This window comes from Saccostrea cucullata, unplaced genomic scaffold (assembly GCF_032062105.1).
Source record: "Saccostrea cucullata isolate Sc308-1 unplaced genomic scaffold, CSIRO_AGI_Scuc_v1 ctg1003, whole genome shotgun sequence".
Lineage (NCBI taxonomy): Eukaryota > Metazoa > Mollusca > Bivalvia > Ostreida > Ostreidae > Saccostrea > Saccostrea cuccullata.
Genome location: NW_026926129.1, coordinates 146,016 through 206,963, shown reverse-complemented (window position 1 = coordinate 206,963; position 60,948 = coordinate 146,016). Strand labels below are relative to the sequence as shown.

At 32.9% G+C, this 60,948-nt stretch overlaps 4 protein-coding genes across 5 annotated transcripts; 2 read left to right on the top strand and 2 right to left on the bottom strand.

Annotated features, from left to right (window-relative positions):
• The first annotated feature begins 1,009 nt into the window (after positions 1 to 1,009).
• LOC134270878 (glyoxylate/hydroxypyruvate reductase A-like) lies at positions 1,010 to 29,506 on the top strand. Of its 2 annotated transcripts, none has more exons than XM_062753128.1 (10): positions 1,010 to 1,201; positions 5,877 to 6,026; positions 6,248 to 6,279; positions 6,526 to 6,662; positions 7,728 to 7,804; positions 8,090 to 8,180; positions 8,392 to 8,512; positions 20,926 to 20,993; positions 27,885 to 28,014; positions 29,162 to 29,506. In XM_062753128.1, exons 1-10 carry the CDS (start codon positions 1,072 to 1,074, stop codon positions 29,246 to 29,248), a joined length of 1,023 nt encoding a protein of 340 aa, XP_062609112.1. In that variant the 5' UTR covers positions 1,010 to 1,071; the 3' UTR covers positions 29,249 to 29,506. The 2 variants fall into 2 exon arrangements, with proteins under 2 accessions (XP_062609112.1, XP_062609111.1); XM_062753127.1 differs by having other exon boundaries at positions 1,011 to 1,201; positions 6,523 to 6,662; positions 29,162 to 29,505.
• LOC134270883 (transcription intermediary factor 1-beta-like) lies at positions 29,350 to 31,870 on the top strand. Its single transcript, XM_062753132.1, has 3 exons — positions 29,350 to 29,378; positions 30,710 to 31,316; positions 31,347 to 31,870. Exons 1-3 carry the CDS (start codon positions 29,350 to 29,352, stop codon positions 31,830 to 31,832), a joined length of 1,122 nt encoding a protein of 373 aa, XP_062609116.1. The 3' UTR covers positions 31,833 to 31,870.
• Positions 31,871 to 36,109: 4,239 nt separating this feature from the next.
• Positions 36,110 to 45,516, bottom strand: LOC134270877 (glyoxylate/hydroxypyruvate reductase A-like). The gene is made up of 10 exons (XM_062753126.1): positions 45,352 to 45,516; positions 45,045 to 45,158; positions 44,843 to 44,874; positions 44,405 to 44,547; positions 44,225 to 44,298; positions 43,329 to 43,416; positions 37,677 to 37,797; positions 37,169 to 37,236; positions 36,844 to 36,973; positions 36,110 to 36,391 (listed from the first exon to the last, which is right to left on the bottom strand). Exons 1-10 carry the CDS (start codon positions 45,461 to 45,463, stop codon positions 36,305 to 36,307), a joined length of 969 nt encoding a protein of 322 aa, XP_062609110.1. The 5' UTR covers positions 45,464 to 45,516; the 3' UTR covers positions 36,110 to 36,304.
• Positions 45,517 to 55,032: 9,516 nt separating this feature from the next.
• On the bottom strand, positions 55,033 to 58,196 carry LOC134270876 (uncharacterized). Its single transcript, XM_062753125.1, has 4 exons — positions 57,953 to 58,196; positions 56,435 to 56,558; positions 55,967 to 56,127; positions 55,033 to 55,586 (listed from the first exon to the last, which is right to left on the bottom strand). Exons 1-4 carry the CDS (start codon positions 58,014 to 58,016, stop codon positions 55,324 to 55,326), a joined length of 612 nt encoding a protein of 203 aa, XP_062609109.1. The 5' UTR covers positions 58,017 to 58,196; the 3' UTR covers positions 55,033 to 55,323.
• Positions 58,197 to 60,948: the final 2,752 nt, after the last annotated feature.

Here is a 60,948-nt window from a genome sequence, read left to right as displayed (position 1 = left end):
GCCGTCACGGCGGAACCAGGCGATTTCTTTTGTTTTATTTTTACTTGCTTTTAATACCGTAGAGAAAATAATGTGACCTAAATTTCATAGTTTCGAATGTTAGAATTTATTTCACCCTTTCCTACGATCAAAGAAATTGATTCCGAGAATTAATTCTGTCTTGTTACACAGAAAATCCGATGATCTGAAAGTTTATATATCCAAAACCATTGATTATTTCATTTCCGAAAATAGAGGTTATTAAGTTTTGATAAACACTCTCTGCTTGGCCATGATATATGTAACATTTTATTATTAAATAGTTTAATTAATTACGTTATTTATTTATTCTTTTCCTTATACGCTTTGATATTTCTTTTAAGGATTAAAAACCAAGGGAAAAACTTTCTTTTTTTCTTCTTGGTTGAAGAAATTGTATTTTAGTTTAAAAAACGAAAAAGAAACTAAGAATACCTGAGTAGTTTCTTCCTGTAGTAAAGATAAAAAGCGAGGGTTTCCGAATATACACGATAAACGCAAAACACGATACACAATAGAACCTGATAAACGATCTAGACGATAAATGCAACACACGATAAACGGAAAACACGTTAACTAGAAAACGCAAAACTTGATGTTTACTCATCTAAGGCACCAGATCCCATCTCTTAATCAAATCCCAAGGTAACCAAGCTCATTCATTCGTTCGTTGGCTTTCATCATTTTAGTTTATCTTCAGTTGTTAATTCAGTTAATATCGAGGTCATTCATGTTGATAAGATAAAATATAATGTGCAGCGCTAGCATTCAGCAAAACTCGAATTATCATGATTTGATTTTATCTTCTCTGTGTCCTAATATCAGAAATATTTTTACCCTTTAAGTAAAGTTACTCGTCTAAGTTATTGTATGAATTTTGATTTGAATTCTCGTCGTGACTCTGAATACACAAGAAATGAATGTTTACGCATTCATTTACATACATAGATCTTCATTTCAATATCACAAGATAACAGACTGGCTTAGTCAACATAACCGGTTGTTGAAATCATTTTTCTTTGTCTGTGAGTGTGACAAATTGCATATAAAAATATGGACAAGGATCTCCTCCCAAACACCACGAAACATACTCTATGTATTGTGACGCCATTCACGAGGTTGCCCAGAGTTATACAGGAACAACTTCCGTCCCTTAAGATTGTAAACTTTCCGCTGTCTGGAGGTTTGTCTGTATCATTTATTACTATTTTCCCCCTTTTTCCTGTTTGTGATTACCACATAAATGTTATAAAAGAAAACTGAGTATTGTTTTCTTCTAAATATTTTAGGTTTGTTAAGCATGTTTTTTTTAAAAGTACGGACTATAGTGGCTGCAACTTTACAGTTGGCAAATTACACGAGCAATAACGTTTCAGGAACGAGTCCGCACGCTTATCGTACGATTGAACGTGTTACACGAACGATCCTTCACCAACTATGTTCACGCACACGATTCTACACGTTGATCTTACGCGATTGCTAACGCAAAAGCACGATCATTGTTATTAAATAATTTGGCAAATTACCAGTATTACAAATCATTTATTTGCAGAACTTATAAAAAGTATCAGGTATAAGCGCCAGAAAAAAAGTAACCCAGACAATCATGTCGTGTACTCATACATTCGCCTACCAAATATTTAATAGGGGATAAATTGATTGATTGTAACGATATACATCTCTAATATACAGACAAAGAAAATATCTTGATCACAATTATCAATAAACTTAAATAACATTAGAGAAAAGATTCTTTACCATTATATATACATTTGTGGTATCTTTCCATTTTATAAACATACAGAGATAAAATATTTTCAATTTTGTATGAAGTTTGTCAGAGGTCAGATGTCAATACATTGCCGTATCACACGGCGCAGTAATATCTAACGGTACATAAATACACATGTATATGTAAAACAAGTTGCTGTCCTTTAAAAAAAGGACTACAATACGTGGACCATATGCATGTGTTTCTAACCGAAATTCAATTTATTAAAGAAAATTTCTAAGTTTATTGGATATTCATGTAAGTCGTTCACATTTTCTACAACGTCATCCCACAGGTGCTTGAGGACAGGACCCCCCCCCCCCAATATAGACCCCCGGGCCTGTTCGACTTTTTTCACATAAATTATATATGGATGACACATTTGTGATAGAATCTATCCTATCAATTCAGAAAATTTGCTTAAACTTAAATTTTATAAAAATATCTACCCTCTCTATATATAAGAGAATGTAGGGTAGATTTAATAGAACGTTTGTTTTAGGTAATTTTTCGATTTGCTGGTACAGATCTTATCACAAATATGGTAATGACAGATTTTTTATGAGAAAAAAATCGAAAAAGCCCAGGGGTCTATATCGAAGGTGGTGGGGGGTGGGGGGAGGGGTCCTGTCCTCAAGCACCTGTGCGTCATCCGCCTACTTTGACTATTTTGGACTATTTTGATATATATAACCCATAATGGTTAGGACTTTACATATACTAGAATTCTAGATTTATTCAGAAGAGATCTATCATTGGAAAATTAGATCTGATGCTACACGTGTAGCAAAACTCTATAGTACGCAGATTTTGTTTTGGTAGCCCCACCCAACCCCTTCCCTCACATGGAAAACTGTTGCTACAGATCTGTATCAAGCTGTTTTTGGATTCCTGTGTATCAAATTATTATGCGAGCCTTGATGCTCAAAACTAATGCCTGTGAAGACTTGTTCTATTTTTTAAAAGCTAGAACTAGTCGTTGAATGAATTTTTTAATTCAAGTTGTTGAGTTATCTTATATATGGTATATACTGCAAGTTCTTCCAACGTATGAGAATGCTTGTGCCATAGAATGAATTTTTAGTTATGTGTATACATTAGAAATTTGGATCCACCAATGAACTCTCAATCGCATCATCTCGGGTCTTTCCGTTCAGAGGTCGTAAAGCTATTCGGAAAAGCCGATTGGTGTAGCAGAGTCAGCCGAGGATGGCCGATTGGAACTCTCTAGCATTCTCGCGCATGCGTAGCCTGGCGTATGCCCAGGGCATCCGGTTTAACCTCGCTTATATATTTACTGCATGGACCTCAGGGCTGACATACACTTCGGCGTTCATAGTTCAATGTAAGCTGTCGCCAGTGTCTCCGTGTTTACCAGTGTTTACAAGATAAATATGCCTTTAGTTACTGAAATCGTAGATTGAATGTTTTTGATCAAATTTAATACTTGATTTCAAATTAACTGGCTCGGACAAGTGCCTCAATCCATCGGATCCATCCATCCCTTTCAGGCGACCGAAATTCCTCCAACTTTTTATCATCAAATTTCGGAAGTGTTTCTTGTGTCTTTTCAGCATCGATTATCAATTTCCACGAATAAAAATATTCCCAGACAACAATCTGTTCACTATTACTGATCACAAGTAGCCTTTCCAAAATATTTCCTTAGCCTAGTGAATTCGAAGCGTAACCGCTTTTCAAGTCGATTTGCACCTTGGGTACTTTTGTCGGAAATCTACGGCGACCGGCTAGTGCAATATTTTTATCCGAATATATTTAATTGTCCATCTCAAATGTATATATAAGTAATAAATAACAAGTCTATAAACTTCAGTGGGAATTATAGTAGGTCGGTACGTGATCAAATCTTCTGAGAAGGCCTTCGGCCTTCACAGGATTTGATCACGTGTCCGACCCACTTCAAATCCCATTGAAGTTTATAAACATGTTATTTATTTCTTAATTGAATATGGTTTATCAATAAAATTTATGGTATTATAAGAGAATGCAATTTTGTACGACTTCCTATATTGCTTACATGTACTTTCTAGCAATAATGAGTTCGTTCAATTAATATGTAAATTGCGCGTCATTTATTTTATTTCGATAAAGAAAAGGCAAGGAAAAATTATTGTTTTTAACATGTTACATTTCAATAAAATCTTACAAAGGATGACTTCACGTAAGAATATGTGAAATTCGCGTCAAAATAATTTTTCAAAACAGTATGTAATTTGGAAGTACGAATCTGTTTTCTAAGGCGAGTTATCACAATTTTCTCAATTTTCGTACGTACGTAAAAAGTTAATATATTTTTAAGATCAAATATTTCATTTATAGCGCACACTCCGTTATCAAAGGATTGTTGGTTTCGGAAAAGTATAATTGATTGATTGGTTGTATATTGTTTAACGTCCCATTCGAGAATTTTTCACTCATACAGAGACGTCACCGTATGTCGGTGAAGGGCTTCAAATTTAGACCTATATTCGGCACTTAGGGCCATTGAGCAGTGAGGGTTTTTTATCGTGCCAACGCCTACCGTGACACGGTACCTACGTTTTTAAGGTCATATCCGAAAGACCCGTGACTTTCACTTCTAGTGCCGAGCGCTTGGCGAAGGAACAGTCACTGCCTATGTCACCTCTACTAATGTGTTCGGAACCTTTTATTTTTCGGTGTTCTGCAAATCATAAAACCCGATGAGTTCAGAGTAGCTATGGCAGTGGCTGTGGCGAGAGTTAGCGAGACTACAGCGAGATAGGGTAAATTATTCACGGAAATGTGGCTAGGAAGTGACTAGTACGTGGAGGCATAGTAAACAGAAAAGTTATGTTGCGTTTTGGTTTTCACCACCCTATAATATCATTCTGTAGAAATGTACTTCAATCGATCTCTCTTGAATTCATTCAAATTTAAACTATAAGTTTTCTATATGATACAATTTTCTGCTGTCATGAATTAAAATTTCTTTTTGGACAAAAATTTTGCTTTGGAACCGGGACTATATTTTTTGGCGTCAGATTAGCAAATGAGGCACCAATGTAACTTTAACTGACAAATCAGCTGAATGAGAATTGCATTATCGGTTACTACGAATACTACAGGAATTTTACGTTTGATAAATTCCTTTATTGTACTGTTGGTGAATACACTTGTCAGGTGGATTCCATGGCCAACACACTTGATCACGAGTATAGTTATGTAAAAAAATGTTTTGTCCATTTAAATGCATACTCTTTTCCTTACCCTTGAAGTGCTGGTGTTCTGAACTTGACACTAACCACGTAAATATTTTATTAAGCATATTTTTTTCTAGTTAACAACAAATTACAAACGTCCGTGATATCTTTCATAGTTTCGAATGTTTGCATTTTGTTCATAAGAACATTTTTTTTTTATTTTGCACTCCACTGACATGATCATAATATGACCTGAACCACGTTTTTGAAGTAACATGTAAACATGTATTTGGCGTAAAGGTATTCAATCAACAATTAGTCAGTTGCTCGTGGTAAGATCCTCTGTGCGCCTTAATAGCAATAGCATATAAGGCAAACAAAGGTTTGTCAGTGTAGATGATATTACACATTTTTTTTCAGCATGTCGCACGCTAGTAAGCTATTTAATACCCACCCCCCCCCCCCGTTTTAGCCACCCATTTCTGTTGAAAATCATGAAAGTCATCAAGAAAGGTCTGGAAACACATTTTTCACAGGACATGTTTCCAAAGCAATCTCCTGTCTACTGCCAATTTTATTTATAAAACCGGATCTACCCTATAACCTTAGAATAGGTAAACCTAAACCACGTGTCTTGAATTTAAATCACAATAACGTTAGTAGGGGTTTATGTTTACGTCTTAGGTTTGACGCGGCGCCGCGAACGAGAATCGAACCCGGGCCGCCCGATCACGAAGCGAACGATCGATCACTAGGCTACCACGACCGGTTTTCGGAAGAGAACATTATTTAAATATACTGTACTTTATTTCCAATTCTGTATATGTGTCTTTAAAAGAGGAATCATTTTTGATATTTTTTATTATATTTTATACTTAATGTACATACATTTATAAATTTTTCAGTTGTTCACATGCCACCCAACATGGATAAATTGATAGATGTTGTGAAAGAAAGCGAGGCTGATATAATTTTAACTTGGCCACATATTGTTGTTAAACTTCTACAAAGTGGAAAATGTACAAACATAAAATGGTTTCAAGGCTGTAGCGCAGGCAAGTGCTGTTTTTATATTGTTTTTTCTTCCAAGTAGATTGTAAAATGGAAATTTCACACTATGAAATATAACTTGATTAATGACTGACAAATCTACAAAATTTAGGTATGAAACAATTTTGATCCATTGATTACTTAAAAGTGAAATTCTCTGTTCATTTGTTCTGCATTATTATACATGTACATGTATAATCTTTATTTTACTGGATGTTTTATTTAGGTGCAGAAGTTTTGTTTAAAGCCTTTTCTGAGGTAAACCTCCAATTTCTAGAACTTTTATAAATATACAACGGACACAAACACATTTAATATATATTTTTTAATCTCACAAATGAACAGCTAGTTTATTTGATGAATCAATCCTTTCTTCCTACAGAAAATAAGAAAACAGTTAAAAAGTATGATGTATTCAGCATTATTTTTTTATATAATGTAGTTTTATCAGACTTTTTCTTTTAAGACAAAACACTGATTTTTTACTTTTATTTTACATAGCAGCCGCAAAACGTCATTTTCACAAGAACTGGTGAAGGGTTTGGTGAATATATGTCTGAATATGTTTTAGGACAAATAATTTCTAGGGAACATTTTTTCCCGAAAATGTTAGAATCTCAAAGAGCAAAGAGATGGGAGAGGTAACTTTATACTTTTATTTGCATTGTGTCTTTCTTTTCTTCGAGGGAAACATAATATAAGGACGTTGGAAAGAGTATAAAATTCGTGAGTTTAAAAAAGCAAATAATTTTGAAGAAAAAAATTATCGAAAAACAAAAGAATAAGCTGAAAAAATCAGCTAAGGTGCACATCCAAACATTTTGATTTGGCTCTACCAAACAAATATTTCTGGAGAAGTTGAAAAAAGTCATCAGATTTACGAATTCTTTTTTCTATAATACATTGTATGCATAATATTTTGCGAGGGAAATGGAGCGGCATGTCCACTCTAGTGCCCCCACCGATGTTGAGAATAGATGTTTTCTTTAACGTTTTGCACAGGATAGTTCAAATTAAAAGTTTTTTAAACATAGTAAACAGAGATAAGTCCTTTTTTACATTCTTTTACTGTTTGTTTTGCGAACGCGTCTTTTTAAACAATCGCTGTCTAGTTTGTTCTGTATGCTAGGCCATCAAAAGTTGGATACGTGGGATAACTTACATAGTCAACTGCCGTTGATGATGTCCCTGGCATATCCAACAAACTACACAGTGATTCCTTAAATTTACATTTATATGTGCAATAGAATTGAAAAAATAATATAAATTTTTTAAATGCTGTCTATCAAATTTACAATATACGAAGATTCTCGTGTCAATATTTCAATATTCCCCACCCACTGACGTCAGACACAAAGACAGGTGCACTGGATTGACATGCATATTAGGCACTTGACCTTTCATTTGGTGAAAGTTACATTCTGGTTTAATTATAAAGAAATCAAGTCACCCAATATTCTAAGAGTTGTCAAACAGAAAACTATCAGAAATGTAAATATTTAGTTGTTAATTCGTCTGTTTTTTTTAATATTTAAATTCTTTCTTCGCCTTTTTCTCACTAAATGATCAAATAAAATTTAAGTTAAAAATACAATCAATGAAATAATAATTAGAGATTCGAATGGAAAATTCTTACATTGAAAATGCAACTATATATTTAACAGAGGTTCTTATAATTATTATGATATGATTTACGTTTATTGTAGAACATGGTATGTCCAGAAGCGCTCGTTATCGATGTTGACTATTGGATTGTTGGGTACTGGTGTGATTGGATCAAAAAGTAATATAGAGATATATTTATGTTACTAAACTATCAAATATTAAAACTTTATACTAAACTAAAAATCACTCTCTACGTTTGCAAAGCAAAATAAATGGCCTGCAATGGTTGATAATTATGAATTAAAGAAGGTCGCAAAACTCGCAGAAATAAAATTTGTTTTGCAGTAGAGAGAGAGAGAGAGAGAGAGAGAGAGAGAATTTCAGCAAAACCCGATATGCTAGATAAGGTACCTTTAAAATAACCAAGTATTCAGAGTGTTGGCAAATTAATTATTTTTTTCAGTCGCAGAAGTTTGCAAAGCATTTGGCATGATGGTTTGGGGATTGTCAAGAACTAAAAAGGAGGCATCAATTCCACATTTTGACGTTCTTATGTAATTGTGTTCACAGTATTTCCTTCTGTTTTAATTTTAAAACAATCGGTCATAGTACATGTATGTTTATATTGGAGTATATAAAATATACTCATAATAAGTAAAGATTAACGAAGTCGGCAATTATTTAAGATAGTTTAACAATTTAATTCTAATATTGAATTTATTAACCAACTATTCATTAAAGATTTTATTTGTTTTGAAAACTTAGGGAGAAGAGCGAAATCTCGAAGTTCCTTGCAGGCTGTGACTATGTTTGCAGTGTTCTACCAAGCACAACAGATACCATAGGGATGTTGTCTGGGAATATTCTACAAGCCTGCCAAGAGAAGGTTACCTTTTTAATCCTTAAATAAAGTGTTTAACAATGAATAACAAAATTAAACAATTTCTAAAAAGATATATAAAAAGATGTATACAGTGGAGCCTCATTTATCCGAACGCTTTGGTTCCCAGTCAATTTGTCTGGATATGTGAAACGTCCGGATACCTGAATCACCAGTTAAACAGGACATAATAAAGTTTAAAAATTCCATTCCGATGAAAAATCGTCCGGATACTGAAGCATCCGGATATCTGGCGTCCGGATATCTGAAGGTCCACTGTACACACACACACACACACCCTCACACACACACACACACACACACTTACGTGTGAAGGGTGTCAAACGGGGACAGGGGTTAAAGACTGTCAAAGTGGGGACTTCTTCATTTTTAATATTTCATAAACTTTTGACTTAAAATATTTATCACCATGTAACCCTGATGACAAATATAATGAGAACATATCAATATCTTTAATTTTAAGCTAAGCACATTTCACAGCACAAACGGGGACCTATTTCACACTCATTAATATTCACACACCAGTTCTAGTTTTCTTGTATCTAAACGGGGACATTTTCTAAAACGAATAAAATCCCTTCTTTGGTGCCTTTTATTCACTTATTACCACCGTTCTCATCACTGATTAAGACCCTTGTCTTCATAGGCACTTGAATGCTTAATATCTTAAATCAAATATGGAAATTACGAACATTTATTGCATGATGAAAATATTTTTTTAATTTTTATTTTCAAATAATTTTGAAATTTAGGAATCTGTTTTAAATTTTTCAATTTGGCATCACTGACCTCTTTGTCGCAGTGCCATGATTAATGGAATTTAAATATGGTGATTGCAACATAGTTTGCAAAATTTAAAGCTACTTGTTTTACATGTAATTTATGATTTTCCAAATTTTTTGTCTCAGAATTAGAGTATTGAACCAGACAAAATGATTGTCATTTGACATACTTACAACTATAAAAAATATAACACAAGGTCTGAAGGGGGCGCTGATAATACCACTCCAAAATATGACAAATTTCAAAATGAAAAGATAATCTTTTTTCATAATGGTCAGCTATTGAATATAATCGATAGACACTTTAAAATCAAATCCAATGCATTTACGTATACGCTTCATTACAGAATCGGAGTACGACGACTTCTTTAAAATATTTACATTACATTGCATCTTTGATCAGGTACTTTTATTTAAAAAAAAAACATTAACTAAAAAATCTTTCAAAGCAAAGACAATTATTCATTTTTTGTTTTACGCAGAAAACCCGGTCCGATGATCCGGAAGCATCATACATGTGCAGTATTTTTAATGGCACAAAATGTTTATGAATACATTTCACTAAAGTCAAATAATTTTGTAACGTGTTTGCCTAACACATATACTATATGATTTTTCTCAGGGTCTAGGGCCCCCTCAGATACCTTGCTGAGGAATTTGATTGTTGACTAAAACTTATTTACATATGCAAAATATACAGATATCGGGTGCTTCCCTAGCACGCAAATAAACGAAATAATAAATTAAACCGCCTCTTAATCAATTGGGCTTCTATCTCTGAAGCGACTTCCAGAAGCGCCCCAAAGAAACAACCAAAGCGCCAGCACGTCGCTTCTCCCAGAAGCAACAGGTTACTCTTAGATTAATACAGAAAGTCCGTTTATGCAACGCTCACGTAGACTGTTACATACTACTGGGTAAAATCTGTTCTGCACATCGCATAGCAATTATGACTTATGAACAGACTTACCGCTGTTGTCTATTTCTTTGATAATACCGCACTTCTCCGCTGGCACTCTATCAGCAACTGACTCTATCGAGTCTCGAGGCCTTATATATACTATGAGTATATCACGTGACATACCCACTCGGAATGTCTGGGCTCTCGGCGTTTTACGAGCTCAGGGTCCCTTCGGAACGCCCTGTCTCCTTCCCTTAATTATCTATTTCCGTTACAATTTTATTTTTTATAAGAAATATACAAATGAACTAAATTAACAGAAATATAAAAAAAACAGGAGTTAAATACATGTATGTTTTCCACAACCGTTACTTAAATTATAAAAGAAAATTTACAGGACATTTCAGTTGCGACTGCTGCAAATAGGGTACTTTAAACCAATTAACTTTTTGCAAAATCACCTGATTGCTTGAGATATGTATACTGTACCGTAAGGGTGAGTTCGAGCACCCTCGTCCTCATTGTTAAAAAACTTATTTTAGAAAGTAGACACTGGTGTTGTAGAGTTGCATTTCCCCCATAGCCAACCCCCAACTGCCCCACAGGGAATCGTACTCTAGAGCAGAATATCCCTCCAAGGGGAATTCACACACCAGAACCAAACTACTCCTTGAAGTTCTCTCTTTCTCAGAGTAGGATTTCCCATCCCTTGTCATATAGAGAGTAAATATAAACCACAGCCGGATTATAACAAGAATAGATATGGGTTACCCCATATCCAAAGATATTCGACTGTTAGATTTAATATGTTTAACAGTGTTTATAACGACGTTAATAAAAAAAAACTACACTGTCTAATTATTAAACTGTTGTAAATATCGTGATTCCATAGCATTACGGTTACCCAGTCTCCTAACAAACAGTACACATAGGCCTACATGTACCTGTAGCCTTGGTCTACACACGTGCAATGGAGCTGTCACACGCATCCAGCGAGATCGGAGAAACACGTTTTGTTTTGCCGAGAAGTTACGGTGTCAGACAAAACTTTTCTTTTCTTAATTAGATCATATAAATACGAATTCTGATTAATAAAAATTATACAATCCCTGTTGAACTTTATATAGTTTGTTCTAACATTTGCATCTGCAACAACTTGTGTTTAAAATGGCCGGGTTGGGAAAATCAGGACCGGGTCGGAAAATTCTAAACTGAAAACATGGAAAACCTTTTTTGTTTTGAAAATAACTGAAATATACTAATATATTTGTCGCAGAAATTACTTACATTATTCAAGTTCTATATATAATGGTATGCTGAACTTCAACACGAACCCGAATCTCCAACCCATGCAGTTCTCGTTTTGCCACACATACCCTACAGTTTACGAAGTGTACACACGAGCAGGCCAGGGATTGAAAATTCCGTCATTTAATAATACACACACACAGAATGATTAATTTTTTCTTTAAGAACAAATTGTATGATAATTAACAGACTATAAACATGTACTTAATACAATTGTTGATATAGTATTATCAATTCATTGGTGAAAAGATATGAATCGAAGAATGACCTAATTATTCTCTGTTATCAAACACGTAAAAAAAAAAAGGCTGAGGAGGGAGCGAGCGTAGGAATATTGATATTTTTTATTTGCATTTCGGGGGGAAAGTGACTTTCTAATGATATTTTGACGTTATTTTTGATTTCTTTAACGTATGACATACACAACTTTACTCTTATCATGAACAATAATGTTGTATCTACTTATCATGATGGAATTATTTTGGTCGGACCAATATGTGTGAGCTGCCGCTGAATACAGTTATATATCTTGCAAAGATAGTATGCATTGATCGAATATATAGATAAAATAAACGACAAACAGATTTTTGAATGGTAAATGAGTGTTTTTCAACTTATGTACATTTAGGCAGTATATATTTCAAATCATGAACCAAAATGTTTAGCTTTCAAAAGAAACGCAAATCTTCCCAAATTAGATGTATTAACACCTCTAATGGCTTTAGCGGTAGATGTATTTTTAATGTTCTTTTTGACAAGGCTGTTAAGTCCTTTATTTATGCATACTTTTTATTACTTATATTTTGCTTGAATCCCATGAACAGAAGAATTGTTTAAGTTTGAATCATGTGAAAACGAATTTTAACGTCTACTGATTTTTTCCTCCATAAAAGTTACGCAGTAAAATGTGAACAATTCCCTAGAAATCTCTGCGAATGGACAAATGGGGGGGGGGGGTTAGTAGTGGACAAGTTTTTTTCAAAGGCAAGTTACTTTCAATTCCAATTCTTCGACCCGCATTATACAACTATATTACTTCAAGAGAAATGCTTACTCAGTTGTTGAACATAAAAAAAATGCCATAAAATGAGGTTTAATATTATTTCAAAATAGCTGTGATTTTGTTCTTCATTAAAAAGTGGGGGGGGGGGCACAGACATATCCCCCCCCCCCCCCCGATCTGAAAGTGGGGGGCTTGTGCCCCCGCTGCCCCCCCCCCCCCTGTGACTACGCCTATGTATGTTAAGGGGCTAATCATCGTGCATTAGTCCGGAAGCTAGACCCCGGTCATTCGTAATCCTTTATTTTTTTTAATTACTTTTATATCGGTATAATAACAAAGTCAAAAAATATATAATTGGTGAGTTAGCAAGATTCTAGTTCCCCTTGACCAGGACTATTTCCCGAGACACAGTCACTATTATTCGCTTACTAATGAAACCACGCCCCCAAGCGTAGCAACAATCAACGCTGCTTGATGACGGTGATATCATTAAAAATATTGATTGTGCAGAATTCATGCGCACGTGGTTCATTATACCCCCGCTTGAAAAGTGGGAGGGTATATATAAAAAAAATGTATGCCCGTCCGTCAGTCTGTTACGCTTTGGGGTACCCATCTCTTATCTGCAACTCCTCTCATACCACTGAAGGAAATTTTTAATGAAACTTTCACAGAATCTTTATTACAGATTGCCATTGTGCACCTCCTATTTTATTTTTCCATCAGACATATATTTCGAATTTTCCAGAGCAAAACATGGATACTGCCATTATATTCAGATGAAAGGCGGGGGTATTACATGTATTTAGGGAGCTCATTGCTCACAGTACCCCTAGTTGTAATATGTTTTCATAGAATATTAAAAATATTATAATGCATAAAGCATGAAGTTAAATGCTACTTTGGAATTCTCACCCTTCGAAATCTTTGGCAACATTAGATGCGCCTTAGTTGACAATGGTTTTCTTTGCGTGAAGCCCCGTGGGGATCCGGGTTAGAATAGGTCCTCAGTACCCCCTTGCTTGTCGTGAAAGGTTACTAAACGGGGCGGTCCTTCGGATGAGACCGTTTAAACCGTGGCCCCGTGTCACAGCAGGTGTGGCACGATAAAGATCCCTTCCTGCTCAAAGACCGTAAGTGCCGAGCATAGGCCTAAAATTGCAGAACTTCACATCTCCATATCAGTGAAATATTCTAAAGAGGGACGTTAAACAGTATCAATCAATCATCTTTGAGTGAAAATAATCCTTTAGCCGCGGGTTTGAGACCGTATAAACCGAAGTACCGTGTCGCAGTAGGTGCTGGCACAAAAAAGATCCCTCACTGCTCAATGACCCTGGTTGTCGAGTGTAGGGCAAAGTTTGAAGCTCTCCACCGGAAAGCGGTGGCGTACGTCTACATATGAGTGGAAAGTTCTCCAGAGGAATCAATCAATCAATTTCATGCATTTCATGCAGTATATAATAACAGATTTGTTATCATGTTAAGGACAGATGATACAAACAAAAACTGATCGAATAGATGGAAATCTTTTCTTGGATCTTTTTTGGTTGTAAATGATTAAAAAAAAAAATAGATTTAAAAAATACATGTACTAAGAAATTTTAATTTACAATTTCCATCTTTCTGTAACTATCCTTAATTTTCTGTCACTTTTTTGTCACCTTAAATCCCATTAATAATTATCTTTCTAATATATGATAAATGGCTTAAATTTTATTTAGCGTAGGGGCTGAGTTATGAAAAATTCTTAAGCTGTTCTGTTGCCAATAATCTCAAGGACTTAACTTTATCACTGCTGAAAAAAAAATCATGAACAAGGAGATACTTTTTTGACATATGAAAAGAACACTAATTAATCAGTTGCAAAACTATTCTTCAATTCCATTATCTCTTCATTATACATATTACACACACATTTTAATAACTCGAATCTGTTTATTTCTAGTTCTGTTATTCTTTACTTTAAGAGATATCAACTCTAATAAAAAATTATTTCGAGATAATTAATTCGTTTAAAAGAGGTAATTATTATACATTTAAAGTATGTCATTTAGTGGATTAGCAAGATTCCAATTCCTTCCAATTCCCCAGGGTCACCTGGTTGAGGGGAACTGGAACCTTGTTTACTCCATCAATGATATACATTTTATATATATATACAATTATACCAACATCAAAATAAAAAATATATATATATTAATGAGGATCGTGGTGTTATAGATAACTGAGAATAAGCTTTTGGGGGCCGGGACTAGCTCATTTGATTAAGCCAGTTCTCCTTGGGCGAAGTTCTACTATGGAGCCAGTTTTCCGATGAGTGAGATTTTAAGGCGGAAAGACCGATATTTTTATGTATTACACTTGATTATAACCGAAAACTAGAGGACGCATGAATGGATATTAAAGAATATTAGTAAGATATATGGACATTCGCGAATCAGTACAGAAAAGATCGTTAACCACAGAAATAATTTGTTAATACTAATAAATCTTGGGAATAAATTTAAAAAAACATCTTAATCAAATAGGGGAACTGTGTGTATAAATTATTATAGGGGACATTGTGTATAAAAAACTACAACACAATAGGGGACATATTTTGTGTATAAAAATACACAATACAATAGGGGACATTTGTGTATAAAAGTTACAACACAATAGGGGACATATTTTGTGTATAAAAATGCACAATACAATAGGGGACATTTGTGTATAAAAATTCACAATACAATAGGGGACATTTGTGTATAAAAATCTACAACACAATAGGGGACATATTTTGTGTATAAAAATTCGCATTACAAAAGGGGACATTGTGGGTATAAATTATCACAATACAAAAGTGGACATTCCTGTATATAATATGCAAATACAAACAAAAAAATGTGAATGAAGCATGTATATACATGTACCTTAGGCTTATCAAAATACAAGAAGGAACATGTTTGAGTTTTTCTAAAACCTCAATGGAGGAGAATTCAGTAAAAATACGGAGTATATTTTAAAAGTTAGCAATTTATAAAATTTAAGATATTCTCTGAAAGCAATTACTTTTGATTCTATTTTGTTTTGTTCGGATGAAAGCTTGAAATTGAGTTTGCATTTTGTTTAGGAATTAAATACGTTTATTGTGGAACTCCCATCCACACCTCATCAAACCTCCAAGCGCATAAATCAATTTTAAAGTGAAGTAATAATTACATCGACAGTAGTGTACTTATTCTTAAAAATATATGCATGAAACAATTTGAAAAGAAACAATATATTAAGCTGCCAAGAAATTATTTACTTCCTTTAAATGACCATCCGACATTTTTTATAGAAAAGGTATTAGTCATCAGTAGTTTTTATGTCTTAATGTACAAGTTCTTTGTTTCTTTTAATCGAGATAGAATATCAAATATCTAAGTGTTAAATTGTACGGTACACATGTTCAAAATTAACATAATCTGTTTTCAGAATCCGTTTATACCCCCCCCCCCGGTCGAAATTACTAGATCTGCCTATGTTCATGGTATATGTTAAAAATTTAAGATTTTGAAAGAAGACGATTATAAAAAAAAAACATATATTAAGAGTTTATATAGATAGTTTTCGATAGGCCTGAATTTAGCGAAAGTTACCTCCCGTTGGCCGCCATATTGGAGGTCGACTCAGTGATTTTCCCTCTTTGTCTTACCAAGTTTTAGAAAATATAGCAGAAATATTTGGTGGAAAATCTTTATCAAATAATTTTTTTTAAATAAAGGAGGCTTCCAAAAATTTATATACTTCAGAAAAATAATGATTTATAATTCAAAATAGCAAACATAAAATTTTTAAATTGGTTGAACAATGAAGGAATATGAGCATTTGGACCTCCAGTATGGCGGCCAACGGGAAGTAACTCTTGGTCAATCGAAAACTATCTATATGTTATAACATTTATTTGAATGATTGGAAACTTAATTCGTAGCACGCGACGTCAAAATACGTTCTTACTGAATAACGACGATACCGATTTGAAACTTTGACCTTAAGGTCATATGCAACATACTTTGAACTTTATTGAGCTCTTCCCTGGAGTTGAATTATACTAGATGATGGACCTGTGTGCAATACATTAAATGTTTAATAATATAATTATGGATTTGCACACCTCTTCTTAAACAAATTTTGAAAAAAATCTGTAAATTGTGTTTTGTAATTTTTGTATTCTTTTCTTTGAATAATGCAAAAATTTTCGTAATTTGTTATCTTTCTAAAACCCTGGTAATGCAAGCTGTTTTTCTGTCTAAAAATATCTTGAAAAATTATATGCAGGTAGGTACCTTGCGTATGTCCTTAAGGACCCTTTTTTCATAAAAGCAGTCAAATGACTAAATATTTTTTTCTTCATTATTCTTTACGCCTTCTTCCTTTCTCTCTCTCTCGACTGTGATCAAACGTAAACATTGTACTACACGTATATGTCCATTCATAAGAACTTCCACGTACCGACGTACCGGGAGTGGACTGCTACTTATTCTGTGTATTATAAAAATATAATTCTTTTTTTTATATCTTTAATCAGTAGGATATATAATGGTTGTACGAATATTTACAATGGTTACTGGTTAATTATAGATAAAGGATCCTTTTAATTAATCAGATTTATTGTAAATACTCTATATAAGGTAAGTTTATGAATCGCACAGGTTCAAGGCAGTTCTATACTCGGCACTAAATGGGCTCAATCTTTTAAAATATGCTTTTATAAGGTAGACATACATCCCAGCAATGGATAGACACAAGAAAAATTATATGTCAACATGTTCATTTTTCCGCTATAGCCTATCGGAGTATATACCCCGAAAAATTTTACCTATCCTAGATTTTGTTGTATATAAATAAATTTAAGTCTAAATATTCAACGTTAATACCCCAAATAGAGTAGAAACATGTTATTAAACAATATAATATCATTGTTTTGCATGAATTATTATAAATAGATGCACTTTGTTAGGCTATTGTATCAAAATTTAATGCGAGAAAATATGCTTCACAGGACAATCTCGGTCATTTAAAAAAAAATCATGGACTCAAACTTCGTAAATTTGCATTATTTTTACTAAATTATATTTAAGAAAAATAATAAGCTTAAAAAATTATATGTTGACGCATTACTTTTCGTGGTATGAGCTCTACACTAAAGGGACCCCCCTATTTTCTTTCTTCCAGAAGTAATATATTGCCACATATTTCTGAAATACTGTTTATGTTTGAGTGTATACTTGTATTAACAAGGTTGTACATAATTTAAAACAATAATTATACACACCCAAAACCAAATGTCCCTAAAATTTATCTTATTTTACTCAAAAAAAAAAAAAAAATAAATAAATAAAACACACTAGCTTGTCTTTAAATTGGAGACGATGAAAATGAAAGTAATTCATTGATTCTCAGAAACTGGATGATTTTGCTACAGAAAGTAACGAAGTGTGCTGCAAGTGAATCAACTTTTGTCAAATGCTTATTCAAAAGATAATTTGCATAGGGATTCGTGGGTAAGCTGGTTGGGGGAGGGGGGTATGCGTTTTATGCAATAATTATTATTCAAAGTAAATTTTGTATTGTTTGATTAGTAAAATCCATAAATTGTGTAAGTCAAATCGTAGTCATTACTTTTCTTCCGAATTATCACTATTAGCTTCAACTTGGCCGCCGACAATAGTCGCCTCGATAGGTTGATACATGTTCTGATGTAGCATGTATATGGTCCGTGTTTTCGGCGCGGCATATAAAACATGCATCATTCACAGAAATATCGTTTTATTACCTAATTATTTCTGTCAACCGAAAATTGTTCCCAGCCTTCTCTTTTTAATTAATTTATCCTTAAACTGTAGAATATGTGTTTGTTGACGCGACCGACTTCGAGCAAAATCGTTACCGGATATTTAAAACGCTAAGTAAAAGTCAAACCAATATAGTTAAAAAATCTCATCTCGGAAAAAGGAAGCGCGGTTCCGGTTTTACTATTCGTAAATGACGTAGTGCGAGTATAGACCTACTTTAATTAATATATAGGTTTTTTTTTCAACATCTCGTCTTTACGTACTTCGAAGTCTAAGGGATATGATCAGATCGCTGTGGCATATAGACAGCATAAATTAAGGAATACCTGTCTAGTTAGTATAGAATGCCAGGGCATCAACAATAGTGGGGAACATGGGATAATTTGCATAACGGGCGAAGCCCAATATGCATAAATTAAGCCTCCTTAGTTCCTGACCTATTGACCTGCCTAACTTACATTCCGGTATAATTACCAAGGAATTAACTCCGCTAAGTTTCAAAGAGTTATCACAGAGAGAAAAATTATAAATGAAAATACTACAGCATAACCCCCCCCCCTTTTCCTTCTCTTCAACGCCACATTAAACATTTCGTTTTCATGAAGCGAGGCATTTATTGATATTTTTAGATTCCTTCCATTATCTCTCCCCTTCAGAAATCTCAGACTGTCGAAGCTTAATTTTTAAATTTTATTGTTGTTAATAGCCCTCCTGTGATCATCAAAAATTTCAACTATTTATACTTTCACTTTGGTTTGCAAAATAATTTGGTCCAACGCACTTTTTGCAGATGTCACCTACATTTGTCCGAGAGTTTTTAAAGACATATCTATTTTTGCAGTTGAGGTAAAAAGAATTGTAAGAAAAAATTCAGAATTAAGCACTGCATTTTGTCCAGGCAATAAATATACTGTTTTCACAATGGATGGGACTGTAGCTCTCAAGTCTGTCAAAATATTTTTTCGGAGAACTACCTTCTGGAGTTAACATTTGCCACACTACTATTACAAGGTACATTGTAGGAATATCATGTATGTATATGGATATATCTACCATACTTACCTATGCAAATAACAGCTTAGAAATAAAATGGTAAAAACACTGTAAGCTTTAACTGTCTAATCCCAACCCCGCTCTTATCCCCCCTCCCCCACAAAAAAAATGCATGACAACTTTCAATTCTGGTGAAATGTATATTTACAGGAAATTCTTTAACTAACTATGCGAATTATACTTAAGCATATTTATCGAAATGAGTTTTATTTTGTCACTAAATCAAGAATTATGTTTAAGCTCAAGAAAATCAACCCTACTGCAGAATTCAAACATAATATAAACAATATTTTTTCGAATTATTGGCTTGAGTCCTCCACTTTTTTGCCAAGATATACATTATTTGGGCATTGAGAATAGGGATTACGGTTTTATTGGGGATTAGCCTCATTTCAATATTAGCCCCCCCCCCCCTGTTTTATTTGCTTTTGACGCCTATGAATTATGCTGAATGTATCGCAACTGTTTATCATCAAACTGCAATACTGCATGGTTTATAACGCGCAAACTGCCCCAAGTTATGTTAGAATGATCGAATTATTCGAATAACATAAGTTTTAATAACCTTCATTCCTTAAAAAATTATAGGCTCGATTAAGAAAATTTACATGCGTAAGTACTAAACTTGTCAATCGTACATCTATAATCCTGATGTTCCATAGACACGAATGTTTGTCAGACTGACTGATGAACATCCCCTAGTAACGTAACATAATATATGTAACTTTAACATTTAAAAAAAATACGGACTTAAAAATAAGAAAGGGAATATCTAAAGGTAATGTTTGTTTCAGAAAAGGTCACGTGACATGTTTTTCACTATACTACCGGGGACACGTGTGTAACCCCCAAGTACGAACCTTCGCTCATTATGAAAAGTTCACACTAACACACATCTTTTAATCTTAACTAACCGGGGACATTTTTTCAACATGTTAAAAAACGGATTTTTTTCGGCTTTTTGGGGTAATTAGACATCCCTGATTTCGAATTTGGCGCTATTTTTAATCGGAGACAACCGGGGACGTCCCCGGTTGGAAGGTCGTCCCCGGTTGGAAGGTGTGTAAACAAACAAATGTCCCCGTTTGATACCCTTCACGCACACACACACACACACACACACACACACACACACACACACACACACACACATATATATATATATATATATATATATATATATATATATATATATATATATATATATATATATATATATATATATATATATATATATATTCCTCTGAATGAATTTGAAATCAAGACAGACCTTTGGCGTGTCAACTAGTTATTACCCCAAACCCATCACCCCTAAAAATGATCTTTTAGAAAGAGGTTAATTCAGATTCAGTTCAGATTATAACATTATTGATGTGACAATCAACAAGTGTATTCTTTTTAAACGGGATTAAAACAGCTTGTTTTATAATAGAAAATTTTGAATTTTATTTTATATTTATATATTTTACAGAAATACCTACATATACATGTATTCCTAATACAAGTAAATATTTTCGACTTATTTTCAGAAATCTGTGTTCATTAATATAGGAAGGGGTGATGTCATTGATGAATCGTCTTTATTGAACGCTTTGAAGTAAGTGTATAATGTTATAGGATTCGCTATATTCACTGGGTTCATTGTTATCTAATTTATATTTGCATAATGTACGAACCCTTTATGCAATAATTATTCAACGTTTTCATTTATGACCTAACATGCCCAACAAAAACATTTATTCCTCATAAACATCAAACAATGCAATTAAAATATGTCAAAAATGCTGTGTGTCTTAAAGGAAATGAAACACATAAATTCCAGTAGAATCAGCAACTGAAGTCATCATTACTTATGATTATGAATAGTCCGATAAAAAAAATGGACACAGATTTAATACTTCACTTCAGATTAAATTAATTTTCTTTCATTGTGATACCCAGTTGTTATACGCTCAAACTTGTTCTTACTAATTTTAAATGTTCAAATTAGTTTTCAACCCTTCAAGCAGAGTCAGTTCACCTCGTCCTTATTTTGATCTATCACATGCGTTTGAATGCTCTTCTGCAGTTTTGATTTTCCGTCCTGGCTTCCAGTCTATTAAAACCAAGCTTGTTTTTCATTCTGCGTAAAAGAGCTCTTTTATAATTATTGAACTATTTCACGAATGCTCTTGGTTTTGTACTCTCTTAATCTACTATTCTTTTGATTCGCTTTAAACAATTCTTCCACAGAACAGCGTTTAACATTTAGAAAAAAGGACAATCATATCCAATCCTGTTTAGAATATAAAGGTAAAAAATTCTTAAGGGGGTCGACTGGAGTTTTATTGTGTGCAAAAAAAAAAACAATAGTGAAACTCTTCATTTTTATACCATATATAACTTTCATTAACTTCAGTGTACATGCCAAGTTTTGGGAAAATCTACCGTCCAGGTATACTCTTCAAAAAAAGAAACGCATAGTTGAATTTTAGTGACCCATTAAACATAAAGATTATTTAGTAAAATTATGTATTGATAAAACAGAAATGTGGTTAACAACAGGAATACTATCTAAATGTCATAACTACTCAAGAATATTAAAATCATAGTCAGTTTAAAATCATTAAAGATCAATATCTGGTATGCCCCCCGCAAACACAAATGATAGTCACAAACGGCATCCAATGGAAGCAAATGTGTGTAATAAAAACTGTTTAGGAATACTCTCCCACTCCAAATGTAGAGCTTTGGTCAGCTGTTGCAGAGTCTGGGGATGCGATTGTCTTTGGTAAATCATGTCAATCCATTTTCTACAATGCTGCTTAATTTGGTTTAAATCTGGCGATTTAGATGACTGTGGCAGAAACAGGTTGCTGTTGTTTTGCAAGAATGAGAATGTCAAACGAGCGTATGTGGCTCTGCATTGTGAGATTGCAATACGGCTCTAGGATGCTGCAAAATTGAATAGGCATGTGTAGGTAGAACATGGTTAGCGTACCTTTTTCCATCAAAGGCCATTGAATTCGAACCAAATCAATCTTACTTTCATATAATACCGTTTTCCATATCATTACACTACCACCACCAACTTTTTTAACCTACTGGAGACAGTTATCTGTCTAACGTTCATTTCAAAGTTTTAGCATTCTTGAACTTACAAGAGGCTTTTGGACAAACATTCTGGACTAGTAGCTAAACCAAAATGTTCAGTAGTGATGTTGTGGTCATACTATATTGATTTTAGATCTTTGAAGTCCATATTTTGGGTGCTGTGGGGTCGGAACAATGGCATGAATAATCCTCTTGCAATAATTCGTAGTCAACTGAAAACGGTCTTGTTACATGATCTGTGCAGTTCAGGGATAGCTAATGCTTTAGATGACGTCAGTGTGTTACATTGATGCAATTTACGTAATCCTCTTAAGTGATGCTGAGCTGCTGATGTCACACGTAGACGTATTTCTTGCGAACATTGGGTGTTCGATGTTAATGGTTTCTGTTTTATAGGTTAGATATGGTGCTGTGCGTAGCATTAAACCTCTTGCAGTTGTATACTGCGGTACCCCTGCTTCCAGTCGCCCATTTTCCTTTTTGTGCTATGCAACATTCAAATGCAGCATTTGTAGAAAGCGTCAGTTTTCAGATAAAACGAGATTGTAAATATCGAGAACCCCCGCTTTTGATAGCCCATTTGTACCTGAAGGAATTGCATCAGAAACCAACAAATGAAAATTGAGATCAAAATTTTGGGGGGAATTTTGCAAAATCAGGTCTTTTTGTCTGTGAGACTTGTAGAATAGCTGTAAAATTAACAATTGCATCAAAATATCACGCATTTGACGCGAATGCATCATATCCATCTAAAAAAGAAACGGTATGAGAAAACTATCATACATTTTTCAGGGCATTGTTCCTACTATGCGTTTCTTTTTTTTTTTTTGATGAGTATATTTTAGGGGACCATCTCAAAATACAGGTACATTTACTATAGGGTTATATAAAAAATGTCAATTTTAGTACTTTAAAGCAAATTAAACAAATACTACAATAGACTTTTTGTTCAAGCTATAATATTTGATGAGTAATACTCTATTGTACATTATATTTAAGAAATACAACATTCTACCGTCTTGTGACCATTGGGGACATCTCAAAATGCCAAAAATTAACGAACTTTCCTTTTTTTTTTAAAGTACTGCTTAATATGACGGGCACAAAGGGTCTATATGAAAACGTAATAAAAATAATGGAGATATTCTCAAATTTCTATGTTTTATTTCAAGAGCGTATGTTTATTACTTTTTCTTGAATAACATTTTTATTATCCCTTTCTTTAAGAACTTCAGTTTATCATAACGTCAAAAAGATACTGTAACGACGTCAAGCTACCTATCAATTGCAAAATTGGTTAAAAAATCAGTTATATAAAATTGTAATTACATTTTAAACCGGAAATTTCTTAATTTTGTCTAATTTTTAGCCGGGCTTTGCTGGAAGCAAAGTCCTAGCTATAGGCATCATGATCGACTGCCTTACTATAAATAGCACAGTAAACAAAAAAACCAAACAGCGTCAAAGCAGACGCTTCCGATAAACAAAATAGTCCCATTGAGAGACGATATTCAAACAAATATTTTTAACATCCCAATCGTTGGAAAAGTTAATGATCAATATTTTTTGCTTGAGAATTAAACTGAAAGAGAAATTATATATTTTCTTTATTGGGATAATCGTGATATAACAATCTGTGCACATACCCTCTGAATGTATATTGTAAGCGAACTATTTTCAATAGCGCGGGCTTTTAGAAATATTGAAATTGTTGAAGAGTTTCTTGTTTCATATCGTTTTCGTCGATGTTATGTTAATGGTTATATTCTGTTTTGACTGCAAATGAATAGTTTAGTGAATTGGAATTTTAAGAATTAACATGCGTAAAGTCCCTTAACAATGTACAGATATCAGTGTTTCTACATGTAGTTGGCGATAAAAGTACTGTTGTTTGAAATTAAAAAGATTGTATATAAAATATACATGTGCAATATTATTTTAACTATTCCAAGACTGAATTTTTAAATTATGTGAAAAAAAATGCTTATTGAAAAGAAAATATGCGAGGATTTCTTGCATGAAATATTATTTATTAAATTTTAAAATCATAACATGTCTTGGGGTCTGGACTGTTATTTCTAATTACTGGTATATGGAAAATTGTTTTAAATTATAATCATACAAACTTCTTTCAATACTTTGATTTTAATTAAGCGAAAAATTTTTTTTAACCCTTTCTCTACCGGAACATTTTAAGCGTTATTGCAGACCTTTTGACATATCCTTATAAATTAATTTATAACTTTTTTATTCAAAGAGTAATCTAGGCAAAATGCATACCATTTTGTACGGAATTTTCCGGAGATGATATTTCATAGCTAAACAGGTACCTCACGACTGAACTTGCTAGTGGAAATGGAGGTCAAAAGTCAAATAAGTGCAGAATTTTATTGCATTTTTTGAAACATTTTAATCTTCAAGTTAAAAATCTAGAGTGATCCAATTGAAATAGGAAATTCAGAATAAACTCACAAAAGGGTATTATCCTTTACTTCATTAATCACATTAAGTTTTTTTTCAATTCTGCAAAAAAATGACTTTAAAGAGGTTGCTAAGCAACGGAGTATTTTTCAATTTTCAGGCAGTATTTCTTGTTTTTTGCTCATCCTACACATATTTATGCATTTCATTACATTTTAAAGTCAAATGTGGGGTAATGATACTGAAAACAATATACATCAGATAATTGTCTTAAAGTTTGACTTCATTAGATTCATTATTTTGGAGGTCAAAGGTCAAATAAGTGCATAATTTTAGAATTTTTTCCCAAAACGTTTCATCTTTCTTGCTAAATTTTTTTTTGTAACAATGGATGCTAAAGAAGAAAATTCTGAATCTATTATACTCTTTAGAAGACACCATTCTGAATTGCAATATCTACATATTATTTTTGTTCAAATTTGTGTTAAATGACCTTTAAATGGTTGCTAAGCAACAACCATGTCGCTTTATAGGTTTCTTATTTTTTATTCTAGAGTGAGATATTTTTCCATGGTATCGTATGTAAGATATATGGTTAAAAAATTCAAATAATGTATGAAACATCCATCAAATAATTGTCTCAAGTATTGACGCCGACATTTCTGTTCTTTGGGGGTCAAGGTCATATCAGTATAGAAATCTGCCTTAAATTGTAAGTACATATCAATTGTTTTGGAGATATTGTCCAATAACTGACACATAAAACTGTAAACAACAAAATCAACAGAGATATCACAAAAGTGAATAGTTTTGTTTGTTTTGTTTTTTTACATCTTGGTTGTCATTCAAAATATATATCTCTGACTTAAGTAAACTGGAACAAAACTTGTAAGATGTGTTCTCAAGTATTTCAATCTTAGTGACACATACTATTAAAATCATATTAAAAAAAATGTATTGCAACCAGAATTATACAATGGAGTTCTAATTTTGTCATTTTCAAAAACTATGTCAAACACATTTTTTGTCACCTTGAATACATTTTTTAAGAAAACATTTACAATTTCTTTTCTTACAAGATTTTTTTTACATTTTCAAGTCTTTACTGGGTCACTTGTTAAAACAACTTTTGTCATTTTATAAGCATATGAAAAAACATCAGAAGATGGACAAGCACAGAACTTTAAAGCTTTTTTAAATAAGCGGCTTCTGCTTCAGTCTTTCACTCGTCCAAATAATTTGGCATACAATTACTGAATTTCAGTAGCCAAGGATTTCTATTTGCTGCTCTTCTCACAAGCCCTTGACTTATCATGCTGTCAAAAGTCAGAATTCCGTATATCACATGACATGATCTTAAATAACTACTTGCATCATTGATAGAAATAAAGAGCATTCCTAAAAAGTGAAGTATCCGGCAAAGAATAATTAACAAGCAGGTAGGTTTATTTATTAGTAAGTTTGCAGGTCTATGTCTGTAACTTTAGATTCCAGATTACATTATGTGCACATCATTTTCATGTTGAATGATCTCTCTGCCATCTCTCTGAAAGACCAAGGGAACTCCTTTGATTTGCCCAAGGCATGATCAGTCTCTAAATGTATTCTATCCTGTAACAAATTTCAAAAAAAGTTTTGCAAAAGTTTTTCTAAACAAATATGTATTTTTAATCAGATAATTCAGATTGTAAAGGAATCTACAATTGACACATTGATATTACTTTCCTTTTAAAATATTGTTAAAAAGTATTTTTAAAGTATGTCATATTATATATGTTATATTTTGTCATACTTGTAGTTAAATGGCATTGTGAAGTCAATGTATGATGACTGAAAAATTGCCAGCCTTGTACTAAACAATCATGGTTAATCAATTATAGATTTTAAAAAATAGCATAATTAACCATTAAATTCTATCAAATGCACGAAATATCCTTTTTTAGTTTTTGTTGTCAGGGTTGTTAAGAGAAAGGGCATGTTTTTAATTATTAAACTAATTGAAGGGGACCGACTGTGGTTTTCATAGAGCAATATTTCGCGCATCTTAGTAAAAACGAAGCGTATTTTTTACAGTAAATACGCTTCGTTTTACTAGTTTATCTAAGGCTGAAAAAATTGCAGACACATTGGACTGGTACGAACACTGAAGATTCCTACTTATAATGTATAAACTTACATAAAACATTTTCATAATGACAACTTATAGAATCATTTACAAACGTCTCTATAACTCATAAGATTCTGGTTTGGAATTAACTAATATCGCATGACAAAATGAAGGACAGGGAAATTTTTGAACAATCTGAAAGATAAGAGATCATACATTCCCACAGACGATTTTCATAAGATATGATATGTTTATAATTATTTATGACATACTTAGTAATAAATAAATAAATGTATATGCGATATGGTGACGTCAAAATACATGTAGCTGTATCAGCCCTGTAGGGCTGATATGGATTTGCAGGGCTGATACAGATCAATATCACACCCTTAGTAAATTAAACCTCAAAAAACAGTACTTGTGATCATATACAAATTTTGGGGGTTACATATATAATTCTCTTAATTTTAAGTTTTTGAATGTAAGGATAATCTTATTGACAAATAATAGATTATTTTCAAGTTACGAATCGGAGACATTCGAAATAGAAGTACATGTAGAAACAAACCCAAACCGTATGAGACAACAGACTTTGTACATTGTAAGAAGTCCGTGCATAATTATTATCTGATTTTCTTCTCAACTTAATGTGTTCTGTATTTTATTATTAAGTATGTAATAAACGTAATAAAACATACCCTTTGCCACATCACATCCTGTATCAGCCCGAGACACCAATATTCGGCCCTCTGGATGATATTGGTGTCACGGGCTGATACAGGATGTGATATGGCAAAGGGTATGTATTATTCTCTATGTAAAATACTTGATATTATGTTTTACATGAACTATAGCGTTACTTTATAGCAATGGTTGGATAGGAGGAGCCATCATGGATACCACCGACAGAGAGCCACTTCCTCCCGAGAGTGAATTGTGGTCACATCCAAACATAGTAATAACTCCCCATATATCGGGACCTTGTTCGACAGACGTGGTAAATAACTTGATAAATATACATCTTGTTTTAGTTTACTTAATATACAACTGCAATTTTTTTATGTCTTGTTCCAATACAAAAAACAAGATGTGTTTGTGAAACACTGATAACCCCGCGTATAGCAGTTTAAGGCGAGGGTTGAATTTTGATATTCTCAAATGCATGTCAAAATCCAAAGGTCAAGGTCAAAAGTTCAAAAGTGTTGGTACCCAAAGAAAGGACTTGTCACAAGCCATACACCTGTGAAATATGAAAGCCTTTACCTTATTTCTAAGCTTTAAAGTAGATCTTGACCTTCTAGTTTATCCCACATTTTAAAACCTTTAACCTAAGTCATAACTTTTAAACAGTTAGAACTAGGGCTTTCATATTTCACAGGTGTATTTCTTCTAACAAGACCTTCCTTTAGGTACCAACTCTTTTGACTTTTTGACCTTGACCTTTCAAGTTTGATGTGCATTTTAGAGCATTCAACCCGCGTCATAAGCTGCCATACGGAGGCACGGTGTTTCACAAACACAGCATTTTTTCTGCAATAGCTGCGACATTAATTTCCGTACTCACAACCAAATTAAGACATTTTATTGCTTATAATATTTATATCTAGCTGTATGTTTACATTTCCAATATCTTTTTCCGAGATAAAATTACAAATTGTAAAAGTACTCTATTTCCCCATCAATGTTTGGCGCGGTTAAAAAAAATCACGTGCTTGGAGCACGTGGATTGGCGGAATCAAAGCATGTAAATATAAGGAATAACTCAGATTTTTCAATTTCGTGACGATGATCAATCGATTAACTTGCGTGATAATTTTATGCATAAACGTCGAAGGCCTTTAATGCAAATTATCACGCAAGCCAATCGATTGATCACATCATGAAATCGAAAAATAAGACAGTTATTCCTAAAATAAATAATCATTTAAAGTAGTATTAAGAAGATTAATTATTGCATTATTAAAACGTACGTCATTTTACGTTTCATAGATGGAACGGCCACTGATCAAGAAATCTATACCTCAGATGGTATTGCTAGTTGTTCATGAACTGATAATCGGCAATAGTTTTCTTAAGCAATAAAGGAGAAAATATTCGGTGGATGCAAATACATAGTTATATCTATGTTTTCCTCCTTTTTTCAGATTGCCAAAGTATTTGTTTCAAATTACAACAAGTATATCAATGGGGAGCCATTGGATTACCTTCTGGACTTTGAGCGCGGATATTAGACAATTAAACGGCCGCTTTATATAATTGTAGACTTGACAAAAGCAAGGTTCGAAACACAACGACGCAGCATGAATAAATTGATATATCTGAACAATTAACAATGAAGCAATACATTCAAAATTTGGAAAAGTGACACAGAATTGATTAATAAATGACACAATGTACCATTATGATATAATGATTTATTTTTAATGCAGTAATATATGAATATTAATGACATAATAAAAAAAAATAAGCAGTTTGAATTTGTTGGAACACAGTGTAACTATATTAATAAAAGATGAATTCTTCTCATAATTATTGATTTAAAATCAATGATTCACGAAAAGTTACGCATTTAATATTTTTTTTTAAGAACAAGCTCAGGTTAAGGTCATTTTTCTCTCTCATATTTAGAATTAAAAAAAAAATACTTTTCTTCCAGCTGCAATGTACTGTCTCCGATGATTTTAAATAATGCAGTGTATACTTGATCTCTGTGCATAAAAGCTGATACCTGTTAATTTCTTTTTTTTTTTTTAATGATTATACAAAATTAAGATAAAATTTGAACATAGAACTAAAGAAATCGTCTTATCCATTCTTTTTTGTTTTCCTTAGGAAATTAAGGGAAAATTTTAAATTCCTATTTTCTTCCTATATTTCTATTTGTGAAAAGCACTGAATTTTCACCAGGAAAATATACGCGTAAGCTATTTTTGCAATAAAAAAATCTTTCGTTTAACAATTAAATAAAAGATAGCAGATGCTCGTTTTAAAACACATTTATGGAATAAACAGACAAGGGGAAAATAATTTGTGATCTATATTATGTTAAATCATACTAATTTAAAAAAAAAGCTTTTAAGAAAGAGATCTGTCTCTTGGTCATCCGCTCCTAACATTTAGATGAATAAAATTTTGCCATTATAACTTACATGTCCTGTTATTTATTTATTTATTTGCCTTGAGTAATACATTCGATAACTTCGGGAACGAACGTATACTTATAATTATATTAAGTTCGGGATCGGGAATGCAAAAAATGCAATGAGGATATCATGGCTTGTGAAAATATTCATATTGAGAATCAATCTCTCACCAGAGGGCGTTTAATACGCGTCCGCTCCAACACCTCTGTTATCGTCTAAATTACAAGAATCTAGTAAAACGAAAATAAATTATAGATTTCTACCAACTTGGTAATTTTTTAAAATGAAATTAGAAATATCAATCTGTAGTACTTCTTTTGTTCTTTCAAAATTTGGATATATATTAAAATAGCTTCAATATATACGGCACTCTTTTGTTCTGAATTTTTACACATATTTTCATTTTGAAACCAAGGAGACAAAGTCAGGAAATATTTACTACCAAAGAGCTTAAAACACGTAACATCATTGAGAAATCATACAAAACAATCAATGTTTATACAATTTTTGTCGACAAATAATTTTTTGACAATCCGCGCTACTTTTTAGACGACAACAGAGGTGTAAGCGGAGCGCGCCCTCTGGTGAGAGATTGATTGAGAATCTGGATGATATTTCTCGATGTTCTGTTTGTTTTGACAAATTTAAAACGCCAAGGTATTTGCCATGTTACCACTCCTTCTGTCATGGATGTCTTTCGTCCTTTATCGCCTCGTCGTGTCAATCCAAAGAGACTTCTTTCGGATTTCCTTGTCCATTATGTCGAGATTTCATTCCTTGTGTTGGTGAACCCGAATCATGGATTGAACACTTTCCGATTAATGAAACATTAATGAAGTTGATCGATGTTAGTGACAGTGTGAAATTTTGTGAACCTTGTAAAACAGAAGATGAAGAAGCTGAAGCCACAGATTTCTGCGCCGATTGTAACGAGACTATGTGTAAAACGTGTTCGAAATATCACCGAAAATTTGTCGCTACTTGTGACCATATTTTGTGTCCATTGAACAGGGTAAATCAAAGAAGTCTGCATTCCAACTTATACAAAACTTGTCGTCAACATAAAGGCAGGCCTATTGAGTTATTCTGCTATGACCATGATGAACCTTGTTGTTCCCTGTGTGCGGGCACTAGGCACAGAAAATGTAACTTTGTTGTTGATACAGTTTAAACTGTTGCAGAAAATATGAAGAAAAACTGCTCAATTAAGTATCTGACTGGGGAAATGGAAATATATGAGCAAAACCTTTCAGAGCTGAAGAAATTAGAAGACAAAAATATTGAAGACCTTGACAATAGATCTGAGGTTCTTACAAAAGATGCAGAAGAACTGGAAGAAGATATAGTTAACCATATCAGAAAACTAAAAGATGTTTATCTTAACCAACTTTCCAAGTTTTTAAAAGAAAGCAAAGAAAAAATAAATAGAAATATAGATACTATGACTGACAAATCTCATTGTATCCAGAAATGCAAGCAAACACTATCAGACATTGATGATAATACAGAAATAGTTGAATATGTTGTGAAATTTACCAATGCTAAACAGATTTTTCAACATGTGCAGAAATCACTTACAAGGAGAGTACATTTCTCTCTCGAAATGGAAAAGTGCCTTGAACCAGATAATTCCAAAGCAAATCAATTGTTTTCATTTCCAAATTGCAATTAAAAGATTCTATTCAAGAAGTTTTAGATGGCATAGACATTAAAGAGGCTAAAGTGAGAAATGCAGCAAATTTCCAAGTTAAAGGAGGAGTTGTATTTAGTGGAACATTTTTAGCTGACGGGAGCATTCTTTTTCCACAGCATTCCGCCTCAGGGAATCATTTTAAAACACAATGTCAAATCTTTTTCAAAGATGGTTCATTCCAAAATGCAGTCAGCATTCCATATAAACCTGCCTGTGTGAAACTGGATGGAGAAGAACTCTACATAACATGTCCGCAAGACAAAATGATTCATGTCTTGTCTTCAAAAACTTTTGAAACTATTCGTGAATTTTCAGTTCAGAGGAAATGCTATGGAATAGATATCAGAGATGATTTTTTGTATATTGCATGTATTGATTTTATAGAAAAACTTGGCAAATCAGCTGGCAGTGTAGTTCAAACTTATATTTATGAATTCCCTGGGCATAAAATCGAGTGTGTTATTGTCACAAAACAAGAAAACATTGTATATAGTTTGCATGAGGAAGACATAGTTTCAGCAATAAGTAATGAAGGGGAATCAATATGGACATATAAAAGTCCAGATCTGAAATTTCCTTACGGACAGGAAAAGGACTCGGAAAGCAATATATACATAGCGTGCAGAGACAGTGGAAATATCCATGTGTTATCTAGTGTTGGTGTCTTAATCAAACGGTTTGATGATATGATTAATCCGTGGTTTATACTGATTTCCTCCAGTAAAAACACATTCTGTGTCTGCAGTCATAACGAAGATATGGCCATTTGGCAAATTTACTGACCTTCACAAAAAATAAAACTAAAATCCATTTTCAAAGTTAAAAGATTCATATATACATGTGTATTTACTTTAGAAGAAAAAAATGAATATGTTTTGTTTGCATATATGAAATAAAAGTATTATTTTCTGTATCCTTCTGCAACATGTACATACATGTGAACGCGTATTTATTTATTTATAGTGCAACACGTAATATTTTAATAAACTACATATTTAAATGAAAAGTGAAACTTCTTGCTGTTTAGAGCTTATCATTTTAAAAAAAAATGTTTAATGATTTAAAGCGGATTATTGCCGGAGAAAACATTTCCACTTGAAAAACTTCACTGAAAATCATAAAGATTGCTATTTCTTTATTTATAAAGATTAAATATTTTCAGAAGTACATGTAAGAAAATATCTAACACTTTGCCTATATAAGAGTCATGAATCAATTGCACAATGAACCTAAGGAGATGGGTGAACATGACGAGAGATAAGCCCATAGCGCGACAAACATGAAGGTGAAAAATTAAATCTCAATTATTTCAAAATTTTTTTCTTAATATTTCATCTAACATTAAAGTATACTTTATGTAAAATCTCTACAACTTGCACAAATCTCATGAAGGTTGAAGTTATTTGCCTATGAAATACTGTACACACACGAAAGAGGACAAAACGAGTCATTTTTTCACACTATAACACTATTTTTCGATATGAGTGGGTCTTCTCTCCATTTTGTTGAGAGTTAATCTTCAAAGTTTGCATACAAACATACATATGTTGGTTTCCAAAATTATGGAGCAATGACCCACTATACTTTAAAATTATAATTTTATGACATAACTTTCGTATCTTTTCAAGAAATACTAGGAGTCCCTTAAGTCAATGGTCATATCAGAAACATGATTTAAATGCCATACTTCATCAGGACTTGTGTAGCGTAGTGGTTAGCGTGCTAGTATCAATAGACAATGCAACTTAGTAATTTTATTGCCAGGGTTCGAACCCAATGGATACCACATAATTTTTTTTATATAAAAGAATAAATATTAACGAAAAATTTTCCTCAAAACTTTTTGTTTATCATGATTTCATAAAAATCAATGATGAGAACTTTACTCTAAATACTAAATTCACAATTTGAATTTGATCTTACATCTCTGAAGCTAGTGGGCTTTCTGCACGCTAAGTTCACCCATCTCCTTACAAAGAACTATATGCGGTATATTGCATATATTTGCCCCCACAAAAGTCAAATTTTGAAAACTTCCTGAAATGTGCTGAATTCAATAAATTGTATGAGAAATATAAATTAACAGAAAATATTATAGAGTCAAAGCAGTGTATTCACAATTTTTGTTTTTATGACGTCACAAACTACAGTACCTGGCCATAAGTCTGTCATAAAATGGCTGACGTAACGTAACGTGAACAACGTGAACGCAAAATTCAAAAATAAAAAAAATTCTATAAATATTAAGCACTTACCTTTTTATCTCTAGTATTTAGTTGCATGACCCTTAGATTTAATAACTTGTCGAATTCGCCTTGGAATTGAAGCATACAGACTCTGAATGTAGTGCTGAGGCAAGGACCACCATATTTCCTTTACTTTCAAGATGAGGTCTTCACGATTATGAATATTGTGTACCTGTCTCTGAAGACGTATTTTTATGGTTCTCCACACGTTTTCAATTACATTGATATCTGGAGATTGTGATGGCCAAATAAGACATTTAATATCGTTTTCAGTTTTCCATGATTTTGTTGCGTTAGAGGAGTGGACCGGTGCATTATCATCCTGAAATAAATAGTCACCATTCGGGAAATGGCGCAAAATAACTGGCCATAAATTTGTATCCAAAATGTTAATGTATTTTTGGGAATTAATATTCCCATCTACCTCTGTAAATGTTCCGATTCCTTCGTGAGTAATACACCCCCAAAACATCGCCGAGTACTTTCCGTTTCCACGGACGCCAAGACACTCTGGTCGCCATACTTCGTCGGGTCTTCTCCAGATGTAAACGCGCTTATTCTGGTCAATCACAACCTGGGTTTCGTCGCTGAAAATCACCTTTTTCCAATTATTATTCACTGTCCAATGTAATTTCCCTCGACACCAATTTACACGGCGGGTGCGGTTTACAGATCGAATTGTAAGGGTCTTCCTGGTTTTCCTTCTTGTAAAGTTTAAAAATCGCAAACGTCTTCTTACCGTCCGTGAAGAGATAGAACTTGGTAACTTCGAGTTCACTTCATCAGTTATTTCACCCAAAGTTTGCCGTCTGTTGAGTTTCACACATCGAAGTATCTTACGATCTCCTCGTACATCAGTTTTTCTAGGTCGACCGCTTCGATGCTTATTTTCGCTGGATCCGCGCGTCTTGTATCGCTTGAGAAACTTGGAAATCCCAGACTGGCTCACAGAAAGAATAGCTGCTATGTCCTGTTGGGTGTATCCACTCTCAGACATAGTTATTATCGCATTTTTCATAGGGGTAGACATTTGTTTACCTTTAGTAGCCATCTTGTCAGTTGCTAAATATTTGACAGATATTGCGTCACTTTTATAAAATGACGTCATAGAATTATTGTACACTGTCTATAGAAAGGAACTATTCAACAGCAGCTTGCATAGAGCGATTTATTTACCAGCGCTAAAGAAAAAAAAAATGGCTTCCTGAATTTTGATATTTCAGCAGCCATTTTTATGACAGACTTATGGCCAGGTACTGTAGTCCGATTTTATATCCTTTTTCAGAAAGAGGACAAAATGGACAAAATTTCAACAATTTGACCTTTAAAATTTATAGAGCGCAAGTTTGTTCAGGAACAATATTGACATATTTCATTGATATTATCATTCTACACATTATATCAAAATATTGATCCTGAACACATATGCGCTCGGTGACTTTTACTCAAACTATCGACGAAATATGTACATTTTTCTGTAAAATTCATAAAAAAAACTGAAATTTACGTCATGTTTGTGACGTCATTACGTACATATGGCGTCATTACTTATGAAAATATTTAGTGCTTTGAAGTCAGCATATACTCCCCTGTTTAAGAACTTAATTAAATATATCTCCATCAAAGTTTGATTTGGGGGGCAAATATTGGTTATTACCGAATAAAGTTCTCTTAGTGGTATACAGTCACATTTATAAAAAAAAAAAAAGCAACAACCCCCCTCCCCTTCCCCCCCTCAAAAAAAAATAATAATAAAATGATTGTAATGATCTAACATGCTTTTGAAAAAATTCAAGCAAATGCCACAGACACATAATTTGTTCTTTTTAACTTCGGAAGTAAACACAAATTAACGAATAATTATAACCATGATTTGGGGGGCAAATATTGGTTATTACCGAATAAAGTTCTCTTATTGGTATACAGTCACATTTATAAAAAAAAAAGCAACAACCCCCCTCCCCTTCCCCCCCCCCCCCCAAAAAAAAAAATAATAATAAAATGATTGTAATGATCTAACATGCTTTTGAAAAAATTCAAGCAAATGCCACAGACACATAATTTGTTCTTTTTAACTTCGGAAGTAAACACAAATTAACGAATAATTATAACCACGATAAACAAAAGTATCAGGATGTTAAAGTGACTTCTTGACATGTAAATTTCATGTGATTTTTTAAAATTTTTCAGAAAATTAAAAAGTTTTCAGTAGCCTTTTGTCCAGTCTATAATATAATTAAGTCTCTGTTTATTGGTGTACTTCTCATAGTTTTTGACAAACGTCTTGGCGATCTGGAAAAAAGAAAATCCAGAGACTAACAATTTATTGTACAACAGCTCCAAAAAATTAAATAAATTTTCCTTATAAATAAATTTTTGGAGCTTTCAGTAAGGGAATTTTACAGTTTTCCTAGGCACTATTTCTCAATCGAAAAAGACTTATAAATTAATTATGCTGATTATCAACTCATTTATGAAAAAAAAATATTTTGCTAAAAATTTGCAGGTAGAAACTTTTCAAATTTCTTAGTAGAACGATATCAATTTAAGAAAAAATTGCTTCTAAAATTTTTTTTTTTAATTTCTTGCATTGTAAATGTATTCAATTCCATAGAGATTTCAATAATTATTTGCAGATCTTAATCTTTTGAAAATGGGGCCATAATAACCAGTTAAGAATATACATGAAAAGAAAACTATCAGGTAAGAAATGCATGATTAGTGACTGTAGGAGCCAAACTTACACTTTCTGCTACACTGGGACCTGATATATGGGGGGTTACTGTAACACAGGGATGGGACCACAAGGGACTTTCTGGTGGTAGTGGCTCCTTACAGAAAACATCTAACACAGCACCACCTATCCACTTGTTTCTAAAAGACAAATAAATAGTTAAAAATGGTGATCATTAAAAAGATCACAGAGAGTGTTCGCATTTTAGTTGAAGTACTTCTTGTGAAAACAACGGAATTTATCGTTAATCTCTTCTCATATTTAAAATGACTACATTTGTGATATTTTTTTTACTAATTTTAAATAAATGAACAAATGTATGAAGTGATATTTACTTAAATGCAGAAAGAAGGGATTCTTCGTTTATAATACTTCCACGGCCGACATTGATGAAAATAGGTCGCTGTAACAGTAACATTGGACAAATTCTTCGTTAAGATTTTAAAATATATAATTTTTACACAATGCTGTTCATTTCTGAAAAAATTGTCATACAACTCAATACAAACTCAAATAATAATTTCTCGAGGAATGGTTTCTGTTTCAGAGACTTGCAGAAAAATAGTACATTTATCATCCCGCTGAGAAGTACAGAACAAAATTAATACTCTGAATTACAATATTTAGACACAATTCTCACAGTAAATTCTATGAACCTTAAATTTACATCCTTTCAGACATATTTCCTGACAACTTATTCTATGTACCTATTAAGATTTACCGCATTTTGGTACATCTCCTTACAACGTATTTTACATAATTATCCCCTTATAGCATTTTCTATGTACCTTAGATTTTAAAGCCTTTCGGCGAATCTTCTAGCTGAGAGAATATTCTATGTACCTTAGATTTACAGCATTTCAGCACATCTCCTGACAACATATTCGTAGTTTCTGGCGTACCAGGGAGAACATTACATATATAATCACAACCCGCCAAAAAACTACAAAGATCCGCCAGTGTTCTATGTAAAGAAATACATGGAAAATAACGAACAGTATTCGAGCTCAAAAGTTCATGAAACAAAAGTCCATTAAACAAATCAGGAGAAGAGCAAACAGAGACCTCTTAACGACGTTCGATCCTGATATTTAAAGTCTTAAACTTTTTTTGCCAAGTATATTTTTAGTTTCTACATACATAGCTTAATTAAAATTCAAATCAAAAAATGGGGGTCAATACGCTTCTTTTGGCGCTACAGTACATTTGATATGACCTTTATGCACTGAAATTTGTGTCTTAATTAAAAATTAAACTTTTGACGTTTTCCTTCCAATATTTTTATCCAATTAAAGCATGAAACAAAATGAACTCGAAGTTTGTTTATAAAAAGACACTTAAAAATTGTGACTAAGAAAAATTTTTAAACTGCTTCAAATAATCAATTATTTGACCTTTCTGCACTAATAAAAAGTGATTTTTCTGGCATTGAAAATTTGATAAGCAAGAAAACCATTTTAAAGTCTTAAACTTTTTCTGATTTTAAGCAAATAGGTCATAATTATCTTGGATATTTAGAAAAGAACATCAAAAGTGGGGGTATATGATGTAAATTTTCAGATATTACTAAAAAGTGTCAATTTTACGTTAAAATTGGCTCAATTTTTTCCCGGATTTTCAGAATATATTTACTATATTTGTCAATTAAACTTTGCTGATAGAATTCATAAGAAATAATTAAATAGATATTTCAGAACCAGCATAACACATTTCACTGCAAAAAACAGCTTTGTGTGCAACCAGGATGGAAAAATAGGAATCCAAAATTAATAGTACTGTTATAGTTCAAAATGGAAAAAAAAACTGATCATTTTCGTCTAAAAAACCTTCCGCCACGAAATATAGTCCCTAGCTTAATTCTACTTGAATGGAATTTAATCGCGGTTTTTTCATTGAATATAGTTAAATTTGCACTGTAGAATTCAAATTTAATGTTAGAACTTAAAAATGATGCAGAATTAAATAAAGGACCAGACCAAAATACGCTCAAAATCTCAGGATCGAACGTCCTTAATCATCAGAGGTGGGATCAGCTGCCATGGAGGAGTGATCGAGCCGTGTGCTCCTTGTCATGATCGGGAAAAAAAAACGAGAAAATCCGTCGACAATTCAGTGTTTAAACAATATTCTATTTTAAACAATTTGTATGAAAAACTTCAGTCAGCATTTGACTTGATGATAGATTGTATATGCTAACAAGGTCATTGTACGCACCCTAGAACTTACGAAAGATTACTTTAAACGAGGCTGTTGAAATTCTTGTTTCATCAACTTGTTTGTCAAAAAGTTAAATTTTTTTCGAAATTGTTCATACGTAGAGCATGCTATAGCGTATCGAATCAACTGAGCGATACATTGTATAAACCTCATTTGCAGGTGATAAGTATGGAACGCCGGGACTGTCTTATATGAGGATTAAATATTATATGCAGTGTTTCTTTCATTATATGCGGTACTATTTTAATTTTAATGTATATGAAGTAGTTTTTACATTATATCGTGTACAACCTCCATTATATGCAGTACTTCTCTTATTATATGATGTAGATATGTCATTATATTATGTACATCTATCATTATATGAAGTGCTTTTAACATTATATGCGGTAGTTCTATCATTATATGCGGTAGTTCTAACATTATATGCGGTAGTTCTAACATTATATGCATTAAACACAACAATATATCATGTACTTCTCACATTATATACAGTATATTCATCATTATGTGTAGTATTTCTGTTATTATGATGATGCTGATCGTTAAATATTATGTCCGGTCCAGTTAGCATTCCGTGCGGTAGATTTTGCATTTCGTTATGATGTAGACACAGTATTTTATGCGGTGCTTTCTTCTTTATATGATGATGATCTTTCGGAAGCTACCCTTCGGAACCCCCTCTGTTATATTTAGAAAATTTTACTTTTTTTGTTCTTAGATATGAACATTCTTCATGATTTTAGGTTATATATATATATATATTATTTATTTAGTTTGACAAAAACCACATGTGGCGCAAGTAAACAAATATAATAATATATTCACATGGATTTTCTTATATTAATTAAATGCAACACGTAAGAAGACAAGTTACAAATATTTCTTGTATATTTAACATCTGCTGAATTAAGAATTTCATAAGTTATACATGTATTTTTGAAAAGTGTACAAAATTCACTATAAGTTCAGGCGCGGATCCAGAATTGTTTTTAGAAGGGGGGGGGGGGGGGGTTCACCCCAGTCCAAAAAAAAATAAAATAAAATCCAACCCAGGAATTTCTCGACAAGCAAAAAAATAACAACAGCAACAACAACAACAACAACAACAAAAACAACGTACAATCGCCCAAACTTTAAATACCTATTACTTAAGGGGTGGGGGTGGGTGGGGGGTGGGGGGGTCAATGACTTCTAGTGTTTCAAACCTGACTTTTCATACCAATTTAACACAAATTCGCGGTTACCAGGGGGGCGGGGGTCTGCGTTTTCCGAGGGGGGGGGGGGGTCCAAGGTTACCTTTTTCTTGCTTTAGTATTTGCAAAGTCCAGGAGGGGGGGGGGTGTTCTGGCCCCACCCCATCCCCACCCCCTCAAGATCCGCGCATGATTTGTTGTTTATAAAGAGGGCACACACAAATAAAAAATTATGTTCATCTTCAACAACAGTTGATACAATATCTTTCATCTCTTGGGTAGCATAATCTGCCAACCTCTATCTTTATTTTGTGGAATTAAAAAAGAACAAAGATTCTTGGAATTGGAAAAAATTAAGTATGGTTGAATTTCAAGCCTGTTTAGATTTCGCTGACTTATTTTAAAACTAGATTTATCCCTAGATTAATTAAAGGAATTTCGAAGTCATGTCAATACTTCAGTGGTTTACAATGAGAGAGAGAGAGAGAGAGAGAGAGAGAGAGAGAGAGAGAGAGATGCGCGTATTATTGAAATATTTTTATCATTCCATTGTATTAATTGTTAAACTATGGCATATAAATAATGGCTGATATTCACTGTCTTTAACTGTACTATATAAATGATATGTATCAGGAAAAGACATACGATTTTCAAAGCAGACATTACACGCGCGTTCCTAAACATAATTTTTACTGTTGGAAATGCTCAATGTTTTTTGACTTGTCCACTTTCTTCAAGTAACTTGAGTTATTTTTTTTCTCCGGCTGACCCCCTCCCCTTCCCCCACTTTCAAAAACAATGTTACGTCACTGTATTGAGTCGTCGTGGGTTGTACTTCAAGAATTTACTTTTAAAAAGATATGTGATAGAAACCCCTATGCCTATTAAAATGAGAGATAAAAGGGTAATTTACATTGTGAAAAATTAGCACACCCCACCCCTAAATACAAGTAAATAAATAAATAAATAAATAAATAAATACATGTAATGTTTTCTATAAAGCGCTGTTAAAGACCTGCGTACTCGAAGACATCAGTCATTTTTTCATTATCCATTTTGACATTGATTGTCCTACATATGAAATGAATATTTTTGAATGTCGTATTGTTCACAAGAAAGATAGAAAAATGTTTCAATTTTTTTTCCACTCTTAAAATATTTGTATCATACCCCCCCTTCTCTCTCTCTTTATACTTCATACCATAAAATAGATGGAATTTTATTTTACTCTATTACCCTACTTCATACCTTTTAAAAACAATTTAATCAGTTCATGTAGCATTTATTATTCACTGCTTTAATCAGAGAGATAAATAATACGAGCATGTTTTTATTGTACTGAATTCAACAGTTGATAGAAAGAAGAACCTTGAACAGAGAGTTCCGAAGGGTAGCTTCCGAAAGATACCATAAAGAAGAAAGCACCGCATATAATAATGTGTCTACATCATAACGAAATGCAAAATCTACCGCACGGAATGCTAACTGGACCGGACATAATATTTAACGACCAGCATCATCATAATAACAGAAAACATAATGATGAATGTACTGTATATAATGTGAGAAGTACATAATATATTGTTGTGTTTACTGCATATAATGTTAGAACTACCGCATATAATGTTAGAACTACCGCATATAATGTTAGAACTTCCGCATATAATGTTAAAAGCACTTCATATAATGATAGATGTACATAATATAATGACATATCTACATCATATAATAAGAGAAGTACTGCATATAATGGAGGTTGTACACGATATAATGTAAAAACTACTTCATATAATTAAAATAGTACCGCATATAATGAAGGAAACACTGCATATAATGTTTAATCTTCATATAAGACAGTCCCGGCGTTCCATAGATAAGGGCACAATTGTACATTGTGTATATTGCAGCATAAGGGAAAAAGACGATTTAAAAGCTAAAGTCATCACGATTATCGCAAGGCTTGAAAATAATTTTAAACTAAAGAAGAGATAAGCAAATTTGTAAATAAAAAACAATGAGTAAAAATAATATTTTTTTTAATATATTAATTAAGGAATGACTCTAATTCTTGGCCAGATTATCGAGTATAATATGGTTTGGGTCAGTTTACGCTTTATAATCCGCGAAGCGGATTATAAAAAAGCGTAAACTGACCCAAACCATATTATACTCGATAATCTGGCCAAGAATTAGAGTCATTCCTTATAATTTAATTTTAAAATAATTAAACAACTGGGGATGTAAAATTGTGTTGTTTTTATTAGTTCAAATTTACCGCGCAATAATACAACCGTAGTAACGGAAGTGATGGGAAGCAAGGGGAGGTAAAAACAGATACATAGATCTAGCAGCCATGATGCTTGTTTACATGAGGTAAGATCGAGCAACTGTTTGAAGTTAAAGGTACATTCATTAAATCTGGAATTTTTCATGAATGCGAAGGACTGGAAATGAGGGGATTGATGGATACAGATGATTCAGCTGGTTGTCAAGGGGGTGTGTCCCCATACCAAACCAGATTATACAAAATGTTATGCGTTCCTTTTTGGAAATCAACCAATGAGAGACGAGAATACAAACAGAATTAAATTATTTATAATTAGAAAGAATTATGTGTATGTAGCGAAGTTTTGACAATTAATAATTAGTTAGGCTGCCAAAGAGTGTACTATGTGTGCACCAACTTTACCTTTATCCTTCAATTATGCAATGTTGAATCAGCGCATACAGGGTATATTCAGCTCTGAAAAACTTTTCCAAAGCTTATTTATTTTTTAATGCTTACTCTATCATACTTAGGATATGATACCGCGGTACATGTATTTTCCGCATATGCATACACGTACAATCAATAAAATGAAGAGATATAGTTGAGGTTCTCAAAAACTCAAATTCTATAAAACCTATTTAAAGAATCAAATACAGTCTTTTTTTCCCGTTACTATGTTTCTTCAATCATAAACATGATAAAAGTTAAAAAATGCATTCTGCCCTAACTCAGCAAGAGTAAAAATATTCAATGGAAAACATGCAAATACTATACGATAAGAAGTCAGTAATTCAGATCTTAGAGATAACTCACGATAGGTGATCAAATTCAGGGACATGTTCCTTTGTAGATCGACTCAGACCCCAGACTGTCATACCTACAGCTTTACAAAGCCTGGCAACTAAATACAAAATATATCTCAGTTACACTTCGTGTAAAAAGAATAAGATTTTTGAACATCGTAAAACATTACATTTCTAATCATATCTAATAGTAGCATATTTAAATATCGCTTGTGTACGCATTTCCATATATGCGTTGTGGTGGTAAATCGCCATTTCAATTATTAAAGAAAAAGAAAGCAAATATTGATATGAAAAGCCTATTAGCTTCAGCTTTTTGTGCTTGATCGAGGGTACATCATGCACAGAATAGAGAGTAAAATTGTTGTCAAGTAAGGGTAAAAAATATACATGTATATACAGGTAGAAATCAGATACTTCAATAATTTAACAAATATTTTCCAATTCATAATAATCTGAATCTTGAATTACTACACTTTGAAAGCAAAGAGTAATCAATGTTATTACTGACAATGACGTGTAATGTATATCTCAATAGAGGATTACCTTTCATAAATAACTGGACACAACTTATGATAAATAAAGAGTTTTTCGTCCTTTTTTTGTTCAGTAATTTTTTTTTTCCAGAAAAAACCCATTAGATTTAATTTTATATTCTGCCTCTTTATAGTCTTCACCTCACTACAAGAATTACTTCATCACATTTTTTTGGCCAAAAATAAAGCTTTAGTTACCTAAATATTATTCTTTTTTAGCAAATCCGTCAGATGACTAAATATGATGGTTAAGATATGAGTTTATCAAAATATAAATATGCATTTAATAAAGCCTATATTACATAAAAAGTACCGTATAATAACGAAGGGGGACTAGAACGGAGAATAAAGTAATCGAATCATTTCTTACTTTCTGTGCTGATTGATCCTACTCCAAGAATTCCAATAGTGAGAGAAGTGAGCAAACGTCTGCCTTGTACGGGACTGAAAAATTATTTTAGAAAGAAAAAAAACACTGATATAGGAATAATTGCCAGTTCCAACAGGATAATTTGTCTATTATTTAATTAAAAATTTAAATGTGATATACCTTTTATCCCACAATTTTTCTTTTTGTTGCTGGTGTAAATTTAGAACAGAGAGTTCCTTCACAAAAATATGTCCCACTACATATTCCGCCATCAAACGACCGAAACCTTCACCCATGCGTGTTAGAATCACTCCTTCCGGTGGCTGAAAAAAAAATCCTCCACCTCCTAGCATAAGTTGAAATCCAATTAAACATGTTCAAAACAATGGATATATTGAACTTTTGATTATTATTATAATAGTTTCTAAATATCATTCAAAATCGGGAAAAAATATAATAAAGAAAAAACATTTTTGCATTTAAATATACATTGTATTGCAGATTTTTTTATAATAATAGAATGCTGTTTATCTGAAATTAAAGATAATAATAAGGACCAGTTTATAATTCTTTCCCTCACTGGAAATATTCCATCTCTTCTTTTATATCGCCCCTCACCTTTGGAAATGCTTCAAAGATACTTTCAACACCTGTTAAATGTATAAAAATCGTTACACATAACTTTCAAAAACAAATACGATAAAAATTACGTTGTCAAATTGTTTAAGATTTTAAAGGTTCACTTTTTTAAATACGAAAAAGAAATATATTAATTGATATGTAGTACACTAGATTTAAATTTAATTTTAAATTTACTTACCTGCCCATGTGCTTTGAGCCCATTTCAGTTCACCTTTCTCCTTTTTTATGTGAGAAATAATACTTGGTGTATCTCCAAACAGGACTTCTGTGTTTAAAGGTATTTCAGATTTTCCTATAGAGAAGAAATAATAAAACCGATCAATAAATTAACATACATGTATTAACACAGGCATTAAATTGTTTCTTTGATCCACCTTTTGATTTTAGGCTATAAGAACAGGAAGGATAACTCTTACACCCACTGGATGTTTTCCGGGTTTTTGCAAAACAAGTAAAGTACATGTAGGTAGTTTAAAAATAATTACCATCAGTGTCTGGGGTAGCATCTATAACCTCTGCCGACGGAAGCAGCTGACGTACAACGCTGGAAAGACGAGGGACGGTACTAGATACACAAATAACGTGTTTTGTCGTCATATTTAGCCGGGTTATTAGAAACACCGTCAAGAAGGGTTTTTCCGAAATAAAACAGCCTGACTCATGGTCGGATCTAAGATTTTCAATAACTATAAGATTCAATGAAGCTAAAATAGTTTGTTTAAATTTTATCATTTATTTTGAGTTGTTTTTTTTTTTTTTTTTTTTTTTTTTTTTTTTTTTTGCATTGCAATTATTTATTTATTTTATTTATTTATTTACATATTTATTTATTTATTTACTTACTAGTTAAATACTAGTAAAAAAATACTTAATAATTATAGGATGAATGATAAGCGTGTTTATTGAAATTTTCTATCGTCAACTACAGCCTCAAAGTTTCTTAAACTTTTATTCATATAGCGTAATTTAATCTTTACAGAATTCCCAGAATATAGTTCATAATTTCTTAAAGCGCTAACATGTGATGATTCCACCGATGGTACTCATTGTTTACGCATGCGTTTATCAATTGAACGTCAAATATGGAAAATGCAAACACTTTCTCAAAGTCACCAAATGTCAAGAATAAATCAACTTAAAGAATGAGATTTTCATGCTCTTTTAAAATATGTGTTTTACCGCTATAGAAGTTGCTTATATATACAACATGCATTAATTCTTAGTTTTGTGTTTATTTATTTCTGAATTAATGATTTTTTTTGTTTTACATGTTGTTTTAAAAGGCTGCTACGACTTTTTTTCAGTGAGAAATTAATTTTCATTTTCCAATGTCACATTCAATTTCTCACTGAAAAAATACACATTCCTACAGGAGACTTTTGAAATGACACGTATAATCTTATCAAATAATTTCATATATAAGTATATACATTTGTATATGAGAGGAATAAGACCAACAAATGAGAAAACTTCTAGTAACCATTTATCGTTTTAGTGCATAATAAGATTAGGTTAAAGTTGATTATCCTGACTGTAATCTCTATTTCAAATAAAGGAATTCTTTTCTTTGTAATATTATATCACCAGTCTATTATAATCGTTTTTTAAAAAAATAATTTGAACTTTTGAAATATATTCTTACACTTGTTACAAGACATTGTAAAATATGGTTATAGTTTAAATGACGTCAATAAGCATGAACTATAGATATACCCCCCCCCCCCCCCCCCATTATCTCATTTTCTGACGGATTGATACAGATCGACTAAATCAATTTGAAAACATACTTTTGTCTAATCATTTTAAAAAAAAATTGTAGATATTAACTGTAAGTTCTATAAATGTAGTGAGATGACAACTTACAAACTTGACAGTCGTAGATCTCTGTGATTCACTCAAACCAAACAATATTGGACGTTAATACACGACCCCCCCCCCCCACCACCACCACCACCATCACACAATTATTTCTCTTAATGACCGTAATTTGAGAGGAGAGAGGAACTTTCAGACCACTGTTTAACTTGCCTCCTGCACTAATAATTTTGTTTCATGAAAGCAAGGATGGAAAGTATTATATATGTTTACTCCTCTGGCTGAAAATAAAGCAACTGAACACGACTAAAAAGCTCCGTTTAGACCTAGGTATTTAGTACGAAGGAACATGATGCCTACTATATTAGACTTTTTTCTTAGATGCTTTTGATGTGCTAAGATTTCCATCAAGAGGTCGGTTACCCGCCTTTTTACCCAACAAACAAATTTCCTCCCTCTTTTCTCTCTTTTTTTTTTTTAGTTTGTCAACGTCTGTTTTCAGGCTCGTTTAAAAAACCTTTATTTATTTATTTTATTTGATATTCATTCATTGGTTTTGCTTGTTTGTTTTAAGCCCCCCCCCCCCCCCCCCTCTGTGAGAAACTTTACCACATGAAACGGTACCTTACCCCCCCCCCCCCCAAAAAAAATCTTCATAAGAAATAAAGCAAGAATTGGTAATTATTGACTAGCAAATAATACACATAAATTAATTCTTCCGAAAAGCGTAAATCAATGTATTCTTTTTAATTAAGGTGGTTCTATGAACATTACATGTACATGTATTTCGCATATTATGCAAGCTTTTACCGGTATTTGTTTAATTTTACTTGTTGGTACAAATGATGATTTGTAGGTTTGCAATTTACATACAGGTATACTGTAATTTTGTGAGTTTCTTGTTGTATATGCATACTTGTCTGAATGCTAGCAATTCAAAACATGTGTTTTAAAATTTTCTGTTTTCAAAAATCTTGGTAAAATCGATCAACATTAATTAAATTACATATGTGTACCTAAAACGACCATCAATTAAATTTTAAAAACTAGATAGATATTTTTAGAAAGATCATTTTCCCTAAGATATTTTTAATACTGCCCTCTACAAAAATTTGAATTTTTTTAATTTAAATTTTTATTATACAATTTTTTTGTAGAGGACAATAATGGAAAAGAGGACTTCCTGACTAGAAAACTTTCAGTTGTCCTTAAAAACGTTATTATGTGTTTTTTAAAGCTTTGGTGAGGAGAAGAACGAGTTATAATTGATAGAACCTGTTTCTGGTCCTTTTGATTGTAAATAAAATGTGTTCAAAACAAAACAGCAAACTGTTATAGTTCGCTTTGACCCGAAACTGACCTCAGAAAATGAACTTTGTTTGTTGATAGCAGTGGGACAATATTACACAATTTTAAAAGCACGGTTGCATATAATACTGCTTATTTTCTTAACATAAGCTGAGGGTTCAAAATACTGGCCAATCGACATACCACAATGACAACTTCTATTGTCAATTAACTAATAATCATGTAAGAGGGTGAAAAGCTGACAATGATTAGTGTCGCTGTATTTAGCGGGACTCAGGCTTCCATTGGCATGGTTAACTAAATTCACCACCCACCGGCCGCTAAGTATATACAATGTATATAAAGGCCGGATAGTGGACAGAACAAGCACAGCTAATTTAGGGCGTCAACATCGTTCACAGATATCGAAACTGCTGTATTTCATTTAAAGGTAGGGTAAGTGCGCACTTTGCTTCTTGACTTACCCATTGTAATTGAGAAATTAAATTTTTTTTTTTAATATTTAAATTTAAAAAAAGCAAGTATGATATACAGCGATAAGAAACATATTATGTATGTTAGAACGTTCTGGACTTAACTCATCAATATTTAAAATCTTTTCGTTGTAGAAGGCAAATTGTCCTAGCACCGAGTTCATTTTAATCAATTACCGTCTTGGATTGACATACAAATTGATAACATGGAGACCTACTTTAAGAAAACGTGCCAGGACAACGGAAATATTCACCTTGACTTCATCTGAGCAGGTACTCGTGGTCATACGAAGGACGAAGTGCTGTTTGCACACCTTGTCAAAAAAGGGGAGGAGTCTCCAATCTAAATTTACTTCTTGCTTCAAATGATAAAACTTTGATGATTACGTACATATTTAATTGTCAATCAAGATACAATATTCCCAGATCGACTTGCCATCCTCGAACGTACGGATCGTCATTCTGTGAAATGTGAACACGTATCAGAACATCACTGAGGAATAAAAACAAATTTTTAAAACTTTTAAAAATTTTAAAAATTTTAACCGGAAAAATTGAAAAAGCTGCAATTGTTGATAAAAATATGATTTCTTTCGTTTGAGGAACGAATTAGACAGAAATCAATTTCTACTTGGTGTGATAATGAATTACTTTTTCGGAATTACAAGGTTTTCATTCGAATACCGGATAAAATTATATAAGAAAAAAATACCAGCTGCAATTTAAATTTTATCATGTTTATTCAATCCAACATAAACTTGTATATACAAATTGATTTTCATATTTTGCATATGTTATGTACACTGCACAAATAAAGCTACTGCGTGTCGTTGCTATGTCCAAATGGTGTGTTTGTTGTTTATTGTACTTTCATTTGAAAGTAATGAATGGATTTAGAGTAGAACAGGAAAAATCGTCGCATGCAGTAGAAATTTTACTTTAACAGACTGTGATATTAACACTATAAACTGTGCACTCTCTGGACAATATTCTTCACTTGTGAAAATGAAATTTGGAAAAGAAGTGTTCACATGTTTCCGACAATGCGAAGATAAAGACACTCTTGTGGGAAAAAACGATGACGAAATTTTGGTCGCCCATCGCAGGAACGGTTTTTTGGTGGTAGGGATAGGTTATTCGGATACGCCTGGTTCTTGCTTGTATGAGGTGACACATTTTGCCAAGAGATTCAACTCCAAAAGATACAGCTGCAAAATTGCTTCCTAGTATTGGAAATTAACAGACTTTTTTATCTTTGAAAAAAAAACATTGAAAAAAAACTAACAAGCTCAAGCTTTTTGGTAACAGTATTACCGCTTTATCTATCTCTTATGCTTGTGTACTTGTTATCAACGCTTTTTTCTGTTTTATAAAAAGATGCAAGTTTTTTATTTGTAAAAATGGCAAGCTTTGTTACTTTTTTTATTTGTGTTGTTATCGTTTATTCGTTTTTTTTATGTTTTAATAAAATATAACAAGAATAATAATTTTATTCTGATTATTTTTAAGTCGTAAAACCAGCAAATTCAACAAGGAATTTTTTAACGATCATTCCCTTCATAAAAGGGTCAATTTTCGATGATGATAATTTGTATTTTCTTGAAGTGGTGATGGACACATAAAAAAGATAAGTACATTAATTTGGATTTACCTGATTTCAAATACAAACCAGACAAAATGTCTTAGCCAAAGACATGTTTTTTTGCAACCCAATCATTAAAATTAATTTCAATAAAACTTTTCTGAAGTACAAAATACAAAAACAGAAAACTACCAAAAAGAAAACTACCAAAAACACCCGTATAACTTCTATTGTTTCAACGATTAATAAAGAAATGGAATGGGATAATTTCATTCAAAAATTAATCTGTTGAACTTTGTCAATAACTTAACAAATTCTGGTTGGTCCAGACATTGTGCATGATGGCCTTGTGAAATCCACGCAAACACGACCTTCGTTACAGTCTTCGGCAAACAAAGGCTGGTCAGTGTCAGAGAATGGACAGTATAAAATTAAAGCGTATGTATTGGTTCAGGAAATTGGGACAATATTTTACCATAACTGGTACATGCATACTGGATGGTATTGATGACGTGCGAGGGCGTGGTGTCCTCATGTGTCCTCTTTGTAAGGAGCCGTCGTCTCGACTTCGTCACAGAAACTGAGAAATGTAAAACCTTTTAAATTTACTGATGTAAACATTTTAACTAAATCAAGATTTAAATCGATTAAGATACTTTAGAAGCAAAAACAGTGACGTAACACGAGGACGCATAAAATGTTTTAAGAACCCTCTATACACTACACACTAATTTTTTTAATCTTTAAAAGAGTTCTGATTTTTATGCATGCAATGAGAGTTATCTGCTCTTGATATAAAATACAATAAATTGAAATTTATAGCGTGTTATTCAGTTGTAATGATCTCAAGCTTCCTTACCATTGATTGATTGATTGTATACTGTTTAACGTCCCTCTCCAGAATATTTCACTGATATGGATGCCTAACCATTGAAAAGCTAGGGTAAATCAAACTACACACTTAATTTGAAAGTATATTTTTGTTCATCAATACTTTGGTGTCTTGAACATTTTTCATTGGGGTAAACGACACTTGTCCTACACTAAAAATTAAAATAAACTTAAGATAAGTTCCGCATTTACACCTTAATCCATTTATACGTTTTTCTTAATGTTCAAAAGATATTTTCCTCCAGTTTATTCCCCGTGGGGATCCGGATTAGAATAGGTCCTCAGTACCCCTTGCTTGTCGTAAAAGGCGACTAAATGAGGCGGTCATTCTGATGAGACCGTATAAACCGAGGCCCCGTGTCACAGTAGGTGTGGCACGATAAAGATCCCTCCCTGCTCAAAGGCCGTAAGTGCCGAGCATAGGCCTAAATTTGCATGCAGCCCTTCATCGGCAATGGTGACGTCTCCATATCAGTGAAATATTCTGGAGAAGGACGTTAAACAGTACACAATCAATCAATCCTCCAGTTTAAAGAGGGTCCTTAAAAAACTCATGAAAATTTATTTGTGATTCTGTATACTGGCCCTAAATGAAGCTTTTAGTCATATCCCTGAGCCCATTTTGACATATTCGTCAGAAATCACTCTGGTGCACTTAAAAAAATCTTCTGTTCATTCTCACGTTTCGTTCCAACACGAGATTAAAGATGGAAGTGCTAAATTGTGCAAGCAAGACTTATTCTAAAATCACGAATTGAGAAAAATCAAGTGGCTATAACAAATTGACGTATTTAAAGTACATGTGATAAAAAAAGACAAACTAAAGAAAAGTTGGTAAACACTGGTATACTGGTAGGGACGGACGTCTGGAAGTTGTCGGAGACTGATCGGGGATTTGATCACCAATCAAATATTTGTCAAGTAATAATACGGCTCGGCTGTGTTATGGATACATGAGTGAAGTTACGAGAGTGCACCGACTGGGACCCAGTCATGGCACGTTACTTAACAAAGTTATTTCTAATTCTGATAACGATGACCTTTTATCAGCTCCTTTTAAAAGATTTAACTACATTGGGAATGAATGTGCAGGTTTTTCAATGCATAGAGAAGGTTGTTCACACAAGAGCACGTGAAATGCTAGTACAATATTTCCTTGACCGCTTGATTGAAAAATGATCATGGGAGTACTGATATTTTAAAATGATTAATAACGAGGGATAAATTACATGAACGGATACTAACTGCAGTATGTAAATACTCGAAAATAAACATTATTTGAAATTGATTAAACCATGTTTTCAAAATTATCAGTAGTCTTCCTTTTATAAACTAGAAAGGAAGTGTTCGAACTTATGGCAAGTCAAACGTTGCAATATTCGATCTTTTCCATTTGTATTGTAAAATTTTCCATTTGTATTGTATAATTTTTATTTATATTCTACAATTTTTCATTTGTATTCTATAATTTCCATTTGTATTGTATAATTTTTCATTTGCATTATATATTTGACATTTGCATTGTATAATTTTTCATTTGCATTGTATATTTTTTATTTACATTGTAAAAAATCATTTGTATTGTATAAATTTTCATTTGTATTCTATATTTTCCATTTGCATTGTACAATTTTTCATTTGCATTGTATAATTTTTCATTTGCATTGTATAATTTTTCATTTATATTGTAAAAAAAATCATTTATATTGTATAATTTTGTATTTGTATTCTACATTTTCCATTTGTATTGTATACTTTTTCATTTGCATTGTATCCGAGGGATTGTTCATTTTGGTTTGTTATGAAGTTCGTTATGAAGTTTCATTGGTTTAATCTAATCATATATTAGTCTTGTCCCATGATCCCTTGCACTTCGTTATTATCCCATGATCCCTTGCACTATCGGGTATGTCCCATGATCACTTGCACTTCGTTATATTGTCCCATTATCCCTTGCACGTCGTTATCGGGGACCCCAATAACGAAGTGCAAGGTTTCATGGGACAAGACTATGGATAACACGTGTGTAAACTTCTAGTCTGGTTGAACAGAACTATTCAACTTCCCGGATCATCTCGGGTATTACCAAATCCGATATATGATTAGATTAAACCAATGAAATCCTTCTTAACAAACCAAAATAAACAATCCCAAATACAGAATACAGAAAAAAAAATTATACAATACAAATGGAAAATATACAATACAGATAAACAAGAGGACCATGGGCCACATCGCTCACCTTTGGTCATTCTGTTCTTTACCAGATTTCCCCGTTGTAATACATATTGTGACCCCATCCTACCCCATTGATCATAATTTAGATAATTTGAAATCTACACTACCCCAGGATGCTTCCACATAAGTCTCAGTTTTCTGGCCCAGTGGTTCTTGAGAAGATTTTTTAAAAAAAATTCCTATATATTTCTATGTAAAACTTTGATTCCCCATTGTGGCCCCGCCCTACCCCTGGGGGTCATGATTTGAACAATTTAGAATCTACACTACCTCAGGATGCTTCCACATAAGTTTCAGCTTTTCTGGCCCAGTGGTTCTTGAGAAGAAGATTTTCAAAGATTTCTCCATTATATTTCTATGTAAAACTTTGATTCCCCATTGTGGCCCCGCCCTACCCCCGGGGGTCATGATTTGAACAATTTAGAATCTACACAACCCCAGGATGCTTCCAGATAAGATTCAGTTTTACTTGCCCAGTGGTTCTTGAGAAGAAGATTTTTGAAGATTTTTCCATTATATTTCTATGTAAAACTTTGATTCCCCATTGTGGCTCCGCCCTACCCCCGGGGTCATGATTTGAACAATTTAGAATCTACACAACCCCAGGATGCTTCCAGATAAGATTCAGTTTTACTTGCCCAGTGGTTCTTAAGAAGAAGAAGATTTTTAAAGATTTTTCCTATATATTTCTATGTAAAACTTTGATTCTCCATTGTGGCCCCGCCCTACCCCTGGGGGTCAAGATTTGAACAATTTAGAATTTACACTACCCCAGGATGCTTCAACATAAGTTTCAGCTTTTCTGGCCCAGGGGTTCTTGAGAAGAAGATTTTTGAAGAAGACATTTGGCCCCGCCCTTTGAATGACCCCACCCTATTTTTGTCTTTTCTTGATTACATGTATCTCCCCTTGTGAGGGGAATTGGCCCTTCATTTTAACAATTTAGATTCCCCTTCACCCAAGAATGCTTTGTACCAAGTTTGGTCAAAATTGGCCCAGTGGTTCTTTAGAAGAAGTCGAAAATGTGAAAAGTTTACAAACGGACGGACAGACGAACGGACGGACGACGGACAAAATGTGATCAGAAAAGCTCACTTGAGCCTTCGGCTCAGGTGAGCTAAAAATTATACAATACAAATGATTTTTTTTACAATATAAATGAAAAATTATACAATGCAAATGAAAAATTATACAACGCAAATGAAAAATCATACAATGCAAATGGAAAATATAGAACACAAATGAAAAATTATACAATACAAAAATGATTTTTTTACAATATAAATGAAAAATATACAATGCAAATGAAAAATTTTAATACAAATGGAAAATTATACAATTATACAATACAAATGGAAAATTATACAATACAAATGAAAAATTATACAATACAAATGGAAAATTTACAATACAAATGGAAAAGATCCAATATTGCAACGTTTGACTTGCCATACTATGGTCCCAATAATCTTGTTTAAATAATAACAGTAATAAGTTCATATTTTTAAAAATAATTTCTGCATAAGAAAGTAACATATCATTTGTTTCAGTTTTGTTCTGACATACATGTATACAAAACATTTAAAATTTATATATCTTATATGCTAGGAAAGACACAAAGGTATAATTTAAAAATTGTTTTGTGAAATTCCGTTCAGATTAAACGACACGTTTCCACTGTACATCAAAATTTAACACAGAACTCTGATTTTTCTAAAGTAGTTGAACATGTTCACAATCAAAAGGTGAATGTCTAATATTTTCAATATATTTGATAACAAGGACTTTTACAGCTCAATGTATTATTTGACAGTTTTTAATTAGATTAAATTAATTAAATTCACAATTGTCATAAAAGTCTTCAGTTCATGCTCTACGGGTAAGGATTACATAGAAAATATGGAGGAAAGTGGCTTTTCTTTGGTGAGCGTATTGCACATTACACGACTATTTTGTAACATTGTGTGTAATGCAACATATATCTTACTGATTTGCTCAAAATCACCTGCAAAATTATATATTTTCGACTTGTAACTTAAAATACACAAAAATAAAAAAAAAAATAAATAAGATGGCTCACAAACTGCTTAGAAGTTATTAAATGTAGTTGTATTTAAACAAAGTATCACACAATCAAGGATTAAAAACGTTCAAATACCATGGCCTTCCGAATGAAATTCAACTGCTCCCGGTGGCTGATACTGACTTTGTAATGGCACATTATTATGCAGAATATTAACTCCCGTTTGTGGGTTATCGTTGTGTATTATTGCCCTTGTTGTGTGTTCATTATGGTTTTTGTGAGAGGTGGAAGCAGAATATGGGGGCACGATTTCTGAATAAGCCGGGGGTGGGTCCAACGAATAGGGTGGTGGCTTTAGTACGTGTTTGAAATGGGGTTCAAAGTGGCTACCTAAAACATAAAATAGACAAAAACTGATACCCAACTTAAAAAAAATAGGGTTACAAACAAGATTCTCGTAAACTTAATTGGATATGAATGTAAGCATGCTTAACTTACATACGTGCGAATAAAATTGACGAAAGCTTTTGACAAATAAGTTAATGACAATGATTATAAAAAAAAGTATCGTTTAAAGATCATATTTTACATATACTACGGTCGATACAATGAAAGTACATATGCAATATTCTATACTTAAAAAAATAAAATGTTTAATTTTTCGAGATTTTCATGAATCATTAAAAACGAATTGAAAACAAAATCAATTGATCAGATGAATATTACAGCCTATCTCGTTTTCTCTCTCCATCTATTTGATTTGTACTCACCGCTTGAAATAATGGCTGCGTTGTTTTGACTGAGCCCCCTCCCTAGAGGTCTTATAATGCTTCTCTTTCGTTTGCTCTTCTGTATGCAGCAAAATATTACACCGGATAATACACCCAGAAACACCAGGCCTCCAAAGGAACATCCCACAATTAGACCGATACTGTACATGTAAAATAAGATCCAACATAGTAAGGCTCTTATTTTGTTATTTTATTTTTACAGTGGATTGATATCAATTCACTTATATATATTAGTCAGAAATTTAAGTTTTCATAGAATTTTGTTCTTGAAAATCGTGCAATTGTAAAAATTATAACCCAGAAGAAAATATTATTTGGCGAAATCGGTTTGAAAAAAGAAATCCATAATAAGAACCCTGGCTTTATTCTTTCGCACTGCACCTAGATTATATTAATGTTGCATTATATAATAATTAGTACCACGGTGAAAATATCTATTATATTAACTTATCAGCACAGCAGTATTGTTCATATGCATATCCACAACAGCCATGTTCACAATAGATATTGCCCCGGAATGAATTAAGTCGTGTTTGATCACTGTTACGGCATACTTCCCATGATGCAACCTCTGAAATAAAATTACTATGACATTAATGTAATGTTTATATTTTTTCTTGGGACATAATTTGAAATTGAGAACTTAATTAATGTAAAAATCAAATACAAGTACCAGTGTTGTAGAGTAGGATTTTTCCCAGAAATTGTACTCTTGAGTAAGAATTTTCTAAGCAAAGTATTTGGCTAAGCCAAACATAAAGTTGTTTCACTTAAAGACTTATCACTTCTAAATTGAGAGAGGCACCTCAATTAGCAAAGATATCTGAATTTTTAATGAAAAGGGTTTATGTATTTATCATTATATAAAAAGGAATTTCGTATTTGCCATGTTATACCGGTATTCAAATTGTACAATGTAACGAACATTCTGAAGGTATATATAGCATTATCAATACTTGTCCCCTACCAGCAAGTGTAATATAGCTAGAAATCGAATAGCCATTATTCCGCGCGTTAATATTCATTGAACAAAAAAGCAAAAGCAAAATTGAAATTCACAAATCAAAAATTAGCTCAATAGCTCCATTCTTTTAGAAAGCATTGCGGAAAACCCTTGAAATTAAAAAAAATGAAATGTAATTTCATAAAGAAGCTAGATCTCTGATGCGGAGTTACATGTAATGCTAATGCAAACTTGAACTTTAACCCATCAAAATCAGCCCGTCCATATCAAACTGCGGAAAACCATTTAGGACAGTTAGAGGGACAGCTAGACAGACAGACAGACTCAGAGTAAACTTATAATTCCTCTGGTTTCACTGATTTATTTGACCTAAAAATTATTTCAAAGTTGCTGAGAGAAATGAGATTTTCATTTTCATTCTTTGTATACATATATTCAATACATCCAGTCACCATTATAAGGAAGGGACACTTATTATAATGTACCGCCCCTCTCCCCTTCAAAACATAAGTACAGCAATTATATTTTGTTGGGGGAAAATTGGCTCTGGGGAAAAACACTCTATAACTAAAACACAGAAATCACACTCGATAACTACTACATAGAGTAGGATTTTCCTTTTGAAAATTGACTCTGGTGTGGGATTTCCGTAGGGAAATCCTACTCTAGAGGCAGTTTTCCGGGGGAAATCCTACTCTAGAGGCAGTTTTCCGGGAGGGATCCTACTCTACAAGACCGGTAGATATTTTTGTCTAAAATAAAAGCGAAAACATGTCTTAAAACTAATGAATGGTGAGTAATTTGCTTCTTCATGCATATTGATGCAATAACAGAACATGGTGTACATAGTATGATTAGCCACCTAAAAGATTAGTAGTATTGCGAGTTAACATTTTAAAACCAAGGCATGGGGACTCAAAAATCTCTAAAAGACAGCTCATTATATTATTTAAAATTTTGTTTAATTTACTTCCTAGTCAATGTGAAAAAGCCTAGCTTACCTGCAGATATCCAGAAATTCATCAACCCCAAAATGAAAGTTTCAAATGACATTTTTGTAAGCATTTTATCGACAAGTAATTATCAAAACACAGACAACAGATTTCATTATCCAAAAGCACATTTCCTGAAATGATGGGACGTTTAAAGACTGTCACTGGAGGACTTCTTATCTACGTTCCAATAGTTTAAATTTTCTATGGAAGTAAATCCTTCAAAATGGGTTTTAAAATTCGGACGTTTACACAGAGGCACTGATACCCGTATTTTTGGAAAGGTTTGAGATCCGAATATTGACCCGTTTTTCGATCACAATTTACAACCTGAAAGACTATTCAAGTAGGAAAAATCGATCTCTACTTTTTTGTTTTTATTTCTATATCCAGTCCACTAGCATTCAGCTGCCTTAAATAACTACTTAAATCGATTTGCTGTCTTGGAACTAAATGCAGAATTTGATTTTGGACATGTTCTCCCGAAATCATAGAAATTGATTCACGGATGCGGACAGATCTGTTTATTTTTTAGATATTGTACTTGAAAAAGACGTGAAAAATAATCTAATAACCATGCTTTATGATAAACGTGATAACTTTTCAATCATCAACTTCCCTTACTTATGCAGTAATATACCTTCATCAGCTGCGTACGGGGTTTATATCTCTCATTTGATAAGTATGCGAAAACATGCTCTACGTATGAACAATTCCTAAAACGAGGTAAATTATTGACAAACAAGTTGACGAAACAAGAATTTCAGCAGTCTCGTTTAAAGTCATTATTTCGTTAGTTCTATGGTCGATACAATTACCTTGTCAGTAAATGCAATTTATCATTGAAGGATATTGAGATTTAAAGAACATTATTCAATATCAAAGTCCATCAAACATTACAAATTAGGACTAGAGCAAACATGTACCTCCAAAACATCAGAGGTGGGATCAGGTACCATGGAGGAGTGAGCATCCCCTGCCGACCGGTCACACCCGCCGTGTACTCTTTGTCATGATCAGGGAATAACGGAAAATTCCGTCGTCAGTTCGGTGTTTAAAGAATGGACTATCAAATAGACTAAGTATGAAAAACGTCAGTCAGCATTTGACTCAATGATAAATTATATTTGCTGACGAGGTCATTGTATTGACCACTGAACTTTATACAGTTATTGACTGGGTATGAGGGCAACATATGATTTGTTGGACCTGAAGGTGAAAATGTTGCCCGAGGCCGCAGGCCAAGGGCAACATTTTCACCTTCAGGTCCAACAAATCATATGTTGCCCGAATCCCAGTCTATAACTGTTTTGTTATACCCTTCATTGCTCACTTAAGATTGTTCAATTTAATCAATACACTCTATCAATTATTTTATATGGAAAATTATGGCTTCTTCAGTAAATATAAAACATCAAACTGAGAAAGAACAAAATCAATTATATACCTATTATATCACAAAAAATATTTATCACAAGACCTACTCTTCCCTTCCGTGCTGTTAGCAACAACTCTTGTAGCTCTTAACTTCGGCTATTTTCGCGTCGCCGATATTGAACGATGATAAATATACAGTTATTGACTGGGTATGAGGGCAACATATGATTTGTTGGACCTGAAGGTGAAAATGTTGCCCGAGGCCGCAGGCCAAGGGCAACATTTTCACCTTCAGGTCCAACAAATCATATGTTGCCCGAATCCCAGTCTACACTATAACTGTTTTGTTATACCCTTCACTGCTCACTTAAGAGTGATCAATTTAATCAATACACGCTATATTATCAATTATTTTGTATGGAAAATTATGGCTTCTTCAGTAAATATAACACATCAAGCTGAGAAAGAAAAAAATCCATTATGTATCTATTGTATCGCAAAAATTATTTATCACAAAATATACTCTTCCCTTCTTCCTTACCTAGCTGTTAGCAACAACTCTTGAAGCTCTTAACTTCGGCTATTTTCGCGTCGCCGATATTTCACGATGATTAATTAATTATGACGTAACAGACGAGTGACGTTGCGGTCTAACAATTCTTATGTAAGACCGGTCAATAGTGAAATTGTTAGACCGACGTAATAAACAGTTCTTTTGTTGGACTTTTTATCAGTAATAAATAAATAGAATGATATTTATAAGGGTATAACAATTAATTGTGACGTAACAGACGAGTGACGTTGCGGTCTAACAATTCTTATGTAAGACCGGTCAATAGTGAAATTGTTATACCGATGTAATAAACAGTTCTTTTGTTGGACTTTTTATAAGTAATAAATATATAGAATGATATTTATAAGGGTATAACAAATTGAAATGATGACTTTAAATGTGGCTGCTGGTATTCTTGTTTCATCAACTTGTTTGTCAATAATTTACCTCGCTTTAGAAATTGTTCATACGTAGAACATGCTCTTGCGTATCGAATCAACTGAGATATACATGTATAAACTCCGTATGCAGGTGATGAAGGTATATTGCTGCATAAGTAAGAGAAACTGACGAGGAGTCAAATGCTAACAGATGTTTTTCATTTAATTGTTAATCCATTATTTATACACTGAATTGACGACGGATTCTTCCGTTACTTCCCAATCATGACAAGGAGCACACGGCAGCTGTGATCGGTCGATAGGGGATGCTCACTCCTCCATGGCACCTGATCCCATCTCTGATGTTTTGGAGGTCCGTGTTTGCTCAGCTCCTAGTTTGTAACGTTTTATGGACTTTTGAATACTGTTCGCTATCTTCATCTTTCATTTATTTGTGAAAAGAAAGATGTAAAACGCAAATCACCTGTTGGTAAAAACTTTGATTTACTAAAGTGATAACTTTGATTTACTGCGATAACTATAAAAGTATAGTGATCATTTTAAACCTTCGATTTACTATAGAGAGTCTTTTGACACTTTGACTTACTATAGTTAACTATAACTTTTTATCAATTCTCCAGTTTGTAAATGCAGACATTTGTTCACTTTTTCTTGACTAACATGAAAAGATGATT

Excerpts from the sequence above, each read along its gene's own strand:
- LOC134270878 (XM_062753127.1), top strand. The coding sequence starts at position 1,072 with ATGGACAAGGATCTCCTCCCAAACACCACGAAACATACTCTATGTATT. Across the intron at positions 1,202-5,876 it reads AAACTTTCCGCTGTCTGGAG|TTGTTCACATGCCACCCAAC; the intron begins GTTTGTCTGTAT and ends TAAATTTTTCAG. Across the intron at positions 7,805-8,089 it reads TGGTGTGATTGGATCAAAAA|TCGCAGAAGTTTGCAAAGCA; the intron begins GTAATATAGAGA and ends TATTTTTTTCAG.
- LOC134270883 (XM_062753132.1), top strand. The coding sequence starts at position 29,350 with ATGAAGCAATACATTCAAAATTTGGAAAA. Across the intron at positions 29,379-30,709 it reads TACATTCAAAATTTGGAAAA|ACGACAACAGAGGTGTAAGC; the intron begins GTGACACAGAAT and ends GCTACTTTTTAG. Across the intron at positions 31,317-31,346 it reads ACAGAAAATGTAACTTTGTT|ATGAAGAAAAACTGCTCAAT; the intron begins GTTGATACAGTT and ends GTTGCAGAAAAT.
- LOC134270877 (XM_062753126.1), bottom strand. The coding sequence starts at position 45,463 with ATGACGACAAAACACGTTATTTGTGTATCTAGTACCGTCCCTCGTCTT. Across the intron at positions 45,159-45,351 it reads TGCTACCCCAGACACTGATG|GAAAATCTGAAATACCTTTA; the intron begins GTAATTATTTTT and ends TCTTCTCTATAG. Across the intron at positions 44,299-44,404 it reads GAAAAATTGTGGGATAAAAG|TCCCGTACAAGGCAGACGTT; the intron begins GTATATCACATT and ends ATAATTTTTCAG.
- LOC134270876 (XM_062753125.1), bottom strand. The coding sequence starts at position 58,016 with ATGCTTACAAAAATGTCATTTGAAACTTTCATTTTGGGGTTGATGAAT. Across the intron at positions 56,559-57,952 it reads GAATTTCTGGATATCTGCAG|AGGTTGCATCATGGGAAGTA; the intron begins GTAAGCTAGGCT and ends ATTTTATTTCAG. Across the intron at positions 55,587-55,966 it reads CGCAGCCATTATTTCAAGCG|GTAGCCACTTTGAACCCCAT; the intron begins GTGAGTACAAAT and ends TTTATGTTTTAG.